At 40.7% G+C, this 72089-nt stretch overlaps 1 protein-coding gene and 1 long non-coding RNA gene across 6 annotated transcripts; both read right to left on the reverse strand.

Moving 5' to 3' along the window:
- Positions 1-42619: 42619 nt before the first annotated feature.
- On the reverse strand, positions 42620-45941 carry LOC125301050 (phospholipid scramblase 2-like). Of its 5 annotated transcripts, XM_048253314.1 has the most exons (11): positions 45853-45941; positions 45723-45772; positions 45173-45283; positions 44962-45033; positions 44683-44822; positions 44467-44509; positions 43927-44147; positions 43380-43541; positions 43019-43180; positions 42780-42828; positions 42620-42690 (listed from the first exon to the last, which is right to left on the reverse strand). In XM_048253314.1, the coding sequence occupies exons 3-10, from the start codon at positions 45243-45245 to the stop codon at positions 42784-42786; spliced, it is 918 nt and encodes a 305-aa protein (XP_048109271.1). In that variant the 5' UTR covers positions 45246-45283; positions 45723-45772; positions 45853-45941; the 3' UTR covers positions 42620-42690; positions 42780-42783. The 5 variants fall into 5 exon arrangements, 4 of the variants coding, with proteins under 4 accessions (XP_048109271.1, XP_048109280.1, XP_048109264.1 ...); XR_007194667.1 differs by having other exon boundaries at positions 42620-42828; positions 43357-43541; XM_048253323.1 differs by having other exon boundaries at positions 42620-42828; positions 44467-44482.
- Positions 45942-62776: 16835 nt separating this feature from the next.
- On the reverse strand, positions 62777-65866 carry LOC125305413. The gene is made up of 6 exons (XR_007195416.1): positions 65763-65866; positions 64760-64888; positions 64564-64612; positions 64237-64440; positions 63303-63462; positions 62777-63090 (listed from the first exon to the last, which is right to left on the reverse strand). It is a non-coding gene; the product is annotated as an uncharacterized LOC125305413 (long non-coding RNA).
- Positions 65867-72089: the final 6223 nt, after the last annotated feature.

The raw sequence follows: 72089 nt of genomic DNA on the forward strand, positions 1-72089 counted from the left end.
GGCAGAGCTCCATCCTCATCCTCCATTCCTGACGACAAGCGTGAGCAACTCTCAATCCCCGTTTCCCCATTCCCCTCCCGCTCACTCGGCCGTGCGACCCCGTGGAACTCTGACGCTGATGGTTTGTCTTTGCCGGGACGCCCACGGTTGGCCAACGTGACAGCATGTGTGTGTGTCTCTGTCAGAGGATAGGACAGGTATCCCCCTGGATCAAGGGCGCATGAGGCACGGGGGATGTGGGGGACGTGTCCCCCGCAGTGCTGAAGAGACGGCCGTTGTCCCCCTCACTTTTGATGAGGAAAAAAAGCCTTATAGGTACCTAAATAAATAATAACCTATAGGGTTTACACTAACTATGTAAAACTCCCCATTAACAGCATCACATCACTAACCACAGCCGTCTACAGTGTAAGACTGCACAATCTCATATTCACTCTGTTGGATATCTGAAGCCAGTTTGTCTACTAACAACCATCATAAAATAATCCAGGCTACTTGCTTATAGTGTAAATCCTCAAATTATGGCTGGGGTCTTTTGGAAATTCGAGGCAGGCTTTTTTAATTTCTAACCTGCCTGTACTGTCAGACAGACAGTTGAAAAATGGCGAGTGAACAGCGTGTGTGGAATAGTGTGGAGTTTCTCTTAAAGAACTCATTCGAAAGACTTGAGTTTGTAGTTAAATTCGCTATCAAAGACCTAGGACCTAATCAGCCCGACATTAACATCGTATACCAACAAACAAAGGACAAGAGTCGGTCATTTAATCGGACATTTTCACGTTCGTGGTAGGCCATATGTCTGATCAGAAGCTCTGGTTGTCCTAAACGCAATAAAATGTTCTGTTCTGTTTCACTCAAGAAAGGCTGCCAGACGGCTAGCCCAGAGGGCTGGAATATAATCCGCGCATGCGCGAGAATTCTGAGGAAGACTTATATTAAAACATTACCCACGTGAGTGTGTCGCGTCACTGAACATAAGCCAGAGCGTGGCACACAGTCGTTCTCTTTAATCCCTCACGCGATCTGATAAGGTAAGACATATTTCTATAATTCAGTTAGTGCGAAGTGCCTACTGACTTTGTCTGAAAGCTGGTAAATTACCCCTTTCCAGGCTATCACGCTAGCTAGGATTACTGTGCTTACTGTTTTTTTGAGGTAGCTGCAGCTACTAATAATAAGAAAAGTCTTTTATCTCCCCATTTGTCCGCGACTCTTACTCTATCGAGTGAGTCACTCGCCAGTGATTGTGTAGGTTGGCATACTACTTGATGTTGATATTAGCTTGCTAGATTGTACGAGTTATATAGGAGTATAATAGACTAGTCTTTTCAGCTGTAGGGGAGGTATAGAGCTAGAGGTGGCTACAGGCTCAATATCTGTGTCTTGTGGTCACTGGTACCAGACTGATCCCAGCATTTTATTGTTGCGACTCTCACTCTATCGAGTGAGTCACTCGCCTAATTGCTTAAGGGAGGTAGAGAGTAGCTAGAGAAAATCTCTCTGACTATATCTCTCATAGGCTGCTACAAGCTCAATATCTGTGCCTTGTGGCTGCTGGTACCACAGACTCTGAGGTGACTGTCTCTGGTACCGTTGCTATTATCGGCGCCATCTCTGGTACCACGGTGAGAGTTGTTGGTACCACGTCTGGTACCACTGCATCTGTGCTTGTTGCAGATAAGTGCACACTGATACCATTGCATGTGGCTATTAAGTTCATTGTAACTTAGTGGTATTACTCCTCTCTTACCATGCCTGGCTTTTACAATTGCACGAACTGCAATGGTAAATTGCCAATAGAGGACAGCCATACCCTCTGTGTGGTGTGTCTTGGTCCGGAGCATGCTGTCGCCTCAAGGGCAGACCCGTCCAGCTGTCCAAGCTGTGCCCCATTCTCCACTCGCACCCTGTCAAGCCGGGTGAACAAGGTTGCTGGTGACAATGGATCTGTGTCGTCAAGGGCATCTTCTGAGGTGGGTTCACAACGTTCCCCACAAGCAGCTTCACTTGAGAACAAAGTCGGTGAAGAAAAGGAGTCTGCTCCACCCCCCTCTGTTAAGAAACACAGGAAAAGGAAGCATGATACATATGAGGCTCTGGCCACTACAATGACTTCTTTGGGTACGTTCAGACTAAGCGTTTTTTTCTCAGCTGCCGGCGTCCGTTTTACATTATAACCCTATGGAGTAGACCGTGTTTTCAAAAAAATTCGTTGGCTTCTTTTTTAAAAGCGTGACTACAACCGTCTTTTCTGCAGCTCAGAAGTTGAGAAATGTTCAACTTCTAGCGGAAAAACGCCATACGTCATGCTGTCTTTTTTACGGATGACCAATCACAAGCAGATTACCGAGACCTGTGGTTTCCCATGACAACAAGTAAAAAATGTAGAAGGTGACAGAACACCGGTCGAGAGACTCGTTTTAGTGTCTGAGCATAGGGAATTGTTTGACATGACTTCACAACGTTACCATAACATACCAAAAGCAATAGCCAACGTGAGTTTTCTCTTCCGCAACATTTGGTACCCACATGTAACGTTAGTCACTTTGTCTATCGCAAAAAGACGCTTCCGGCTGCTTTTTGGAACAAGAACGCTGGCAGATTTTTTTTTCAAAATGAAAAAGCGGTCTGCATAACTTCTTTTGTCAGAAAAAGACACTAAGTCTGAACGTACCCTTTGGCTAAAGAGGTGTCATCTCTGGCTGTGAACCAGCAGTGGATGATGCAGCAACTGACTGTCCGCCCAGCCGCCCCAGATGAGCATTCTGCAGGTGCTTCTTGATCTCCCTGGCCTCCCCCTCGGGAGGCTACTGATGACTTTGAAGGTGTTTCGCTGATTGCATCCGATAACCTTGAAGACGATTACATTGGCAACCGAGCTGCAACATCCCCTCATCCTTCGGATCTGAGCTCTGACCACAGCTCATCCTCTGTGCCTTCTGACAATTCTGCTGCACTCTCTGGTGATGAGTTCATTGCACTAATGGGCAGAGCTGCTAGGCGCATTAAGGTGGAGATGCCAGCTACGACGCAGGCCCCACCGTCTCAGTTTGACAGGGCAAGAGATGCCACAAGTGCACCATCTTCTCTCCCTGTGCTACCTGATTTTGTCAGAGAAATTACATCTGTGTGGCAGCACCCTGAAGCTGCCACCCCACCCATGAGGCAATGGGCACAGTTTGCCAACATCAATGGAGCGGATGAGGTAGGTTTTGGTGCATACCCAGCAATGGAGGATTCCATAGCTTCTCTTGTACTCCCGCCTACAGCCCTCGTGGGGAAAGATCCGTCATGTCCAAATAAGCAGTGTCACACGACTGACAAATGGCTTAAGAGGACATTTTACAATACAGCCTTTGGTGCACGCCTTATGAACACTACATCTGTTCTGGCGCAGTATCAAATGGAGCTTATAGAGGACCTCTCGGCTGCCCCCGCACAAGAGGTGGTAAATGAGCTAAAGAGAGTTTCAGAGGTGTTGGTGCACCTTGCTAGAGGAGCAGCACACTCCAGCGGGCGTTCCATTGCGTCTTTGTGGATGGCTCGGCAACATCTGTGGCTGGCTCAGTCAAAGCTCCCAGAGCCTGACAGAAATACTCTGATGAAGCTGCCCCTCAGTCCTGGCTTTACCTTTGGGCCTGGTGCAGTTGAAATGCTTCACAGAGCTAAGGAGTCGAGGGAGTCCAAGAAACAGTGGGAGCAGCTGTTGCCTAGACCCCCGCCGCCAAAGTGCCCACGACCCGGGTGGGGTCATGCGAGTGGTCATGCGAGTGTTTGGACGACTGGCTGATTTGTTCACCATCAAGTCAGCACGCCATGTCGGACACAGCAGTGGTGGTAGCCCACTTGCAGCAGCTAGGCCTGTCTCTCAATATAGAGAAGAGTCAGATGAATCCGTCACAACGAATCGTCTTCCTTGGGGTAAATCTGGACTCTGTGTCCATGTCAGCAAGTCTGTCGGACCAGAGGATTGTCAATTTATCTCAATGCCTTTCTCACTTCTCGGGTCGAAGCAGTGTTCGGTCCCACCATTGCCAGAGGCTTCTGGGCCTGATGGCGGCGGCCTCTCAGGTGGTTCGTCTCGGCCTGTTGCATATGAGACCAATACAGAGATGGTACTTGTCCAGGGCACTCCACCCAGTGAGAGATCGGAACAAATCCATTCTGATAACATCGAGCTGCTTAAGGGCTCTCCACTGGTAGAATACACCCAAAAATCTGAGCAGAGGAGTTCAGCTAGGCAGGGTCTGCCGACGCAAGGTCTTAACCACCGATGCTTCCCTTTCAGGTTTTGGGGCAGTGTTGAACGGTGTGGGAGCTCAGGGAGTGTGGTATCCTCCATGGGACTCCGCCCACATCAATGTTCTGGAATTAAGGACAGTCTACCTATCTCTCTGCCATTTCCTGCCGGCCCTACAGAACAAACATGTACTAGTGCGTGTCACGGGTGAATTTATGTGGGCATATGAGGAGGTAACGGATGTGATCGGGTGAGGGCTGTCAATGTCTGGATGCGACTGAGGAATCTGGGTGTGTGTGTGTGTGTCGTGGATGCAATGCGACCTGTAGATAGCCATAGGGGGTACGGGGCTCTCTAGGCACAGGTGTGGTGATTTGGGGATAATTAGGGGCGCTGCATGGTGACGGATAAAAACAAAGCTCATTTGGAGGAAGACAGAAAAACAACACGGGAGGCGGGGTAGAGTGTGGTGCACAATGGTTATAGCCGCGGTGGTGGTGGCGTGTGGAGAAAAAGAATCCATTGGGCGTGAAGTTTCCTGTGTGTCTGCTCCTGATCGAGTCCCACGAGGTTGCCTCGGACGAACTCACTGCTTGCTGTATCATCTGGGTAGCGACATCGGTCGCCCTCCATCAAGATAAGTCTTTCGCATTCCTCAACCTGAGCTGCAGTGTTGCGGCGTGCAGATGCCCATTAACCTTCCTGCCATGACTGCCGGTAGGATTGTGGGACAACAGTTTTTATGTATTGATAGACTCCTGGTGGCAACGCTGTCGTGTCGTGTACCCGTGCCGTGTGTATTTAAAGACTGTGTGCCTGCGTCTTAAGTTTGATATGTTGCTGTGCTATGTTTGGGCGTTGCAGTGACTCTTTTCTTCAGTAAATTGCCCTAGGAATACTATTGACTGCTTGAGAATTGTAGTCCACACTTACTAGCTATGGCAGTTTGGCCTAATGGTATCAGTTTCTCTTTTTCTTCCAGCAGTGCGCCGTGTGGTAAGGGTTGCCTGGATTGTTTGGACTGCCTGGATGCCCGCTCGACTAACGGCCGCCCCTCCCCCTTGCTCCTCGGATCGGATGCACCCGCCCACCACCAGCAGTATAGCCCCCTACCTGTGAACTGGTGCCTTCTCTCTACTTATGGACTGTGCCTTTTTTTTAAATATTGTATTAAATAAATATATTGTGGATTTGCATAGCGGTCAGCTAGCCTTGTTTGTTGAACAGCCACAGCATAGCTCCCCAGCAAAAACGAGTTGCACCTTGGTTACATTTGGCTGTCGCAGGGTGTTTTTTCTCTGGGTGGGAGCTGTGTTTGTTCCACGCGTGCAGGGGACGGAGGGCTAGGGCAGGGACCCTCACAGGTCATGATGCCAGTTTTCATGGGTGCCCCATGGTCACAAAAGTTTAGTGGTGTTGGTTCTGAGCTCAAATTCAGGGACTGGAAACAACAGTTAGAGAATATGTTAAGCCTGCAGGCGCAATGAACAGCAGAAAGCTGGCTTAGGTGTCAGTAATCTAGAGGGGAAGCTAGAAGGGAAATGTTGACGTTGGATGCAACAGATAGAACCTCCAACTAAAATTTTTGCTGCACTAGCTAGGCTATACAGGAGAATACTTCCATTGCAGCTCTCTTGAACCCAGTTTTCAACTGTAGGCAGGAGTCTGGCCAATCCCTTAAATCTTTCTCGCTCCCACTTTAGTGAACTGTTTTCAAAGGTTGAAAGAAGCGGCGGAGACGGTCCTAGCCAATGAGGATCCTGTTTTTCTTGCGACCAGTTCATCATGGGCCTAAGGACGACCATGTGAGGCGAGAGTTAAGACAACAGGTGAGGAGGAACCAAGGCCTTTCATTTCTTGGGATGTGTGTGGAAGGAGGCTGGCCCTGGAAGAGGAGCAGAACGACGGGTGGCCTCCACGACTTCCTGCCTGGCGGTGAGTCGCATCCTCTGATGCATCTAGTGATTGGAAACAGGCGTTTAAGGCCTAAATTTTAAAGGAGGTCCGAGAACAGATGAGTGTTATGACTAAGACTTTGATAGATGAACTTAGGAACGACCAGGCACCACCATTTAGGGCACCACATAGAGGCGGGCATACTCAGATGGCACATGGCGAAGGCGGCACCGTTGCCCCCCTGGCTCCCAAACTCCTCCACCACAGGCCAGGTACCAATGGGATGCCCAAGGCAAACCCATCTGTAATCAGTGTGGGGAATCTGGACATGTTAGTAGGCACTGCCCCCCCAAAGACAGCCAGCAGGGTTTTTAGGTGCACCAGTCACTGCGGGTCAAGTGGCTGGGCATTTCCAACATGACCCCTGTGCACTTCATAGCAGGGCCTGGGTAGCGGGTTCTTGCCCTTTTAGTGACTGTAAAGCTGATGGGAAGGATGTCCAATGCCTGCTGGACACAGGATCCCAAGTCACCCTGTTTAGTGAGACCCTTTTGTAAAGAACTTTTTTGGGAGCATGAAAAACCCTGTACTGATAACCTGTCATGGCTCACTCTGCAGGCAGCGAATGGGTTGCACATTCCATATGTTGGATATATGATGATGGACTTTCAGATTGGGGAAACGAAGGTGCCCTCTAGGGGGGTGGTGGTTGTTAAGGATGATTGTCTTGGGGTTAGGAAGGCCATCCTAGGGATGAATGTAATATCCGCCTGCTGGCAGGGATTGTTCAGCCGCCCGAACACCTCTGCTTACACCCCACCGCTTCATTCCCTGGGCAAGGAATGGGCTATAGCCTTTGCAGATTGTAATAGGATCCGTGCTACTACTGTTCAACGGGCCAAACCTCGTACAGCCAGACTGGCGTATAATTATAATGTCACTATTCCCGCCCAGGCTGAGGCCTTAGTGTGGGCAAAGGTCAACAACGTCGCCCCCCTACAGAATTGTCCCGTCGTGATTGAGCCAACAGGGGAGATTGGGGGCTTAGAGGTGGCAAGGACTGTGGGTACTATCCGGCGGGGGAGGGTTCCCGTGAGGGTGCGTAACGTGCATCGCCACCCTGTGACACTAAAGCGCCTACAGCGTTTGGCTGTCATCTCAGCCATCGATCCAGAGGATATCAGAAATGGGGAGGATATTTCCTTACAAATGGTGAGTCAGGATGTTGTTGAGGTCCAGGTGGTGCAGTTAGCACAGGAACAACAAGACGGGGTCACAGAAGTCAAGGTCACTGGGTTACAGGGGGAGGGCTTGAACCCTACACAACAGCAGCAGCTTCAACAGTTTGTGACTAAGTGGCAACACATTTTTTCTCAACATGCTGAGGACTATGGTAGGACTACAGTTGTAAAACATCACATCCCAACAGGAAGCGCTGTTCCGATGCGTGAGAGGTATAGGCCAGTGCCCCCAACCCTGTATAAAGAACTTCGCTTGTTACTGCAAGGAATGCTACAGAGTGGGGTTGTTAGGAAGCTGTAGCCCATGGGCAGCCCCTATTGTTCTCGTCGAAAAGAAATGTGGGGCATGGCTTCTGTGTGGACTACAGAAAATTGAACAGTGTGACACATGCGATGCTTTCCCCTTGCCCCGGTAGAAGAGTCATTGACTAATTTGAATGCTGCCGAGTTCTATTCCACCCCTCGACCTTGCCAGTGGATACTGGCAGGTGGAGGTAGAGGAGTGTGATCGTGAGAAAACCGCCTTTACCACGCCTTTCGGACTCTTTGAGTTCGAGAGGATGCCATTTGGGTTAACTAACGCACCAGCAACATTTCAAAGACTGATGCAACGTTGCCTAGGTAACAATTAACTGAATCCGCATTAGTGTATCTGGACGATGTGATTTGTTACTCGAAGGATTTTGCTACTCATTTGAAAGATCTTGAGAAAATCTTTCAGGCCATTGGGCACTATGGGCTCAAATTGCGTCTTGATAAATGCCAGCTCTTCCGTCGACAAGTAAAATTTCTTGGACATGTTGTTAGCCAAAAAGGTGTAGCACCAGACCCTGAAAAGATAGCAGTTGTGCAAGACTGGAAAGCCCCTACAACCGTTCGACAAGTCAGGGCCTTCTTAGGTTTTGCTGGCTATTATAGGAGGTTTATTAAAGACTTTGCTAAAATAGCAAGGCCCCTTAACGCACTGCTAGTGGGTACCAGCCATAGCCGCGGGCGGTCTTCACCTCCTATACACTGGACACCTGTTTGTGAGCTAGCGTTTCAACAGCTGAAACAACATTTACTTGAAGCACCTGTACTGGCCTATGCTAATTTCGAACTGCCTTTTATCTTGTATACGGACGCTAGCAACCATGGCTTGGGAGCGGTATTGGCCCAACAGCAAGATGGCCTGGAACGCGTAATAGCGTACGCAAGTAGAAGCCTCCACCCCACGGAGCGCAACGATGCAAACTACAGTTCATTTAAACTCGAGCTACTCGCACTAAAATGGGCCCTCGTTGAGAAGTTTAAAGATTTTGTTTGGGGAGCTCGTATTGTGGTAGTGACTGATAATAGCCCTTTAGTGCATTTACCCTCAGCTAAGTTGGGCTCAGTGGAGCAAAGGTGGGTAGCACAGTTGGCCAGTTTTGACTACACAATCACACACCGACCTGGGAAAGAGCATGTTAATGCGGATGTGCTGTCACGGTTGCCGGATAGCCAGCTTGTCCCCTCCACTAGTACGGCCCCCGTTATATCAGATGATGAACTCTTGGTTAGTGCGGTAGGGGTGCATGCGGGGGAGTTGTGTCATCCACCGGGTTGGGGTTGGGATCCTGGCCGATGGAGAGAGCTGCAAGGGAAAGACAGAGTCTTGCAAATCATCGCCCGTAGCCTGGGGGAGGGTAGATTACCAAAGGGGGAAGGAAGGAAGAAACTGGGCCCCGAGGTGCAACGTCTCTTTAGCCAATGGAGTAGGCTGGAGGTGCGTGAGGGTGTTATCTGTAGGGGGGTCCAAGATCCCCATTCCCTCGAATTTTGCACACAAATCGTCGTCCCCTCTGCACACGCATACTCTCTATGGGAGGCTTTCCATTATCATACGGGTCATCAGGGGCTAGAGAGGACCTTATACCTCCTTCGGAGGAATTTATATTGGTCCAATATGGAAGAGACGGTGCGGGGCTGGATACAAACGTGCCCGCGGTGTGTGTTGCAAAAGGCAAGGCCAGAAGGTAAGGCTCCTCTTGTACCTATTATCCCCCATGCACCTTTACAGATTCTGGCAATAGACTATCTGACACTCAGTAGACCAACTGACCGTTACCAGAATATACTAGTAATGACAGACTTGTTTACCAAGTTTGCCTGGGCAGTTCCTACAGCCAATCAAACAGCCCTTGTAACGGCACGGGCTCTTTGGACGCATGTCATCCAACCGTTTGGTTGTCCAGAGACAATTCATTCTGACCAAGGGGCTAACTTTCCAGTCGAATTGTTTACTGAACTCTTTTAAGCCTGTATGGTTGCAAAAAACCCGCACTACCCCTATCACCCGCCAAGGGAATGGGGGGTGTGAAAGATTTAACCAGACTCTTTTGAATCTTTTGGGCACTCTAGAGCAAGACCAACAGACTAAGTGGACAGAATATTTGCCGTTGTTGACCCAAGCATACAACAATAGCATTCACACATCCACGAGTGCCTTGCCGACATACCTTATGTTTGGGCGACCGCGTGGAGTTACCTGTTGAAATGGCCGGGGCAGTGGCCACCACTGTTGGAGGGACACGGCAGAGTGGGTAATGCGACACCAACAGCAGTTAGCCTATGCCTATGCTAAAGCTTTAGATAATATCAACAAAGCGGCTGATAAGAATAAGAGATTGTATGACCTGACTGCCAAGGATGCGCCTTTGTTGCCAGGGGAACGGGTGTTAATTCTAAATAGAAAAAGACAAGGGCAGGGAAAACTGCAGGATCGATGGGAGAGTCAGCCATATGTGATAGTGGGACAAACCCAGCCTGGTCACCCTGTTTATAAAGTGAGACCAGAAGGCGTGTGACGGTCCAATGCGCGTCCTCCATCGGAACCAACTGCGGCCTTGTTTGCTGTACTCCACTATTGACACTGAGGAGCGACGCACCACAGCTACTATCCCATCTCCCGACTGGGAATTCTTCCCGGGAATAATTGGTACGTCAGCTACTCCAGTCCCCCAGCCGGCCGCCCAGCAGCCCGAGGTCCCCCAGCCGGCCGACCAGCAGCCCGAGGTCCCCCAGCCGGCCGCCCAGCAGCCCGAGGTCCCCCAGCCGGCCGCCCAGCAGCCAGAGACCCTTCGACCGGCCGCCTCACAACTGGGTCTGCCTCACCCAATGGCCCCACAGCCGTCGGTGGTTCGCCACTCGGAGAGGGCCAACAGGGGTAAACCACCTGAGAGGTATAGACGCTAAAGGGAGGTTCTTGGGACAAGAACCCATTCACTCTGGGGGAGAATGTCACGGGTGAATTTATGTGGCATATGAGAGGTAACGGTGTGATCGGGTGAGGGCTGTCAATGTCTGGTGCGACTGAGGAATCTGGGTGTGTGTGTGTGTCGTGCATGTAATGCGACCTGTAGATAGCCATAGAGGGGTACGGGGCTCTCTAGGCACAGGTGTGGTGATTTGGGGATAATTAGGGAAGCGGCATGGTGACGGATAAAAGACAAGCTCATTTGGAGGAAGACAGAAAAACAACACGGGAGAGCGGGGTAGAGTGTGGTGCACAATGGTTATAGCCGCGGGCGGTGGTGGCGTGTGGAGAAGAATCCATTGGACGTGAAGTTTCCTGTGTGTCTGCTCCTGATCGGAGTCGAGGTTGCCTCGGACGAACTCACTGCTTGCTGTATCATCTGGAGGCGCGACATCGGTCGCCCTCCATCAAGTTAAGTGCTCGCATTCCTCAACCTGGGCTGCAGTGTTGCCGCGTGCAGATGCCCATTAAGCCTTCCTGCCATGACTGCCGTAGGATTGTGGACAACAGTTTTTATGTATTGATAGACTCCTGGTGGCAACGCGTGTCTCGTGTGCCGTGCCGTGTGTATTTAAAGACTGTGTGCCTCGTCTTAAGTTTGATATGTTGCTGTGCTATGTTTGGACGTTGCAGTGACTCTTTTCTTCAGTAAATTGCCCTAGGAATACTATTGACTGCTTGAGAATTGTAGTCCACACTTACTAGCTATGGCAGTTTGGCCTATTAGTATCAGTTTTCTCTTTCTTCCAGCAGTGCGCGTGTGACGTAAAGGGTTGCCTGGATTGTTTGGACTGCCTGGACGCCCGCTCGACTAACGGCCGCCCCTCCCCATTGCTCCTCGGATCGGATGCACCCGCCCACCACCAGCAGTATAGCCCCCTACCTGTGAACTGGTGCCTTCTCTACTTATGGACTGTGCCTTTTTTTTAAATATTGTATTAAATAAATATATTGGATTTGCATAACGCGGTCGCTAGCCTTGTTTGTTGAACAGCCACAGCATAGCTCCCCAGCAAAACGAGTTGCACCTTGGTTACATGCGGACAGACAACATGTCAGCAATAGCTTACATAAACCACCAGGGGGGACAGAGATCTCAAGCGTATGCATGCTGCACGTGAAAATGATCTTCTACCCCCATTGCCCGCATTAGCCAATGAAAGAAAATACACGGAAAAACAAGCGAATCAGAAAGAGCCCTTCCCAATGACGCCGAAGGGAAACTGATTATTCATGGCCTCGCCCACCTTGACCTACAGGAAGACTGGAAGATTTTGCGGCTAGGGGATTGTCTCTCTGCAGCTAGTAGGAGCTAACAGCAAGTTGCTAACATGGCGGAAAAAAATTGTGCCTGTGTTATTTGTGGCAATAACACATCAATGTTGCATGTCTTGCCTTAGAAACAAGAGTTGAGGAAGAAATGGTTCGGATTTATCGTTGGAACACCACCACCAAAGTAGTGCAACATTAGTTCTGTGTTCCAATCATTTCGACCACACTCACAGCCTACAGTTAGAAAGTGGTTTTGCATAGATGTTCTGAAAACCTGGTTCTGTACCGTCATGACGATCGACCACCAGCTCACAGGCTGTAAGTACAAACTTTTCCACCTACATGTAACGTCTGTTACAAAATAGCATGTTCATATTCTTCACGTTAGCATGCATGAAAAGGGTACAAGCTAGGCTTAGGCTAGCCTATATTACAGGAAGCTACACCAGGCACGTAACTGAAGTGTTCTGTTCGCGATGTGTAAAATCAGAGAATGTCTAATAGGAAGGGCTCTGGTAAAATCCATTAGAGGAATGGTCTATTTTCCCGAAAGTAGCCTACAGGCCACTAACACGCCAGGAGTAGCTACTTCCATTGATTAGGCCTATTGGAAGCTAATTGTTGCAGTACATAACGCGAACGGAATGCTTCAGTTAAGTGCCTGGTGTAGCTACACTCATAAGAAACTGACCACACTACCCAGAGATTTAGCTTGTTGAACCTATAATCTTCTAACCTAAACGTTAAACCACAAATAATAATATTAGCAACAATATCTTATGCTCAACTAAGTACGGGTATTGTTCTAGTCTAAACAGGGAAAATCAAAAACACAATACCCGTGCACTATTAGGCTAAGTTGCTATCACTAGAGCTCAGGTATTTACACTTCAGTCTAATTTATGTCTTCTTGCCATTATTACATTGACCTTTGTAGGCCTACAATGATGTTTTGTTTGATTACTTGCTGTTTACTTAGTGTTTTGTATGTCTTCCAGAGCACATCCTGATGTCAGGCTACACAGCTTTCTAGCCTACATTAGGTCATCACGTTAGAAGCAAAGGTTTGTGATCTAACTTTTATTGTTGTGCTAGTTAGTTTCTAGAAGTCTTTTTCTAGTAGGCTAATATAGGTTCTTATGTGCTCGTCAATGTTTGGGAAAGTCAATTCATGGGTTTCATCTGGTCACTTTCCACAGGTGTATAAAATCAAGCACCTCGATTATGAATGCAGACTGCATGGTGCTTGATTAATTACACCCTGTGTAAATGGACCTGATGAAACCCATGAATTGCATAACAGATAGAATTGATATTACTGAATGTCTTCTTGTGGGTGTGCTACTTAGTACATCATACACCTTACCACAGTCACTAAAATATTTTTGTTTCCATTGTGCCAGTACAATTTTGTGTGACATAGTGAATGTCACTTGACAGTAATACACATTTATTTACTTTAGGTACCCAAACGGAATACTTCATGAAAAATATGAGTGTTGATACAAGCACTTCGGATACACCATGGGCATGGGGGCCTGCTACCTCTACTGCCATCAAGCCTGTTCATCCAAGGCCAGCTAGAAGACCTCGGGTTGATCAAGAGGAGGAGGAGGATGAAGGCGACATCTCCACAATAACACCTGATGGCTCCACCTATGGCCCAGCGCAATCAAAGAGCAATGTAATAGAATCATCACAGCCAACGAATGTGTTTTGTGTGTTGTCCCTTCGGATCCCCAGGACAATACAAGCCGAAACAACAACTCAGACCTTTTTCCCTAAATAATCCCAGCACCATCTTACAAAGGATCTGTAGGCCAGATGTCTGCATCGTCTGCCAAAAAGAGGACATTGTTAATTCTGTGCATAGTTTGGATGTTCTTGTTTTGTGTTTGCATTATTTTAATAGACTGCAATATTACTGTTTGTCATTGTTTCACGGACCACCTAGCAAAAAAAAAAAAAAACAGTAGACCTACTTCAACAGTATAATACACAATAGGCCTTCTCACTGAACCACCTTGCTTATTGTCTTTGCACCTTGCTTATGGTGTCAGAGGATTCATATGATTTAAACTGGCATAGGTTACATCAGTGTTGCAGAACTGTTTGGATTTACATACAAGTTGGTTCAATATTGCAAACAACTCATCTATTATATTTTACCACATCTACTTGTGGAACACTTGAGATAGCTTGCGGACCACACTTTGAGTACCACTGCTGTACTGTATGTAAATATAATAAAGTTATTTATTGAAAATTGACCTGTTTTGTATATTTGTTTTAGGAGTTTCATCAGTTTCCACCAATCTTGCTTCAGCGGCGAGTTCACAACACATGATTGGGAAAATGTCTTCACAACACAACATATGATTGGCTCAATGTATTCACATCACACCACATGATTGGCTCAATGTATTCACATGTCGACGTTTTGCCAAGGAAGGGGTGGGATATGTGTAGACAACGGCCATATTGGCGTGACAAACTAGCCCCATGCATTTCTATGGAGTATTTTTTGAGTGCTGTGTCTCCACATTAGAAAGTCTCTGGCCATAGTCGTCATAGTTGAATGTTCATTATGCTAAGGCAGACTGGTTCTAATCCTGGGTACAGAGTCATACAGACAACAGGGGGACTGGTGTTGCCCATTTTTCTAACCACATGAGCAATCACCTTAAGAAAAAGTAGTATAGGAATCTTATAGTATTTGGGACAAAATATTATAGTAATCTTATAGGAATAATTATTATAGGAATAATTGGGACATACTGTAGAAGTACTACTAATAACTCTATAATATCCTGTAACCGCTATAGTTTTTCTATAGTAGTCTTATAGCACCTATAGTATGTCCAAATACTATAGTATTCCTATAAGATTACTGTAATATTTAGTCCCAAAATACTATAAGATTCCTATAGTAGGCTATTTTTTCTGTCATACGTGACAGAAAACAACTTGAGTAGGCTAACCTCTGCCAGATGTCAGGCTTTTAAAGCCATAGTTCTCATTACCGGAGAAGTCTTGCAGCACACATTCTCTGCTTCTGTAGGCATTCTGGTACAATTCCAGCAAAATATAGCTAGGTAGGTGTGTTTGCATTTAGATCTATATATATATATTGGGCTATGACCAAGTGGTCTTTCAATGATAGTATCATGGAATTCAAACCATAACAATCTATTCCGATAGCATTAGCAGGCTAGGTCAGTGGCTGAACTGCATTTAGGGTGCTTACCTGTGTTGTGAAGTAAAATATATAGACGGAAGATTGCAAAGACTTTTGACTGTGTAAAAAAATAGGTCTTTATTTTAAAACGTTTACTGTTTATTACTTGAAAGGAAGATGACGTTCATTGTCACAAACGTTTACCTCTTTTAGGAGAAATTTTAAGCTGACAGGCAATTGTTACCATTCTATTTAACCAACGTTCACCGACAAACGATCAAGAAGCGGTTCTTCTTCCTACTCGGATACTAGGATCAAACACATAAAGTTGTATCTCCAAAGACATTTTGTGCAACAGTTTTGACTCGAGTTTTAGCCAGGTTTTAGCACTGTAAAGGACTACATTAAGTGCATGGCAACTTAATGTAGTCCTACAGGCACTGACAAAATCTCCATTTGAACCCTTAGCAGATGTAGTTGGCTCTCTTTGAAGGTAGCTTTCCTACTGGCTATCACGTCTGCTAAGCGCATTGGAGAACTCCATGCTTTGTCTGTGCATACAGACTGTTTCTATGTCAAGCCGGACGGGGCTGGAATTGTGCTGCGCCCTAATCCAGCCTTCGTGCCCAAGATCCTCTCAGCCCAGAACTTGAACCAGGTCGTTGCCTTAGACCCATTTCATCCCCCTCCCTTTGGGTCAGAGGAGGATGAAACATTGAATTGTCTGTACCCAGTGCGGGCCCTCCTCTGTTATGTCAATCGTACCCAAAGCTTCCGGGTAACAGATCAACTTTTTGTATGCTATGGTGCAGGGCAGCAAGGAAAAGCCATTTCCAAACAGAGATTGTCGCACTGGCCGGTGGGGGCTATTAAGTGCGCTTATGAGCTGTTGGGGCTCTCTGCCCCTACAACGGCAGTGGCCCATTCAACAAGGGGTATTGCTACGTCGTGGGCTCTCCTAAAAGGAGTTCCTTTGAATGGCATTTGCCAAGCAGCTTGCTGGGCTTCACCCTTCACCCAGGTTCTACTCCTTAAATGTGACATTCTGCTTATCTTTCGGGAATGCAGTTTTGAGTTCTTAACTGAGTATCCTACAGAGTTTCAGATGGATGCTCTTGTGTGCAGCATTCAATAAAAGTCTGAAAGAATTTTTTTTGCCCTGTCATTATTGAACTCTGCTGGGTGATCCGTCCTCCATGACGTTGTGACATACATGTATTCCAGCCCTCTGGGCTAGCCGTCTGGCAGCCTTTCTTGAGTGAAACAGAACGTTGGGTTACAGATGTAACCTTGGTTCTGTGAAGGAAAGAAAGGCTGCCAGACTTTGTCGTCACTCTGGACTTCGCGTTCAGGATGGATATGAGGACGACTGTGTGCCGCGCTCTGGCTTATATTCGGTGATGCGACACACTCACGTGGGTAATGTTTTGATATAAGTCTTCCTCAGAATTCTTGCGCATGCGCGGATTATATTCCAGCCCTCTGGGCTAGCCGTCTGGCAGCCTTTCTTTGCTTCACAGAACCAAGGATACATCCGTAACCCAACGTTTTCCATGCTTTCCGATCTTCTGGGGGACAAGGGGATGTTTGGAGTAGGCTAGTGTAGGTGTGTGTGACATGAAAAAATTTTCAGAGAAGGCAAAAAACATGAGGCTAGCATCTGAGTTGTGCAAATTAGCCATGCTGGGGAAAGCTAATATTGCAGCACAACTCGATGAGGGCTACAGTGTAAGTGCGAAATCGTGTAGGCCTACCAACTTGTTCACCTGAGAGTGACACAGATAAAGTAAGGCTGATTGCACAGACATTTGATGGGGCTAGTGTCATGAGAGGAGCATCTGGTGGAGTGCGTAAGAAAGTGCAAGACGTGTACCCTAATTGCTATGCACATCAATTGAACCTGGTGATGGAAAAGGCTGCGTCAGCAGCATCCTCAATGCGTGTCTTCTCGGATCTTTATGGTTCCTCCGCTTTTTTCACAAGATCTCCGAAAAGATTTAAAAGCTTATTTTGAAGTGTTTCGAAGTAATTGAAACATCTGGAGATTTTGATACAATCTCAGTTAGAGAAGCTAAAGGGTTTTCTCGAATGCTGTTAGATCCCAAGTTTTTATTCCTTTTAGACCTGTTCTACAAGATCATGCACTGTGTAGATGTGCTCTATGCACAGCTGCAGAAAAGAGCAATTGATGCAGTTGAGCACAGGGTTACAGACAAGTTTGTGGCCAACATGAGAACAATAGGCCTACGTGATGTCCCGTGCCTTTGTGCAAAACATACCGGTGTCCAGGATAAGCGCTTCTAACTTTGTGCAAATTGCCTATGAAGTGTGTGACAATCATAGTTACCGCCACTGACAGATTTTCATTCACTGGCCATTTGTCTGCCGCCATCCTGAATTTCCCCTTGGGGATCAATAAAGTATCTATCTATCTATCTATCTATTTGATAGTTCAAGCTTCCTCAAATTTTCCAAATCATTCCCCAAGGAGCTCATAAAAAACTGCCCTTTTACTAGTATGTGTCACTTAATATTAATTTCTATACAAACCACGGTGGACACGCAAGCACTTATTCCATGGTATACCCCCATACACACAGAATAATTACCTTTTTAATGAATAGCCTTTAATGAATAGCTTTTATTTGTCTGGAATCTCAAAATGTTACAAAAGCGGTACAAAATATGACCGTCGATAGCTCAAACGGTCTAGGAGCAGTAGTGAGTACAAAAAGTGGGTGAACAGGAATAATAAATAAATAAATAAAGTAAACTTAAGAAGAACAATAGTGGTCTTGCTGGATCAAACCCACTAACTAGAATTGCGGTTCCAAGGAACTGCAAGAGTGGGTTTGATCAGGGGCATGGAACTCGGCCTCATCCAAGGATTCCAACGGTACCTCATTTATGAAAATCGGGCACACAGATCAAAAGTTATCTGCATTAACGCAACATCCAATAAGCTAAAACGCATAAATAACGTGGTTGCTATGCTGGTTGCTAGGGCAATCATGCTGGTTGCTATGGTGGTCGCTAGGTTGACATTACAGGGGTGGTTTCTAGGTTGTTGCTAGGGTAATTAGTTAGTTGCTAGTAAGCCATCTTAAGCTGACTGCATAAAGTGATTATTTTAAGAGATACATTTTCAAACCAGAACTGTGTATAGGTCATGGTTAAAAACGTATCAGAATCTCAGAAATAATCACGTAATGCAGCCAGTTTAAGATTTTAAAGAAGTCAGATGACAATCAAATTTCTGCTTACTCTCTTCTGGCTGCGGGTAAAGGCCAGCACCTCCTGAGAGGCCTGAAGGGTCAGTTCTGAGGTTGTTGGCTGCTGGAACTGATAAATGGACTGCATTTTCTTAAAAGACAATGTGACTGAAGTGCGGGCAAAGTTTGCACAGAAATGTACGATTTTTCCCACCCTCATCGACCTTGTCATAAAACTTGTTTAAATGATCACACGACGCCTCCTTGCTGCTTTGTCGTCTACATCAGCCTTTCTCAAACTTCTTTGACCTGAGGCCCAGTCAAGGCATACGTTGGGGTCATAGGGCCCACCTACATGAACCCACCCCCTCCTCCCATCAAATTGTAATCACAATTATTATTATTTTTATACTATATTGCTATACAGTCAATGTTTAAAGTGCTAAGATTGTTCACAAAAGTTTGTGAAAGCATGCACATCAGAGTACTGCTTTACTAATGTAAAATATAATTAGGCCTACAATAGTTTCATTGATTTTGCATTGTTGCATGATGCTTGCATGAGAAATACTTCTCAAAACAACAGCAATTATATGGGTGCCGTTGTTTTTGGTTTTCTTTCTTTTGTGTTTTGCTCATGCGCTGCATTGCATGGCCTGCATGTTGCTATTATTTTATGTCTGGTTATTGAATGTGTAACTGCAATTTGTCTGTTTTGCTGTGCAGTGGCTCGCATGAGCTTTGGTTTGGCTTACTGTTATTATATGTGTGGTTGTCCTGTCTCTTACTCTCTTCTGCTCTTGTTTCTAGGCAGGTGTACAGTAGGTGGTCCAAAAGGGAGGCCGAAGTCCCCTGGTGGCGGGTCCAGATATTGCATGCATGGTGTGCTGTATTATAGAGGCTGTACCTCTCTTGGAGTGTGTGTGTGTGCATATGTGTGTGAGCTTCTGTTTGTGTGTGCAGTGCCTCCCTCACAGAGATCACTTACTGTGTGTGTGCACGAGTGATGTGGTTTTGGAATAGGCCCACATTGGTGGACGGACTGCCCCCTTCAGGTAAGCCCTACCTAACCGTACTTTTCATTCTTGCAGTGGTTCCCCAGTCCATTCTAATTAAGGAACCTTTCAATGTCTTGACTAATTTGGTACATTATAAAAATAAATAAATATTTTCTTGTACTTTTGCTAACTGGTGGAGTCGTGAGACTGTTCTCTCAACAGGTATTTCTCCTTTCCCTTTCCCCTGACTTTATTTCCAATAAAAGTGTTTAAAGGAATTCACGTCTACTGTCAGTGCATTGAACTTGTGTGGGTAATACTTGTGATGGTAATATTGTCCCTGGGTGGTAATTTATAATAATCCTCTGGGGTGGCGTAGTCGACTATCTTTTGGGGACTTACACTCCCCTCCAGGTTAGGAATTTCACGGCGGCCATGGCCGTCGTAGCCCCTTGCGTTGGCCGTGAAGCCCCTTTGAAAATCATAGGTTTACAGGCCATGGTGGCCTTGGTGCCCCCTTCTTTCAATATTCTGCTTTGTGTCCTACTAATAGCGATTTTTATTTAGCCTGTGGCCTGTCAAAATAATCTTAGCATTCACAGCGCAAATTAATTTAGTCTTTTACGCAGTGGAGAAAGTGACAGCGCAAGAAAGTGCGTCCAAATTTAAATGAACTACTCACGAAGTAGCCTATTCATCACACAGACATCACAAGTATCACATGAAAGAGCTTTTTCTCAGCTTTTGATGTTAGCCGATAATTGCTGTGTTGAACGGTTCGCGAGAAAAGTAAATAATATAATTCAATTTAATCATACATTCTACTGAAGGTTTTGCGTCCATGATCTCCCTACCCATTCATCTCGGTGGAATACTTCATGAACCCTTCTTTTAACACATGACAAACCATATATCAGAATAAACAGCAGACCTTATCGAACACAAAGGTGTAAAGCAGTCCCCTGTACAGTTAGCCGTTCCAGAGTAATCCAGTTTTGAATTTGCAGTAAATTTCGACAATGCATGGATGTCTCCAAATTTGGGCTTTAAGTTTTACAATGTGTTTAAATTGTTCCACATGATTTCATAACGGGCCAAATACAAAATAAATGTTACAAATATCGCCTAGATATTGGTAAATCAGAGGACAGCTGACTAAGAGTTTGTGAAAGGAGCCTTAATGATCACAAAATGCTAAGCATGCATCTAGGCTATTTGAGTTTCTTAAAGCTGAGCTGTGCTTAAATTTAAATTGTTCAATACATGATTTCATAGCAGGCCAAATATAAAATAAATGTTTTATATCGCCTAGATATCTGTAATTATTAGATGATCAGATGATTTACAGTTCCATGTAATATGTCATGTTTTTGTAATGTTTCATACAGTGATGCAGGTCTACTGCAGTGAATAGGCTAAATACAACTTTGATCATTTTTATAGCCTACTACTGTATTAACTTTGGCCTTGGTGCCCTGACATGTGGCCTTTGTGCCCCCCACCAAATATGCCCAACTGAAGGCCAAGTGGCCTTGCCCCCAGAATGGTGAAATTCCAAGCCTGCTCCCCTTCCTTTACCGCTTTGCCACACAATACTGGCCTTGTATCACAGTGACGTCACCCAGGAGCAGAGGCGGACAGAGTACACAGCTTTATTACTTGAGTAAAAGTACAGATACCCTTTGCTCAATTTTACTCAAGTACAAGTAAAAGTACAACAGTCAGATGCCTACTTAAGTAAAAGTACTGAAGTACTTGTTTTTAAAAGTACTTGAGTATCAAGAGTACAAGAGTAGCCTACATTTTCGAAATATTGCATTACTACTGCCACAGTGCTTACATTTATGTACAGAAAAGTCCTACATGGAGTTATGAAAAATGTTAGTGGTAATACCTTGGAGAATGTAAAAGGAATTGAAAGTAAAATCAAGTCATTTTCATCTTTTTACCATGTTGCCAGGGATGGGCAGCATTTCTAATACATGTATTTAAAATACATATTTCAAATACAAAATACTATTTTGTAATTGAAACATTTGAAGTGAAAACTATCATTAACTTGTTCAGAAAGTTGAAATAGTCTGGCGAGGTGGGGCCACAGGTTGGCACATTCCCGGGATGGACCTGCTGCGTCTTCATCCATTGTTTCGTCTCTTATCTAAATCTGACCATGGAGTTGACTTTGGCGGAAAGCTGAAGGTGATTGCTGATAGGCTGTCCCAATCAGTGGTGCCTGCACAATCCAATCACGTTTGAGAGGGAAACAACAAATTGAGGGTTTCTGGGATTTTTCTTTTTTCCTTTTTTTTTTAGAATAAGTAACTGGTACTCACAGTTATGGATAAAAATGTAGTGGAGTAAAGAGTACAATATTTGCCTGTCAAATGTACTTGAGTAAAGTCATGACTACTCCCCAAAAATGATACTCAAGTAAAGTACAGATCCCTCAAAATTGTACTCAAGTACTGTACTCAAGTAAATGTACTCTGTTACTGTTCGGCTCTGCCCAGGAGGCTATACCCAACTAATCAATCCTAGATTGATGGATAACTAGACATCACTACAACAATGGTGACATACAAAATTAGGCAGACCTAGAGTGCATGCCTGGTGGGCCCAAAAGCTGCACAAGACACACTTTACCCATACCTCTTTGGGCTTGGAATTACGAAAGGTTTCCATGCAGACCTATGAAGGGTAACATGGCAGATACCATGCTTTCTTGCCACTGCCCTGACAGATGTTCCCTTTTTAACCTCCTCTGCTGCTCTTTTTAGTACCTTGACATCCACTCCACGATTAGTTTTCCTCACCCATGTTCTGGGCATTCTGTATAATTATTAAAATCACAAAAAATATGTTCTTTGAATGTAAGGGGATGGTTGTAACATATTCAAAAAATGTGTTACAACCTACCCCACCACTGTCATCCATTGTTTAGCTAGCTGTATTAGCATGGTGCTTTGACATTAGCAAGAGAGAGCTACACCATTCTTTACTAGAGAAACTATAGTTTGACCTGATGTAACTCATACAATTGTATCTACAATGGTAAAAGCACTAGAAAAAAAAAAAAAAAAGTTACTTTCTTACCTCAGATGTTAAATTTTTCTCCTTACTCTGGGAGAAATGGCGCTAACAACTTAAAAATGTCCATGTGTGATCGTTAAGGAAGTCTGAGGAGTCAGAAACTGTCACATGGCTCATATCTTATCCCTGATTGGTGGAATTGGTGATTTTACAACTCCCCCTATGTTACGACCATACACGGTCTCCCCTAAGGATTCAGAAATAACTATGGTGGCGGATCCTAACATAAACTGTTCCTCCGCTCGCTCAGGAGATCTCTGTCGCGCTCGCTCAACTTCGTCTGTGTGCTCGCTCAAAACTGTCAACAACGTTACGTTTGTTCCACAATTCATCAACCAATCAGAAAATTCAGGGGCTGAAGTCCAATTCTCATTGGCGGTTGAAGTTCACAACGCCTAGTGTCATTTACTAGTGCAGTGTTTCTCAAACTTTTTTTCTGACCCACTTTTTAAAAATGACAGACTATCGCGACCCAACTCATGACTGTGGTAGTTAACAAACTAGATCCTAATAGAAAGCTGTTAGCTTTCCTAAGCTATATAAGGTATACGCTAGGGGTATTACACAACATAAATTGTCACTATGCTAAAAATTGTCAAATATATTGAAATAATGACAAGTTCTAAATATATCCTCTTCAACAGAGTTAAAATCAGCTGGTGCTGCAGATATAATAATAGTAATAACACACATATTTCTGTTTTCCAGCAACATATTAGGAAGCATAGGCCATTTTACAGCATTGTACAATATATTCAATGGAATACCAACATGCTGCATTAAATGGATCCATAATCCAGTCATACTGAGCTGCTGGTTGGGAAATATTTTTGAAATAAACTTTGCAGAGATGTGATGTAGGCCTACTGTTTAACACATGGGATCACAAGAGTGGCTCCCGAATCAGACGTTTCAGCTATTTCGCTCAGAAATCTCAATGGCATAATACTGTCGCGATCGAGGCGCCTTTCCCATACCTCAAGTTTTTTTGGTGAATGCAGTAATCTTATTTGCTAGGTGAGGTAGGTGCTTGTCTTTGCCTTATAACTGGACATTTAACTCAAATGTATTGCTAAGATATATCAAATATATCGCTAAGATAGGCCAGCTTCGTCAAGAAATGTTCATTAGTGAACGTGCTTGTAGATTCAAACTCTTCCTTCAAGAAGAGACAACTCGGAGCTCAAACACGCGCGACAGCACTTTACCTCGGGAAAGCCACTGCCTCGCTGTGAAACAGCTCAGCCTTTTGGTCTGCTACCATCTCTTCGCAAAGTGCGGAGAATAGACGCGCTTTTAAGGGCCGGGTTTTGATGTTTGAACGTTCAAAATCTCATGTAGGTCGGGACTAAGCTGCCTTGACATGAGCGCTTCCCTATGAATAACACAGTGCGTCCATTGCGCATCGGGTGCTACCTGGGCCTAGGCTACAGATAAAAAAACTAAAAAAAAAACTCCTGTTTTTATGGCGATAGAAAAGTGCCATAAAGCACTCGAGCGATAAAACATGCATACGGGCATATTATATTATTTCACACTTGTAACTATTCACTGCGAGCGCGCAAATACTCTCTGCGCGCACGCACTCAGAGGAAACTGCTCCCCTAGCGAGGAAAAATATGCTGCGAGCTAGGAGGAATCTGACCAGCGCTCACTCGAAAATCACTCAGCTCTCTCGAAGTTGATTTCTGCTCGCAGGAAGTGAATTTCTGCTCTACTTGGGGGCGGTAACCAGGTTTGGTACTAGCTCTGCTGTGATTGGCCGTGTTTGAAGAGTGAAATTTGATTGACAGCCCTCCTCAGTCGAAGAAGACAACCAGAGACGAATCTTCGAGACAGACAACAACGGCATCTGGCAGTGGGCAGAGGTTTCTTCAGGTAAGAATCCCGTGGCTGAATTCGGGCATTTGTGATGACCGAAAAACTGTGGTTCATCTGAGTATGTTTCTGAGAAATATGTTAGTATAGCTTAACTTCAACATTCGTCTTCTTTGTATAGTCTAGAACGTTATTACTTAGTCTGTAATGTTAACTGCTAGCGACTAGCTAACGTTAACTTTAGTTAAGCTTAAAAGCTAGCTCCATGTCTGGCTGGCTGCTGGCAACAATTAGAAGGTCATTAGGCTAACTGAACTATTGTAAGGTGAACTTGCATATTCTGTTTGTTAAATTAGAGAAAGAAACATGAACAGAAATATGTTAGTGTAGCTTAACATCAACATTAGCCGTAGTCTAGTCAAGTCAAATCAAGTCAAGTTTATTTATATAGCACATTTCATACACAGAGGTCATTCAATGTGGTTTACATAAACAAAACCAAACAATAATAACAAATAAAAGCATAGAAGGGCAATATAGTCAAAGAATAGTTAAAAGGTAAAGATCATAATAAAAAGAAAACATAAAACACAAGGTAAAATAATTTAAAAATAAAGAATAATTAGTAAGCAAAAACAAAGGCAAAAGTAGTAAAAAAAGTAATAAAAGACAAAGTAGAATAATTATCAAGGCAGATTCAGAATTTGTAACTCGGCACAGTTAGCAGAAAGCATCTGAGAACAGTTTGGTCTTAAGTCTAGATTTAAAACTGGCTACAGTTGGGGCCTTTTTTAATGTCATCCCAAAGTTGGTTCCACAGCTGAGCAGTAGCAGCTAAAAGCTGCTTCACCATATTTAGTTCTAACTGTAGGTTTTACTAGCAGGTTTTTCACCTGAGACCTGAGAGGACGAGGTGGTGTGTACTGCTGAAGCATGTCTGACAAGTATTTAGGTCCTGCTCCATTTTACTGATTTATAAACAAGCAATAGTGCTTTAAAGTCAATTCTGTGACTTACTGGAAGCCAGTGCAAGGACTTAAGAATTGGAGTAATGTGGTCAGTTCTTTTAGTTTTTGTTAGAGTCCTAGCTGCTGCATTTTGTATCACCTGAAGCTGTTTAACCCTTAGAACCCTAAGCTGTTTTTAGGGCATTTTCACTACCTTTATTCATAAGGATTTATTCTGGTCATTGTAATTGCCACACACACATATTATATATTGTTTTTTTCAGCAGTCATCATTTCATGTATTAGTACTAGCATTGATTTTATTTAGATTTTTAAAGAATTAAAATATAAAAATCATATTATAAAAATTCTTATATTTTGACCTGTATCTCACCACAGCAAGCTCATAGCTCTACATGCATTTCATGTGTGTGTAGGGCAGACTGTCCTGAAACGGGCAATATAATTGCCATGTTGGAGGGATACTCTGGGGCTGAGCAATTTACAGAAATATGTGGTGTGTGATTTACGGAAATAAATGCCATTTTTTATTTAGCTATGAAAAATGATCATTCTGCGCTCCATATCTGTGACACGAACTGATCTGACCTGACTTGACCCAAGTTTGCCTGTTAGCATGTGTGACTATGGTGTATGCACTCATGATGATTCTCAACTTTTTACTGCATTGAACAAAGTAAAGGCAAAAAAGGTGTTTCTTTGTTGAACAAATTGGGATGCAATGTGAGCCTTGAATTGGATGCCATGCAGGAATTTGCTAGGATCTCAAAACCGGATTATGAACATGTTTTGCCATAGAGAAACACACGATAGCGTTGGATTATGCTTTGCCACAAAAACGCGAGGTAAGTCCAGCTATATGAAGTTATTATTTTGCTGTCACTTCGTCTGTTTTATAACCAAGAAGGATGTATTTGGTATCAATTGATAGCTCGGTGTCTCCTCTTTCATCTAACATACGTGGCATATATATCCGATCACGGGTCCGTGAGTAATTACTCCGAGAGTAATGGGTGTGCAACGTTGGTTTGTGTACATGACGTTAATATTTTGCAGTCACTTCGTCTGTTTTTATAAGCCAGAAAGATCGATATCCATGGTACCAATGGATAGCCCTGTTTCTCCTCTTTCATCTGATATGCTTGCCATATCTATGCGATCACGGGTTCGCGAGTAATTCAAACGAGAGTAATGGGTGCGCAGGTAAACGCAGAGAAGTATAGACTGTAAATATGATGCAATTTGATTTAATTTCATGATTTTTTTACATTTTCATACTTGGTCGTACAGACAAGTGCGTAGTCTCTTTGGAAAGCCCCACTTCTTCTCTGTCATGCAATAAAGGTGTTATCTCTTTGCGATGAACAGTCGCGGAGCAATGTAACAGAGAAGAAAGGGTGTGTTTTTTGACGCACTTTGCGTCAATCGGGTTCTAAGGGTTAAAGCAACACCAAAGAACTTTTCCTCTGTCGCACGCAGGCTATTTGTTTATCCAGCACCGGCTTTGCAAATAACGATGTCCACAGACAAGGTAGAATATGTTGCACGATTTATGAAAGTACGATGTATTGCGAAATCAGATGCAAGTCAAATTTGTAGTTTCTTATGTCTCATTCCATCGAACTACAGATCAGCTACCCGATCTGGCAAACTTACATAGTGCGGTTATAGCCGATAGAGGGCTGTGAAGCGAATGCAGAAGTGCCGTTCACCCTGTTACAAGTTGATGAACCACTGAAACGATTTTGGAAACATTATTTTAAGGTACAAAAAACTCTTTGGTGTCGCCCAGCATCCTTCTTCTTTGTGCTTCCTCCCCAGCATACCACTGCATAAAAGAGGGAGCTGGCCACAACAGACTGGTAGAGTGCATCAGTGTTGGCTGACCAGTCCAGTTTATTGTCCAGGTGGAGACCCAGATACTTGTAGGTGCTTTCCACCTCCACATTGACCCCATCAATGGAGACTGGTAGCAGAGCGGGATTAGACCTGCGGAAATCCACCACCATCTCCTTGGTCTTTGAAGTGTTGAGTTGAAGGTGATTGAGTTTGCACCACTGCACAAAGTCCTCCACCAGGCTCCTGTCCTCCTCCTCTTGCTCGTCCCTGATACACCCCACAATTGCAGTATCATCAGAAAACTTCTGCATGTGGCATGACTCGGTGTTGTAGCAGAAGTCAGATGTGTAAAGGGTGAACAGGACTGAAGAGAGCACAGTTCCCTGTGGTGCTCCGGTGCTGCTGATCACAGTGTTAGAGAGACAGTTCTTCAGTCGGACGAACTGTGGTCGCTCGGTCAGGTAATCTGTAATCCAGGTTACCAGGTGAGCGTCCACACCCATCTGCAAGAGCTTGTCTGTTCAAAGCACTTGAGAAATCAAAGAACAGCACTTTTCCCCTTGTCTAGGTGAGAATGTGTCTTGTGTAAAAGATAAGTGATGGCATCGTCCACGCCCACTTTCTCTTGGTATGCAAACTGTAGCGGGTCTAGTGCATGGCGTACCTGGGGTCTGAGCATACCTAAGACCAGTCACTCCATTGTTTTCATCACATGTGATGTTAGAGCGACAGGCCTGAAGTCATTAAGCTCACTAGGGTGTGGTTTCTTGGGGACGGGGGTGAGACATGATGTCTTCCACAGTGTTGGAACTTGTCCGAGACGTAGACTCCAGTTGAAGATGTGCTTCAGTGGCTCCCCCAGTTCAGCAGCACAGGCCTTGAGCAGCCTTGGACACAGTTTGTCAGGCCCGGCTGCCTCATGAGGATGAAGTTTTTTTAAAAGATAACTTACTTGATCAGCTGTAATGATGGGGGGGATGAGGGGAGTGGAGGGTGAGGAGGAGGAGGGGTGCTTCTGAGAGGGTTGTCGTGTGGCTAGAGACTGATGGCCGTTGGCTGAAGCCATTGTTGCCGCACTACTCGTGGTCACCATGTGGGGGAGAGGTGCGATAGCCTGATCAGCAGTGATGATGGAGGGGGGGGCAGCATCTGGGGTCTGTGTGTCTGATGGCTGTTGACTGAGGTCGTTGTCACCTCGTTGTTCGTGGTCGCCATGTGGGGGAGGGGTGCAATATCCAGTGGGGTGAGTGTTGCACTGGTAATGAGGTAGGGTGGGGGATGGGCAATCGAACCTGTTGTAAAAGTGGTAGGCTACTACCTACTTGGTAGGCTACTATGTTCACATTCTGGCGAAGCACAGCTACTTGGGCGAAGTGATTTGCAAGCAGCACCTGAAAAGCTCCGGTGTTAGGCCTACTTCTTCAAACCCCAAGGAGCATTGATTTCCCTGAATGAAAACATAGTTCCAACCAAATAGCCTATGTATGCTTACAAAAGGGCTGTGTCTCATATGACATTGTTATTTGTACACATTGTAAATACAAATCACAGCATGTAAATAGGAAATGTTGGAATTCTTTTGTCACTATTGGGAGGTGTAGGCTAATGAAGCCAGCCACTTCGGGGCACTTGTGATAAGCTAGACTAGCGGTGGGTGCGTCAGACCGAGTAACCTAACTACACGCACAGAGATGAGAAAGGCGTTCGACTTATCGCATGTTCGACTTATCGAACTCTGGGAAACACGGTGAATGAGCTAAAGTCTCAAAAAGTGGGTGTGTTCCTTTAAAGTTGCTTCATTAGCATGAAAGTCGGGACATAGTATTACCAGTTAGTGAACTCATTAGAATCAAAAATCCTGTATTCACTCTTACTTTTCCTCAGTAAGAGAACAAATGATACTTTGTTTGTCTTTGGGCTTGTGCTTATAAGTGTTTTAAAAGACTTCAATATGTCAAGTATGATATATTGATAAGAATGATATATAGAAAGCATGATTCATGACATATTAATATGCAGTAATATGATAGTGACTTGTTTAGGACTCGAAAAAATAAGGACCTCTGCTAAGAGCTAAAGAGACTAAGCAGCAATTCAGACTTATTTAAGTCAATTAAATGGGTGAATTCAAAGGTAAACAGGTGAAAAATATTATAGGCCTAAATTTGTCTTGGTAAATTTTCAGTTGAATCTATTTGGCAAATTCTCAGTTAAATGTTGGTGTTTGTTCCCGTTTATAGAAATTAAATCAATTTTTGAAGAAAATACCTGAAATCTTTGTTTTGGCCCAACTTACTCCACACCCATAGGCTCATGGGGTTAGTTGTCCCAGAAGACCAACTTTTTTGCAGAGAGCATATCTCTTTACCCTATTTATGTAAGCAAAGAGCAAAGAGTTGTTGGTGACAGAAGTTGTGGAACACTTTGAATTTTTGTTTGGTGTGAAGGCGAGAAAATCTCGTCGACACATTAGAATGATGAAGAATGTAAAAAATGGCTCATCTTACCCCGTTCTCCCCTACTGTAGTTTTACAGCAGATTTGTTACACAGTACAATTACATCAAGTGAAACACATAGTTCATGAATCTAACCCCACACACATAAGACCAGTGGTGATTGGTGTTGGAGGCTTTGAAGCAAAGTCAGCCACAACACTTTGGTTAGATTTTGGTTTTTTAAGGACGATCGCTGGAAAGAGCTTGAAAGGAGTTGTCTGAGGCTGCTGAAAAGACTCACCCATTGTAATGGCTGAAGCGCTCACAGCGGTCGTGTTATATGACCTGTTGATTTGCCTTGTTGCTGCTGCAGAGGTCAAGTTGTTGACTGGCCTCTGTGACAGTGCATGTTGTACCGGAAGGAGCGCATTTACAAATCCCAGGTGAAATTGTTGATACTCTGTGGTGACATGCATTCTTATTCATGTCCTGTCCAAGAAGCTCTACTCCATGCTTTAATGGAGAATTCAGGTGATTGTTTACAAAGATCTCTGTTTCTCGAGGTCACAGAGTACTGTCGGTACGGGAAGAAGTGAAAACAATGGGTTTTGCCTAGCTTGAGTTCCTGCAACCAACAGCTAGAGCTGCCATGCTGCTGCAATGCTACACTCTGGGGGCATAAACATGGGGGCTCATGAACATGCCTCCAAAGTGTAGCACTTGGCCGGAATTCTCCTTTAAGTAACTAGAGTGATGTAAAATGAAACATGACTTTTACATTGTCCAAATCAATGTCTCTATTTTGTAAACACTTTTAATATATGGTAAGCAAGAAATAACAACCAATGTGATGTAAAAAAAATATGGCAAAAGCAACATTTTCATTTTAATATCTCAAAGGTCCACACACGTGTTCAAGAATATATGTATAGCCAACAAAGGAAAGATTTGGTTTTGTCTAAACAGAGGTAACCTATATCTTTGGTCACAAGAAAATATTGCATTTACTTGGTTATAGTTGATCTCACAGTTGTTAAGCCCAAATCCATTAATTTGCTAATTGTTTCTAATTCAATGTTTGTTAGCAGTGGCAAACATTCAGAGCAGTGTTTTGCCAGTTTGATAGTCCTCCAAATAACAATGGTATTAAGGAACTACTGACTTAATTGTATTAAAATGAAAGGACAAATTTATTTTTTATCATTTTCTGGCTTATTTCCCTTGAAAAAGACATTAAGATCTCATTGAGACTCTCCTGGTAAAATGAAGGATACAAAAAAAATAAATAAAACATACTCATATTGGTAATATCGATGGGCAATTGATCAACCAACTTTTCAACAGCTCTGTTTCAGACACATACCACGATAAACTTTGATGATGATAATGATATAACCAACTTTTACAGATCATTAGTTGTTTGATACATTTTGCTGTTTTTCAGCATTCTTTTCTAAATTTCTCATGACTTTCCCTCAGGCAAACTCACTTCAATGCCAAACTCACCACCAGAACTGAAGTGCCTTGAGCAATGGTGGTGTGTTTTTAGAGGATGGAGGCATAGTAAGAAGATTTTCAGTGCTTCGCTGACATTGTTGTTGTTTAGGCTGTAGACCTGGGCAAAGAGACTGTTCTTATCTTAGTGACCGATCTGTTTTCGTGTTGTGGTTTGTGTTTTTTTTCTCCCAAAACATACAGTATATGACATTTGTGTATGTGTGTATTAGGTTTATGTATCAAATATACATTCTCTGGCTTTCAAGAAAATGTACAGTAACTCACTCATACATACAAACATATGCACATACCCCCCCCACACACACACCCCACTCCCCAGAATTTTATTGGTACACATAATCATCCTGGAAGAGTGCCCTTTATGGTTGAGACCCTTAATCAGACACCATCTGTAGTGGGAATGCAGCATCTTGTCTAAGATAGCACTAAGATAGAACTTCTTCACTGGAGGCTCTGAGATCTTCAAATAATTGCCTGTCTGCACAGGATCCTTCAATCACTCACACACAGACGCGCACACACACACACACACACACCTCTGAGTCATCAAATCACTATATATTGCTTGGGGAAATGAGAAACATTTTCAAAACCTGCTGGCACAATATTGTCTGAACCGAACACAAAAATGTTCTCATGCAAGTGCCATTTATGATCACGATAGAGGTGTATAAAGGAGATGCGATGGCTGAAACTGATCAGAACTCTGTGAAATTAGATACAGACAGAATTGCCAGCGCAGTGGATTTGCTAAGCAATTACTGCAGTTCCTGACTTCTCCCCTCCTTTTTTTGTGGTATTTGGGGCTTGCAGTGAAAGCATTAAAGGAGCGGGTGAACAGGCATAAAATCCATAGACCCTCACAACTCAAAAGTCCAATTGAATTCCCATCCAATCTGAGCTAAAGCCCTAGCCTAGCGAACTCGATTTCATGCCTCACCAGATCCTAAGGATGCTTTATGTTATGCTGCTAGATATATCTTTAAACATAAACGCCAGTGGTGGTCTCGCTTCATTGTAGCAGGGTGAGAGAAGAGATATTCGATTTGATCACTTTTTTTTAGGTCCAATAGTTTCACTCTCTTATCTCCTTGTACAGTACAAGTAAGTATAAGTATATATACTCTTTTGATCCCGTGAGGGAAATTTGGTCTCTGCATTTATCCCAATCCGTGAATTAGTGAAACATACTCAGCACACAGGTGAACACACAGTGAGGTGAAGCACACACTAATCCCGGGCGCAGTGAGCTGCCTGCAACAACAGCGCCTTCGGGGAGCAGTGAGGGGTTAGGTGCCTTGCTCAAGGGCACTTCAGCCATGCCTACTGGTCGGGGTTCGAACTGGCAACCCTCCGGTTACAAGTCCGACGTGCTAACCAGTAGGCCACGGCTGTGCCATCAGTAGCCTATGCACACATAGTTGGACTGCATTAAATGACTGGTGATCACAGAGGACACAACTTGTGGGTGATATCAAAGGTCCCATAAAACACGTCGACCTAAGACAAGTTAAGCATGCCAAATTGCAGTGTTGGTTGCTGTGTATGAGATGCACAGCTGAATCTCGACCTAAGACAAGTTAAGCATGCCAAATTGCAGTGTTGGTTGCTGTGTATGAGATGCACAGCTGAATCTCAGCAGTCCTATTTTGCTATAACAGATTAGGCACACCTAGGAATGCAAAAGGGCTTTTGATCCGCCTGTTGGAAGGACAATGCTAATCCTGAGCATTATACAAAACCACCTAAAACATACAATAGTATGGGATAGAAGTAGTATGTGGACTTAACTGACAGTCAGCTTGCTTAGCTACATATCACACCCACAGACAAGTATATACTTTGTAAGAACTAGAGTTGTGTTGTAATGCAATTTTCTGTGCAGCTGTGGTTAAATGAACAAAACACTATCAGTTACGGAGCAGAGGGCACACAGATGCTTTCTCCTGGCAAGTGGTGGGTGGATGAGGGGTTTTGATTGTATATGTTTTTCTCTTCAGAGATATTTGTGTGTGTGTGTGTGAGAGAGAGAGAGAAGGAGAGTCTGTAATAGCAAGATGTGTGTCCCTCTCTGTGTCATAAGGGAAGGAAAAAGACTGTGTTGAAATGCTAAAATATGCCTCCGGTACTCAGAGCTGAAATGAATGCACCTCTCAAAGGCCTTATCTGCTAGCTCTGGTTCACTATAAAGGTGTTTATCTGAAGCCTTGCCCAGCGCCCGGTGAAAGCGAAAGCTTTGTTCAACTTCCTGATCACACTCGCTTGCTTGCACAACTCCACTTCTGGCAGTGGAGGCCAGAGAAGCAGGCCTGGAGTTTTCAGAGTGTATGGAACGACTCAAACTTTGAGCCAAAGTACACCAAAGGTTCTTCATTGTGTCTTAAAATGGTTATGGTTATATGTGTGTGTGCGTGTGTGTGTGTTGAGAGATGCTTGATTGGAGAGTGGTCAATAACCCAGTTCCTTTCTGCCAACCTGCTTTGTGTGGTGATTAGGGCCCCTAAAAATGTTTGGTTTGGCTAGAATAATGAATGACTCCAGAGAGCATCTCATGCCTTATCTAACCAAGTGTGAAATGACTTTGGCTGAGTATTATAACCGTTTGCTCTAACAAGCGCGACGAGCACTCTCTCTCAAGTTGGAGGAAGAGATGGATTTATCTGTTAACTGTGAGGGGGAAAAACAGATACTGAATGTTAATTGAAAATATGTTGTGCAAACAGATGCACACACACACATGCACACACACACACACACACACAACAATTCAATTTATACTAGTAAAATCCACAGCATAGGCATGATCAGTTGTGATTTGTGCATCAACACTCCTACGCTCAAATTTTGACAGACGACACCAGCCGTGTTATATGAGCTTCCTGCAACAGCATGACTGATACTAAAGCACCTGAGATCACAGCATGACTGATACTAAAGCACCTGAGATCACAGCATGACTGATACTACAGCACCTGAGATCAACAGCATGACTGATACTACAGCACCTGAGATCACAGCATGACTGATACTACAGCACCTGAGATCAACAGCATGACTGATACTAAAGCACCTGAGATCACAGCATGACTGATACTACAGCACCTGAGATCACAGCATGACTAATACTACAGCACCTGAGATCACAGCATGACTGATACTAAAGCACCTGAGATCACAGCATGACTGATACTACAGCACCTGAGATCAACAGCATGACTGATACTAAAGCACCTGAGATCAACAGCATGCCTGATACTACAGCACCTGAGATCACAGCATGACTGATACTAAAGCACCTGAGATCACAACATAGTCGTTCACCTTCTGTCCCATTTTAAAAAGGGTCATCCATACAGGGGCTGCGAGCCAGGCATCTCTCCCTCTAACGCCGCTCTGACCTGGTACAAGGTATTTAATGGAGACGTGATGATGTTAAATCCTTTCTCGCAGCGAGAGGCACTCATTTTCTGCGCCGTTACCCTTTCAGTTTTACCGCTGGTCGTTGATCTTTTCTGTTGCAGCCAGACTCTCACTGAGGGAGATTTAGCAATGAATACAAACACACATAAAACCACAAAACCACACAACAGTCATTTTAGCCAACTGGCTCCTTAGTTTCCACACTGAATACAAAGGCTCCCATTATTGTGTCAGTCTAGTGTGAGACAGTTTGTTTTGTTTATTCATCATCAAGGTTTGCCTCTGTAATTAACAAGACACTACATAGAACTAATAAGTATTTATTGATAGAATTAATTACAACTAAATATGCAAGTATTATTGACAGCAGTTAGTCTCTCCTTTCATCAGTCAGTTGAAATAATTAGCCATAAAACATTTATTGATGAGAATCGAGCAAAAGAAAGATGCTGGCGCAGTGCCAGCTGGTATTATAGCAGTATTTTGGGAATCAAAGGGAAAAAGCATTTGATATTGCAATTTGATGTCATGAAGACAGAATCATGCACAAATTGAATTGCCAAAGGAGAAAGTCAGCACACCAACATAAAACTACACACTACAATTTTTAGAATCTGGTCATGTACGACTGGCACACTGTCGTTAAAATGTTCTGATTGGGGTTTGATTGTCAGTCCGAGTCGGCTATCTAAAAACAAGTCCTTTGTACCCAGAGCACTGAGCTCTCCTCAAACGTCATTACAGTGATTGCCAAAGGCAATGACATCCGTGCAGGCAGGCAGCACCCAACTCACTCAGGCCCGGAGCTCCAATAAAATACAGGTCATTTTATTCCACTCAGCTCGGTAATCAACTTTCTCCGCTCCCTCATCAGGACGGGCCGAGCCACCTCCTGGAGAGACGCCAGGACATCTGAGCCCACAAATGTCCCCGGAACCTCACTGGCCCAGTTATGGAAGAGCAGTGGAATACAGCTTGTGCTATTTCTCTGCCTAAGTAGTACGTGATCTCTTGAGGAACGAGGACATCTTGCAGGCTTGTTGATATGTATGAAAAAATTTAAACATCATGGTTCTAATGGAAGCATTACATAATAGAGGCTGAGAGCATGGTAGCAGGTGGATCCTTTCAATAAAAATAATTTACGTTTTGGTAGAAAGCATGCAACAAGTCCACACCGAAGTGTCAAACAGACTTTGTTTCCCTATCAGTTCGGTCTGAGAAAAATTTAGATTCATAACTAATGCCAATGTCACCAAACCACATCGTCAGAATGCAGTTATAATCCCAATGCTGACAGCAAATCCCAACAAAAAGATCAAGTCACAATTGAAAGAGCTATAAATCGTTTTATAGGACAGGATTGGGAAAAGGTTGGCAAAACCATCAAGAGAGAGATTTGACTAAATACAGATCAGAGGCAGGCAATACATAGTCACATGGGAACACATGTTTAAATCCAAGCTTATTTTCAATCTTTGTCTCTCTAAGTGGACACATACTGTATGTACACATTTGTGTCCACCTTTGTCTTTACACATACTTTTTCGATTACATTTTCGGTTTATTTATTTATCAAAATACATGCTCTTTCTGTCACAACCTGGCCTAGTTTCTCCTGATCCTATCTACGTTGATGTGTGCCTTCCATGTTGTGCTCTTCATGTGTGCCCTCTTTCCTGCCTGCCCCCTTAGTGTTTGCTCTAGACTGGGTGTCCTGTTTCCTGGACGGCTTGCTGAGCCCATCAGCAACATTGCTGCCTTGCCACTCACCTCCTCGGCCTCTGCATACAGTATAAATGTCTGCCAGGAGCCGCCCTCTTTGCTAGGTTATTTCATCTTGAGTGTCCACTTGTGCTAGGCCTTCTTTTTATGATGCTTGTTTTCGCTCTGGCTTAGGACTTTGCAAAACTAGGAACGAGAAAGAGAAACACACAATCCTTATATTGCCAGTGGGGCAGCACTGATATCCCTGCACCACCCCAGCTCAGAAGAATACATTTATGGATGTTTGAGGCTGCATACTGACTGCTGCTGCAGTAATGGCTTTGGAGAATGAGTTACACACATGCGGCACTATGAAAATCACCACAGTACCATCACAATCTGAAGAAGACTGTGAATCAAGTGCTGCCCCATGTTTAGGGCTGGATAGGGTGAGGCCTCAATTCTAGATATGCTAGCAATTTGTATTTTGGGTATTTCAGCACTCACAAAAGGACTGAAATGGATACTGTAGCTCTTGAATACACTATGATTTGTTGTGTTAGAATGACCATCAGATAACCACGTGCGTCTGTTGGACTAGTGCGGGGTGGAGAACTTGCGGCAGCACAACATTCATCACAAATAAACTGGTTGGTGATGCCCTTTGTCTGTGTGGCAAAGTCATCTGACTGGAGCGGTCGTGTTGTTCTGGCCCTTATTGGTGATTTGCATATAAACAGCATCCTAATGGCTATTGATGTGTCAGGAGAGGTCCTGTCTCGGGTAATTCATGGTTTATTTCCTGTGCGCAGCGATCCTGTCCCTCAACTGTCTGAGTCATTGACCCCAGCAAAAAGCAACCCGGCATTAGCAAGGGTCAAACAGGCTGACTTTGCACTGTGCGGTAAGGATGTGTTGCTGTGTGTAAACTACTTAAACTACATCGCACAGACTTTGGGGGCAATCACATTCTATTGAGGAGGTTCAACTAGATCACCTGTAGTTTAAAAATGCATTAAGACACACCTTACACTTACCTTACCTTACACTCTAATGGTCACTATATTCAGCTCTGGAAAAAAATTGAGACCACTGCAAATGTTTCTGATGTCATCCTATGGTTGCTAAGTGACATTCAAATGAGTTGATGGTCATATTCAAATGTGCAGTGGTCACTTCATTTTTTCCAGAGCTGTATTATATACAGTATGTTATTGTTTGGTTTACTACAACCAGTTTGGCAGGTGTGGTGGAGCAGTGGAAACGTCAGCAACTGACAATTGCAAGTTCATATCGCTTAGACATTTAACTTTGACTGTAACTTTATGGTCATGTCTGTCGTTATGTGCAACACATGCAGTTTACATTGGCTATCATCTCACTCACATGCCTGTAGAGGTCACATAGGAAGGGACTGAACTGCATTCTATTACCAGAAGATTCCTTTCGCATCAACTTAGTATGAATCATCTTTAAACATTTACAGTACAGCATAATAGAAAACATGGGCATATGACATGAAGATACTCAACAATGTGTGAGCGTGAAGGCACAGTTATATATTAATGCTGAAAAATGCTATTCACTAAATATTATTTCTCTGTGACCTAAAAGGTAGAAAAAGGTTTTTTATGTTCTGGCATAGTCATTGTGTATTTAGAGTTCTGTGTCAGCCTCTCAGAGCAGTGTGACTATCCTTCCTGCTGTCAAACTTCGTAGGGGGCCAAAGTAACGGTCATGTTTGTAGGCCTACTTTCTTGCATGGAAGATCACCTTTCCATACCCACTGGCTATGCATTATTTACAGCCTAGGGAGGGCCCGTGTTAGCATCACAAGAAGTTTCTTTTTATGAGATGCCAAGGCAAGCTCCTTCATACCTCCATACCTGTGATTCTGTTGGGCCATGAAAGCTACACACTGCAATACAAATCAGCCTGACAATCATACATGTTACATTTCAGAGTAGGGGAATATTGTGTAACTCCAATATATGAAGCCAGGCTAATGTGCAGCGTTGTGGGGTGGAGGTGAGTATGGTGTGCCAGCTATCAGCTTGTACTGACAGCTGCACGCCGGCATGCAGGGCTGCTCAGAGGATGCTTATTATTACAGTCAGACATCTTCCCAAGTGCAGAGGGAAACCAAACGATGGATGAGTGATGTTTAAACCAAAAATACATTCATTTGAAACAGGGCCCTACACACACCCCTTAATGGGATATGGACACACTGGGAAAACTAAGTGTGATATAATGTAGTCACAAAATGCACTCAGTAACAAATGAGTCATGAATTCATTGCTTTGCAAATTTTACTACAGTTTTCATAAATTAATTGATACAATGAAAATCATTATATCTGTGAGAAGCTTCAACTTACTACATCAATCATTTTTCTGTGTGAAACAAGTTTAGTAGGACTGGTCCAATGCACCATGAGGACCTGACAGCTGAGCCTGACAACACTTTTACTATTCTATTCTAAGTCTTGATTTGGACAGATAGTTTGTAGGGCCATTACTGGGGCTTTCATAATAAATCAATTTTGATGGCAGCTCAACTCTACAGTGTACTTGAAATGTGAAATATGTGTAGCTATGTGTGTGTGTGTGTGTGTGTGTGTGCGCATGTATGTTTAGAGTTAATTTAGCATTTGGTATCAACAGCATTTAAATCATCATGTAAAACCATGTTGTACAATAAAAAATAAAAATAAATGCCTACCAGTTCTGAAAATGATGGAAGACTAAATGTTGAAAAATTATATATTTTTGTTTTGCTAATACATAAAAAAGAGCGTATAAAAAGAGTAAAGAAGATACAAATGAAGCCATGCACAAATTGGTAGTTGCTCTTTCATTTTCAGCATATTTAACTGAATCCACCAGAGTGCGACGAGGCATCATTAGTCCTATTTACACTTTGATATTTCAAACGAAAAAGCTGTCCCTTTCATATTCTCTACTTGAATCCTAACATTAAAACAGATCAAAAGGCCTGAACTTGCAAAGAGTTTACCTTAAAAGGCAGACATGTTGTGGCTCTAGGGTTGTGGGGAGGGGTGCGGGCCGTGGCTTGAGAGAGCACGAGTTGAGAAATGCTTTCAAAAAGGCTTAGTTAATTATCCCAGTTCTGTGATGGCTAAATTAAAAAAAATGATGTTAATATCATAATCCCCTTGCGAAGGAGAAATATGTGAAAAAGACTGAAAGAAAAAATGAAAGAAAGAACGAAAGGATCCAAAGATAAAAAAAAGTGCAAAGCAAAAGGTTAATTCTCTGACTCTGGCATCACAAGCACCACCACTGCCATGGATTTGGTCAAACAGTTAGTGTGGGAAGTAAAATGGGGTAAGTACACAAGAGAAATATAGTAAGCATGGTTTACCAAATTTATCATACAATTCTTTATATTTTATTCTTTATTTCAAGGATAGCCCCTTGAGATGAACCATCTCATTTTGAGGGGGTCCTTAATATTAAACATGATGGCATACCGTTGCAAAGAAAATGAGCACAGATCTGTGGAATTTGCAGACCGTGTCTGCACTCCTTCCAAAGTTAGACCTTCAGCTCTTCCATGCCTGAAAGTCCATGAATGCAGAGAGTAGGTGAAGACTCACAAATCAGCTCAGACCACCCCAGGGAGCCATGCTATCCTTTTTTGGGAAAGTCTTTTTTTTCCTTTTATTTATTTATATCTGTGACTGACAGCTGTTTGGGATGTGAGTGGGGAGGCCCGCTCGGCCAAAGCACAGTCTCGCTGGGAATGCCTATAAATATTTTATATGGCTGCAACCCATGCCAGAGGCGCTCACACAATTGTCCAAGGAGGCCTAGCTGTTTTGTATTAATGTAATCTGATTAATGAATAACATCTGGCAACTTCTCAATCCTCTGGTTTTTTGGCAGAGTGATGGACAATGGCATGGCGCCAAGGAGGATTGAACACAGTCTGACAACCTGATGAGATAAAATAATGAAAGGAGAATGTGCTCTGTCATGATCACACGGTACACACATAGCAACACACAACACATAGCAAATCAACTCACTCTCTAATCTGCATGTGTTCATGTGTGCCACATTAATGCCATTTGCAATGCACTACCTTAGCATGCAAAAGACCCTAAAACATTCTTCGGTCACATGTTGGGCATGCTGTACATGATTATTTGTACTGTAGTTGTATATCACTGAAGTGCCTGCAGCTTTGTCAGAACCCACTAGGCCTACCTGTGCCTACTGTTGTACTTTGACAAGGAAGCCATTCAAGTAGTTGTATTTGTATTTTCTTGATAACATTACGGTAAGTAAAAATGAATAGAAATAAATTTGCACAAGCTCACAATTGTACTATTTTCTAGGCTGTGCATTATTTTATTATTGTGGACTGGTGAAATAATAAAACATTTCACCGTCAATGATACAAAAACGTGCAGCCATGGATATTTCTTTTCAACCTGAGAAATGTCCCATCTTAGAGTTCAACAAAGATTGAAATGATAGACCATCTAGACCACTCCCCAGCTCATGAACACAAGGGCTGGCAATGTGATGCAATGTAATTCATAATGTGATAAATGGCATGTACCAATATGTCACATAATGACATCAGAGGTAACCTTTTTTTTTTTTTTTTTCAGAAATGAATTTGGAGAAAACAAAAGAAACAATCGAAAAAAAGACATCCAAACACAATTTTATGTCTTCCGTAAGAAATTATCCAGTTGAAACTTATGTTAACCTACTCTCCTAGTGAAAAATAAGTACATGTCTATCTGGCTATATGGATCTCAACCCTTTCTTGTTTTCCTTGTTTGGCTTTCAAATCTATTTCAGTTAATTGACTCCCTGTTCCCTTCAGCATTAAGTATGATTTACCGGTGAGACCCACTGCTAGATGTGTATGATAAAAAAATAATTAATAAATCAAATTATGGTTTTCTTTTATTAGCCAAAGCATGACTGAAATAAAAAACATGGCATATGAAATCAACTCTTCAGGCAGATTGCTTCATATATCGGAGATTATTCTGAATCCCTATCATAGTATCATGCTCTTGAGCAAACTCAAGTATTCACAATGCATCAATTGTGCCACACCTGTTAAACATAGAGTCCCTTAAGGCGTTGGGACATTTGCATTCCCTTATGGGGTTTTTAGTATTATTCCATTACAATAGTTTTATGTTCCCTCACATTAGGTTTTTTCATAGTATAATACAAACTAATAAACAGGATCTCTCCTTTTTTCACAGTTTCTGATCCAGTTCCTAATCTACACACAACACCAACAACTTGAATTTGCTCATTCAAAGGAAATGATTTCACACTGTGGACCACCATTCATGATTTGAGCTCTTATGGCAGGAACATCAGAGAAGAACACCACATCAGCCCTTCATTTTAGTCACTGTATCAATCTCCTGATGGCAACATAAGCAGATGAGTCTTTCATTATTGATCAAACCAAACATTTCCAGCAGTCTCACCACCACGGCCCTCCACACCCAGCAGTTATCTGGGGGTTCAAAGGAGTGAAGAGGCTCAAAGGGACCTGAGCCAAGCTGCTGTATTTATGTATTTAGGCCAAAAAGACCCATGTCACCATATAGCTCCTGTCCAAACTATCTCTTTGTGGAGACTAATGAGTCGGAAAACAACACTCCATACTTTTTTACAGAGCACACCAGATTGACCATACACACAGCCTGGGTCCTGGTCCAGACGGGTATGCCTTAGGCTGCTGACTCACAAACTATCTTTTTAAAGTGAAGACTTGCACTCTTTATTTATGTGAAAACCAAGATTGGTTCTCTGGCTGAGCAAGGCCACATTTGGCATGATGTCAAACAGAACATGCTGGACTTATTTACAGACTGGGTTGTTTACAGCACTGCATAGTACATTACATAGTTTAAACAAGCAGGTGATGACCTTCATTTATTGCACAGCAAGAAGCCCTGCTGAGGACCACAGACCTTACCATAAGCAAAGCAAAGCAAACAAAGCAAAGATGTGTTAAAGCTGATGACCACATATTATATTTAGATCAATGTACAAACCAACCCATATCAAAGTAGCAACACAATACGTTCATTGATCAACCATTGATTAACCTTTAACTATAAACAACCAACAAGTAAGTACTCCATTTTTTGATGTGAAAAATTGTGAGAAGTCTGTCTTGTAGTGTGTTAATTTCCTATCATTTGACTTCATGAGGTAGATTTATTTTTGAGTCATGAAACAGGTCTACCAATAAATGATGCTCTCTGAGGTTGAGCTCATGCAATTGAAAGCTTACTGCAGCCATCTAGTGGAGTCATTATATTATAACAACAGCAGCAGATTCACCAAAACAGAACAACATATCTTATCACAAAACTTATCTAAAAAAAACAGTCAAAAGATTTTTACCTGTCATCATGATTCCCACATTGTTCAGTGGTTCCAAGATTAGTGTTTAATTTTTTATCCAACATCATACACATTTCAGATTGTTAGTCTGCTGGCTTCTTTTTATTGTCAGGTTGAAAACACAATGACCGAGACATTCAGAGTAGCTGACTACAAGACTAAACCAAGGAAAGAGGACCTTATAGAAGTGGCAGTATTAGCACATAACGGCATCTCCAATTTGAAAATATCCCCATCACTGACGTACCATTCTAATGATGATCTTGCTGCTTTGAATGTTCAAAAAACATAAAGTCCTGAAAGGCAAAACAGGAAATATTTAAAACTGAAAGCAACAAATGCAAGTAACAAAATATATGCACGCTATGTTCATATGTAATTAATGAAACATACAGTGTGTGTTTGTCCATGTTTGCTTGCTTCGTGTTTGTGAAGACTACCATATATACTCAATGATAAACTGTTTAGGAATGGTCAACTACTTACTATGAGAAAACAAGCTCCCAATATGGTGGCTTTCATTTTCACATCCATATCCATTGGAAACTTCACCCCAAAGTTGTCAGCATCTGTATACATCTCATTCCCAAAGCCAGACCACTGCTTAGAAATATGACCAACGACTGAAGTCTCATCCAGTGATTTGATCTGATTTTTTTTTTTTTTACAAGATAGAAAATTATTAGTATGAACTACTAAGGTGTATAAAACAGCATTGTATTTACTAAGCTATATAGAAACAGCTTCCAATGTGAGTTACAAGAAGTCAACATGATTTGTGTGAGGATATATTGTGTTTCTAAGTGTTTGCTTTCCTCAGTCACCTTGCTGATGAGCAGTGTTTTACCTCAAAGTTCACATCAGAGAAACACTTGCAGTCACAGAAAGGCCCAGTAATTCTCAGCACAGAATTTCTTTGCTCATCCTGAATGGTGAACTTGGGAATATACGGGTGCCAATTCTGTGTGACATATCCAATAGGGTTTCCTGGGGGAGACTGTACTTCCAGCTAAATAACACAACAGTGAAAGCAAGAGATTAATTCCAACAATTCATGTTAATTCATACTTAAAGTGAAAATAAACCGCCAGGCTCAAAACAGCCTTCTTAGGTAGCTGAATTAAGTTAATGTAAGTACTGTAGTGTGATACTATTCTTTGCTTGTCACACATTAGTATAGAAACATTGTGTACCTACAGATGACTGCTGTGCTTTGTACACTGGACAGCTGTGCTTTGTCCTACCCAGAGCAATCATTTACATACATATACATACTTATCTTACTTATCATACGTATCTTGCCGTAAATTTATTTGCTGACTGCAACAATTTTAAACAGCACCACCACCAACAACAACAACAACAACAACAACAAAAGCATGGAATCAGCTAACCTCTTGGAGGCAGCAAGGGAAGCAGCAGGCGCTGCATTTGAGAGGCCTTGTCACAGACATGACAGTCTGGCCCATGTTGTCCTGAATGTGGATGGCGAATGATCGCATCGGCCCGCAGCACTGCAGGGTGAGGCAGTCGTTTTCCTCAGCAGCAAAAAACACCTGCTGTCCCAGACTATTCTTCACCAAGTACTTGTTGTTTGTTTCAAAACCCATCATCACTGTAATTATAATGTGCAATTTGTATAACAGCTTGGGAACACCTTAATTTAACCTTGTGCATGGTCCGTTGTAATAAGTAGCATGCAATTCATGTCTACTTTGGAAATACATATCTTGTTTTTACCACACATAGGCCTGCAAATGATTTCAGTCCTGCACCATACTTGATTAATATTTTAGAGACTTGCATAATTGATAAACCTTTACTTGAATTTTGTTTTTGATTTGACAATGTCCCACATGCCATCCTAAAAACACAACTTCAGCCTCATGTTTAGTTCAATGTTTTCGTGTCTACAGTACTTTCAGTAAACATACCTTCCATCAGCTCCATCTGCTGGTGAACAAGAAGCTGGTCAATCTGTGAGATGGAGGAACACAGTACTGCCAATTACATCAGTTGCTTTTTAGTTGTTAGTCAGTGATGGTACAAAGAATGGATGAACTCTTACTTCGTCTTATGGACTAATACCACTGTGGTTGGTGCTGTACAATATGGTGATTTTTAAAACATTGTCTAAGCAGCCATCTTACTTGAATGAGATACTCTAACCCTGGTGGGCAGTCTGGTGGTCTCCCAGGAGCAGGCATTGGCATTTCCACTGGCATCTGAGGAGGGTACTGTGGGTGCACTGGAGATGGCATGTGAACTGGCATTTGAAATGGCATATACCCTAAAAGAAAGGCATAAGTATGGCTCATGAATATACATCCACAACAGTTACACAACAGTAAGACTGAGACAGCCAGTTATACATGTGACGGGTCATACTGACAATAACTCTGTCTACAAATGTTGTCACTGGCAACTACCTGGTGGCATTGGGACTTGACCATATGGAGGAGAAGGGTAGACAGCACTAGGTGGAAGGTTGATGGCGTAAGCTAGACAAACAACCATGAAAAAATATATCCTGGACAATTCAGCCAAATGAGCAAAACTATTTGTGGAAAGTGGACTAGCAAAGGTATGGCATGTAATGTTTGACAGTCTATTCAAGTCACTTTTATAGGGGAGGCTCACCTGGGGGCTGAGATGGGAAGGGTGCACTACCTGCAGGCACACCCTGCTGGTCTGGGGTTACAGCAGACTTCATTAAAGATTCATGCAGATGGAAACAGCTGACAGTTGTGCCTGTGTGAATATATCAAAACAGTGCTAATCTGTGAATATATCAAAACAGTGCTAATCTGTGAATATATCAAAACAGTGCTAATCTGAAACAACTGGGAGCATCAAGCGGTTCTGTGCTAAAAACTAGTTATTGAAATGATAACTGCTGAGTAAGTACTGAAAGCAACAAAAACAGAATTTACAGATTTTAGTTGTAGTTTTGTAAATCTATCCTGGATTAATAAGAAAAGACAAAAACAACCTGCACATACACAAGCTGCACAGCCACAGTAGACAGTTTTTATCTAGCGTTGAAGTCTTTAACAATGCTGAGAGAACTAGAACTTCAGATTAATTCATTAAGTATTGTTTTTGAGTGAACGCTAATAACATATCCCTTCTTATTTATGGTTGATAATATCAAAGAATGAACCTGCAAAGAGTCAGGAATGACACTTACTTTAATGATGCTTTTGCTGTCTGCCTCTTAGACCATAGCACTTGGTTCTTCTGCAATGTTACACAAATATCCTATTTTAAACAAGATTATATAATGCAGTAGAACAATATAAAACATTCACAAGACTTACAGCCATTGCTGAAATATCTCCCCACGTGCTCTCTATCGAAACATCTGATCATATTTAGAGTCCATTTGTTTTTCAAATGTAAACTCTAGCCCCTAGAATCTAGGACAAGGTTGCCTGGTAGCAAAGTGTAAACATAGGATGCTCTGAGAAACTGATACCTCCAGTCACCTGTTTTTGTAGGCAGCTGACCTCTACTTGGAACTGAAACCCAGCTGTAAGGCCTTCAACTAGTATGTCATATGAAACTATAGAAATGATTGGTTGACTAGGCTTATTATTGACCTATGGCTCCCCAGAATGGTGCAGAAAGTTCCGCTGTACATTAAGGTCCTATTCATCTTGTTGGGATTCATTTTTTTAAGGGCCGATCACACCAAGAACGATAACTATAACGATAACAGCAAAAAAAATATAATTCTAGCTAATATGAATGACGACGTCCAGACATAAACTACAACGATAACGACATGAAGATCAATATTGTTGGGGATCTCCTTCAGAGCGATTTTGAGAACAATAAAAAGCTGACAGCCAATCAGAATCCATCATTTTTTTAGCCATCACATTCATCAACACATTCAACCTTTATTTTCATTCTCAGGTGTACAATGGCCCTTTATACAGAAAGACACACTAAACATTATACAATAAAATAGTCCATTCTCAGCACTGTACCAAAGTTCTTTTAGGCAAGTCCCTCCACTCGGCAGCCATGTTGCAACACTTTTTGGGCACTTATCAGGCATCTATTTCGGGTACAACTACGCGTGTGCAATGCTTCACGAATCACAACACACCAACCTCACTCCAGCTGTGAGATCACAACACATGATTGGCACGATGTATTCACAACACAGAAGGGGCGGAATATGTGTAGATGACTGCCATGTTTGCGTTACAAACTAACCTCATACATTTCTATGACAGATTCTTTGAGTGCTGTAAAGCTAGAAAGTCTCTGACTTTACTCAATGCCATGCCTTTAAAGGTCCTCAATCCAAGTAAAAGGTTGATGACGCTTAATGTTCTTTCTGTTATACACAGGGAATATATCCAATTCCTTGAGCTATTGGTTGGGGACTTTCCACCATGGCCTTAGTGTAACCAGCTCAAAAAATTGAGAACACATTCTCATTTTCAACGATGACCCCTGCTGCTACTACAGAAAAGATATATATATATACATACACACATACTGTATATATTAACAATAAGTGTATCTATTTTTGAGTTCAATCATTTTTATCATTTTGGAGCAATGATGACCTGGCAGGCATCTGCAAGTGTGTAAATAGCCTAAACACTGTCCACACCTTATGCTAAATGACACATACAGTATGACATACAGTAGATCACTACACAATACTACACAAAAGGACGCAGGATACAACAGCAATGCACACAATTGCTCAAAACAGCACACACCGCAGGCTGTTCTCTTTCAGTTTTTTCAATTTTAAACAAATTCCTTTCATTCCTTCTATTTACTGAATTTCTATGGATCAGTTTTCTCCTCTGATGTTGCATTAATGTATCTCAACAAGATCATCATGCCCAATTATTACTATGAAAATGTTTATGCAGCTCAATATTAGCCTACTTAATTTGTTTCTCTTTCAAAACAACCTTGATGTTCAGAGATGTTCGGACAAATTCACATTAGATATACATTTCAAACCCTCGAGAAACAGGTAGCTAGTAGGCCTAGGCCTAATAGCCTAAGTTATCTCTCTGAAACTCTGTCCAGATATTTTTCAATAAGCACACTAATTTGGATTATAGTTTTCAATTTCATGAAACACTACTTAACTATTCTCTACCTAACACACACAAATATATCAGAAAGTAACTTGATTTCCTTTTCCAAAGCTATCAAAAAGCCACTCTTATTCACACCATGCTTCACTCTCTCTCCTCACATAATCATTGCATTGCATGTAAATGCAATGGACTATTATCACTGTTCTTCTTATTATAGTGCATGAAAATGCACTATACTGTTCTTCCAAGTCTTATTACAGTGCATGAAAATGCACTGTACTGTTCTTCCAAGTCTTCTTATTACAGTGCATGAAAATGCACTGTACTGTTCTTCCTAGGCTTCTTCTTCTTCTTCTAACGGAATTAATGCAGCTTCAACCGTTTAACGTAGAAACTTCATTCAAACTATGTTACGTAGGTCTTACTTAGGACATCTGGGCAATATATTTTTCATATTTGTAACTTTTATACTTTTTAAACTATTTATTAAAAACTACTCAAAATTTCCCCATAGACTTAACATTAGGCTGATGAAAACACAATGGACTAACGCAATTCCAGGGAATTACCAGTGCATGAAAATGCAAAACATATGGTGTGAAATATATTGTTAAAACAGATGATGTGCTAATTGGCAACCAACATGATGAGGTTTTGTCACAGACAGAAGACGACCCAAGAGCGCAAGTTCAAATTCAGAGTCTTTTTATTGAAGGGTTCAGGGGGGAAGAGGAGTGAGAGAATCGTGAGGTCTTGGAGGTTCCGGTTCCTGGGGTGCTAGGAGTGCCAGGGGTGTCAGGGGTTCCAGGGGTTCTCGGGGCTCTGGGGTTTTTCAGGGTCCTGTGGGTTACCAAGTTTCCGGGGGGTTCCAGTCCAAGGTGCTGAGTGTGTGTGTCCCCAGTGATCGAGCGGGCGCCTCGGCTGAGGGTGGTGACGCGTCTGGGCTCGCTTCGTCTGGTGGTCGGAGGCCTGGGGAACACACACACACAACAGCAAGATGAACAGCAGGCAGTAGTACAGACCAGGGCTAGGCACTAAGCGCAGGAGAGACAGAAGGCAGATTCGAAGTTACCGGGGGCTGAAGATCGGAGAGTAATCGAGAAGATCCGAAGGCAGGTCGGGATAACCGGGGCAGTAGAACAGGGAGGCAGTCAAGAATGGATCCGAATCACAGGTAGGAGTCAGAGAGTAGATAGGCAGGCAGGTTACTGGTCCAGGCTTGAAGACGATCTGACAGGGCTTGGCTGAAAAACAGGGCTTTATATACTGGGAGAGGTTAGTGGAGAAATGCAGTGCAGCTGGCAGAGTAATTAGAGCAGAGTGGGGCGGAGCCAGGTGGAGCTCGTTAGGCAGAGTAGAGAGAGAGTGAGCAGAGTGGCATAGAATTTAATTCAATTAAGGTTGTTACCAGGGAGAGAGAATGCTCATGACAGGTTTAATATAGTTCAAATGACTGAACTAGGTAGATGAGGTTTAATATAGTTGGAATGACTGAACTAGGTAGATGAGGTTTAATATAGTTGGAATGACTGAACAGTTAAATAGGTGGATAGTTTAAAAGGTTAAATTATTTGCTAGGTAGACAAAGTTTAATATAGTTGGAATGACTGAACGGTTAAATAGGTGGATAGTGTAAAAGGTTAAATTATTTGCTAGGTAGATGAGGTTTAATATAGTTGGAATGACTGAACTAGGTAGATGAGGTTTAATATAGTTGGACTGACTGAACAGTCAAATAGGTGGATAGTTTAAAAGGTTAGCCTGAGAAACTGATATGGTGCAGGTGGCCTGGCCACCTGGCCTAGGATTCTAATTGCTTAACGGCAGTCTTAATAGAGCCATATTGTATGCTTAAAGCCTGAGACAGAGTATATAGTTTAAAAGTTAAATGTAGATAGTGTAATGGATGTTGATAGACAGAAAGTTGAATGGATGTTGATAGGCAGAGTGTTTAATGGATGTTGATGGATAGTTTAATGGGTGGATGAGTGAATGGTTTGAAGAGGATGAATGGATAGAAAGTTGGATGAAATGTGTCTTATATCCTTGTAGAATGGAGAAACACAGAGAGAGTTGGTCTAGTTCAATAGAAAGCAGTTGATACAGGTGCAATCAGTTGAACTGATTCTTTGATGGGGCCTAGATGAGCAGCTGGAAGATGATACAGGTGCAAATCAAGTTAATTAGTCCATTGTGATGTCATCAGCCCATGTTAAGTCTATGGGGAAATTTAGTTTTAAATAATAGTTTTTAATTAATAGTTTAAAAAGTATAAAAGTTACAAAGATGAAAAATACAAAGCCCCCATGTCCTAAGTAAGACCTACGCAACGCAGTTTGAATGAAGTTTCGGTTGAAGCTGTATTAACTGCGTTAGAAGAAGAAAAATAATAAGAACTAGAAAAGCATTTCCTGAAGGAAATACAGTGCATGAAAATGCAAAAAATATGATGTAAAATATCATACAGAGTAAAAACAAACTATATTGATTGCTAGGTAGATGAGGTTTGATATAGTTGGAATGACTGAACAGTTAAATAGGTGGATAGTTTATATAGTTAAATGATTTGCTTGGTAGATAAGGTTTAATATAGTTGGAATGATTGAACAGTTAAATAAGTGGATAGTTTAAATGGTTAAATTATTTAGGTAGATAATTGACGATAACTGACAGTTGGAACGGCTCTAATGTTTGCTAGCAGTTATGCTAACTATGTTATCAAATATAATAATGTTAACCAAGTTACTTAACTTGGTTAACTTAGCTAATGTTTTCATTTTTAGTAGTTATGCTAACTAGCACTATGTTAACCATGTGACTTAGCTAACCTAGCTAATCATTTTTAGTAGGTATGCTAACTATGCTAACTAGCATGTTAACATGTTCAGTATGCTTACCATGTGACTTAACTAACTTAGCTAATCATTTTTAGTAGGTATGCTAACTATTTTAACTAGCATGTTAACATGCTAATTATGTTAACCATGTTACTTAGCTAACCTAGCTAATCATTTTTAAAAGTTATGCTAACTAGCATGCTAACTATGCTAACCATGTTACTTAGATAACTTAGCTAATTATTTTTAGCAGTTTTTTTAAAAATGCTAACTAGCATGCTAACTATGCTAACCATGTTACTTAGTTAACTTAGCTAATTATTTTTAGCAGTTATGCTAACTATGCTAACTAGCATGCTAACATGCTAGCATGTTAACAATGCTAACCATGTTACTTAGTTAACTTAGCTACTCATTTTTAGCAGTTTTGTTAAAAATGCTAACAATGTTAGCAATGCTTACATGCTAACTATGTTAACCATGCTAACTAGCTACAGTGGGTAGGAGTCATAGGGTGTGTTCGAAACGGGTAAAATTGCTGCCTTTTAAGATATCTAACTGGGGAGCAAGGCAGCAAGTGCGGTTCAAAACCCAAAAAAACAAATTCTGCTGCCTTTTAAGATATCTTAGAATTCCCAAATAACGGTCCTTTTTGAAGGCAGCATCGATGCACACTTCATGCTCCCTCCTACCCATAATCCCTTGCGGCAACGTCTGAAACAGCTGTGAAAGGTAAACAAACATGGCAGATGACATCGGTAATGGCTGCTGAATCTGTTTAAAATGTCATTTGTGTGATCTTATTTTGCTTAGATTTGCAGATTACAGATTAGAAATAAACAATTTACTATCTGATTATGCCATTGTTGTAACCATTAATAGCGTCTGGTCTGATATATCTGCCGGCCGTAAAACTAATTTATACCGTTAGGCTGCTAGCTTACGTAAGCTAATTTAGTTTAACGTCAGGCCTTTGCTAACGCCATACCGTGAGTGTTAACCAAAGATTCTAGAGTGCTACGCTCATTTTTAAAAGATGCATTTAATCCAAAGTCATGTCTAGTGAGACAGCTCTCTATGTAGGGAGGGAGGCAGTAGGCAGCTGTCTCGCTGAACAGTTAAAAGGTTCAGTAGTTTAAAGGGTTAAATTGTTTAACAGTGAAATATTCTAGTGAGGACTTTTATTTTGAAACAGTTTTTGGCAGAGGAAGCAGTTGAACAGGATGTGTAGTCTTAATAGGGCCAGTTTGTATGCTTAAAGCCTGAGACTGGCAGTTGATCCAGGTGGCCCTAACACCTGCCATAGGATTCTAATTGCTTAACGGCCATGTTGTGATGTCATAATCATAATGTTAAGTCAATGGGGAAATTTTGATTAGTTTTTAATTAATAGTTTAAAAAGTATAAAAGTTACAAAGCTGAAAAATACATAGCACCCATGTCCTAAGTAAGACCTACGTAACATAGTTTGAATGAAGTTTCTACGTTAAACGGTTGAAGCTGCATTAACTGCGTTAGAAGAAGAAAAATAACTAGAAAATAAAATTCCAGGGAATTACTAGTGCATGAAAATGCAAAACACATGGTGTGAAATATATTGTTAAAACAGATGATGTGCTAATTGGTAATCAACATGATGAGGTTTAATATAGTTGGAATTACTGAACTAGGTAGATGAGGTTTAATATAGTTGGAATGACTGAACAGTTAAATAAGTGGATGGTTTAAAAGGTTAAATTATTTGCTAGGTAGATGAGGTTTAATGTAGTTGGAATGACTGAACTTGGTAGATGAGGTTTAATATAGTTGGAATGATTGAACAGTTAAATAGGTGGATAGTTTAAAAGGTTAAATTATTTGCTAGGCAGATGAGGTTTAATATAGTTGGATTGACTGAACTAGGTAGCCTAGATGAGGTTTAATATAGTTGGAATGACTGAAAAGTTAAATAGGTGGATAGTTTAAAAGGTTAAGTTATTTTCTAGGTAGATGAGGTTTAATATAGTTGGAATGACTGGGCAGTTAAATAGGTGGATAGTTTAAATGGTTAAATTATTTGCTAGGTAGATGAGGTTTAATATAGTTGGAATGACTGAACAGTTTAATAGGTGGATAGTTTAAATGGTTAAATTATTTAATAGGGAATTATTGTAGCGAGGACTTTTATTTTGAAACAGTTGTGGAGAGAGGAAACAGTTGAACAGAATGTGTAGTCTTAATAGAATTATTATGAAACAGTTGAAGGCTGAGGATACAGTTGATGGGAGTCATAGTTGACTGACAGTTACAACAGTTGAACAGTTGATAACAGTTGAACAGTTTAATAGTTTAAAGGGACTTTTAATTTGAAACAGTTGTGGGCACAGGAAGCAGTTGAACAGGATCTGCAGTCTTAATACAGCCATATTGTATGCTTAAAGCCTGAGACAGTGGCTCCAGGTGGCCTGAACACCTGGCATAGGATTCTAATTGCTATTGTGATGTCATAATCTAATGTTAAGTCAATGGGGAAATTTTGATTAGTTTTTAATTAATAGTTTAAAAAGTATAAAAGTTACAAAGCTGAAAAATACATAGCACCCATGTCCTAAGTAAGACCTACGTAACATAGTTTGAATGAAGTTTCTACGTTAAACGGTTGAAGCTGCATTAACTGCGTTAGAAGAAGAAAAATAACTAGAAAATGCAATTCCAGGGAATTACTAGTGCATGAAAATGCAAAACACATGGTGTGAAATATATTGTTAAAACAGATGATGTGCTAATTGGTAACCAACATGATGAGGTTTAATATAGTTGGAATTACTGAACTAGGTAGATGAGGTTTAATATAGTTGGAATGACTGAACAGTTAAATAAGTGGATGGTTTAAAAGGTTAAATTATTTGCTAGGTAGATGAGGTTTAATGTAGTTGGAATGACTGAACTTGGTAGATGAGGTTTAATATAGTTGGAATGATTGAACAGTTAAATAGGTGGATAGTTTAAAAGGTTAAATTATTTGCTAGGCAGATGAGGTTTAATATAGTTGGATTGACTGAACTAGGTAGCCTAGATGAGGTTTAATATAGTTGGAATGACTGAAAAGTTAAATAGGTGGATAGTTTAAAAGGTTAAGTTATTTTCTAGGTAGATGAGGTTTAATATAGTTGGAATGACTGGGCAGTTAAATAGGTGGATAGTTTAAATGGTTAAATTATTTGCTAGGTAGATGAGGTTTAATATAGTTGGAATGACTGAACAGTTTAATAGGTGGATAGTTTAAATGGTTAAATTATTTAATAGGGAATTATTGTAGCGAGGACTTTTATTTTGAAACAGTTGTGGAGAGAGGAAACAGTTGAACAGAATGTGTAGTCTTAATAGAATTATTATGAAACAGTTGAAGGCTGAGGATACAGTTGATGGGAGTCATAGTTGACTGACAGTTACAACAGTTGAACAGTTGATAACAGTTGAACAGTTTAATAGTTTAAAGGGACTTTTAATTTGAAACAGTTGTGGGCACAGGAAGCAGTTGAACAGGATCTGCAGTCTTAATACAGCCATATTGTATGCTTAAAGCCTGAGACAGTGGCTCCAGGTGGCCTGAACACCTGGCATAGGATTCTAATTGCTATTGTGATGTCATAATCTAATGTTAAGTCAATGGGGAAATTTTTAGTAGTTTTAATTAATAGTTTAAAAAGTATAAAAGTTACAAAGTTGAAAAATACATAGCTGAAGTCACATAAGTAAGACCTATAGCGCAGTTTGAATGAAGTTTCTACGTTAAACGGTTGAAGCTGCATTAAACGCACAAAAAGAAGAAGAAGAATAAGAAAAAGAAATTCGGATAACAGTGCAGTGCAAATTCAAAACACATAACTGTGAAATATATTTCCTGAAACAAATGATGTGCATGAAAATGCAAAAACATGATAATGTAAAATATCATACAGATTAAAAACAAACTATATTGGGTTTAATATAGTAGATGAGGTGTAATATAGTTGGAATGACTTAACAGTTAAATAAGGTGGATAGTTTATATAGTTAAATGATTTGCTTGGTAGATAAGGTTTAATATAGTTGGAATGATTGAACAGTTAAATAAGTGGATAGTTTGAATGGTTAAATTATTTAGGTAGATAATTGACGATAACTGACAGTTGGAATGGCTCTAATGTTTGCTAGCAGTTATGCTAAATATGTTATCAAAGATAATAATGTTAACCAAGTTACTTAACTTAGTTAACTTAGCTAATCTTTTCATTTTTAGTAGTTTTGCTAAAAATGCTAAATAGCATGCTAACATGTTAGCATGCTAACTATGTAAACCATGTTAAATTAGCTAACCTAGCTAATCATTTTTCATAGCTAGGAATGACTAACAGTTTAATAGGTGGATAGTTTAAATGGTTAAATTTTTTAACCAATGTTATTTAGCTAACTTTTATAATCATTTTAACAGTTTTGTTAAAAAAACAGCATTGAACAATGTTAAAAATGCTAACTAGAATTAGTACAGGGTAGGAGTCATAGTTGATGATAAGTAACAGTTACAATGGCTGAACTGTTAAAAGGTTCAGTAGTTTAAAAGGGTTAAATTGTTTAACAGTGAAATATTCTAGTGAGGACTTTTATTTTGAAACAGTTTTGGGCAGAGGAAGCAGTTGAACAGGATGTGTAGTCTTAATAGGGCCAGTTTGTATGCTTAAAGCCTGAGACTGGCAGTTGATCCAGGTGGCCTGAACACCTGCCATAGGATTCTAATTGCTTAACGGCCATATTGTGATGTCATAATCATAATGTTAAGTCAATGGGGAAATTTTATTAGTTTTAATTAATAGTTTAAAAAGTATAAAAGTTACAAAGTTGAAAAATACATAGCACCCATGTCCCAAGACCTACGTAACATAGTTTGAATGAAGTTTCTAATGTTAAACAGTTGAAGCTGCATTAAGTGCAGAAAAAGCATATGAATAAGCATAAGAATAAGAAGCCTAGGAAGAACAGTACAGTGCATTTTCATGCACTGTAACTAGAAAAAGCATTTCCTGAAGGAAATACAGTGCATGAAAATGCAAAAATATAATGTAAAATATCATACAGAGTAAAAACAAACTATATTGGTTGCTAGGTAGATGAGGTTTAATATAGTTGGAATGACTGAACAGTTAAATAAGTGGATAGTTTATATAGTTAAATGATTTGCTTTGGTAGATAAGGTTTAATATAGTTGGAATGATTGAACGGTTAAATAAGGGATCATTTGAATGGTTAAATTTTTAAAATGGTAACTGACAGTTGGAATGGCTCTAATGTTTGCTAGCAGTTATGCTAACTATGTTATCAAAGATAATAATGTTAACAAGTTGAATGGTAGTTTTGCTAAAAAAATGCTAAATAGCATGTTAACATGTTAGCATGCTAACTATGTAAACCATGTTAAGCTAACCTAGCTAATCATTTTCATTTTCTAGCAGTTTAACATGTTACTATGCTAAAAATGTAAGCTAACAATGCTAACTAACATCTAACTTAGCTAACCAATCATTTTTTAGCAGTTTTGTTAAAAATGCTAACAATGTTAGGCTAACTAGCTACAGTGGGTAGGAGTCATAGTTGATGATAAGTAACAGTTACAATGGCTGAACTGTTAAAAGGTTCAGTAGTTTAAAGGGTTAAATTGTTTAACAGTGAAATATTCTAGTGAGGACTTTTATTTTGAAACAGTTTTTGGCAGAGGAAGCAGTTGAACAGGATGTGTAGTCTTAATAGGGCCAGTTTGTATGCTTAAAGCCTGAGACTGGCAGTTGATCCAGGTGGCCCGAACACCTGCCATAGGATTCTAATTGCTTAACGGGCAATGTTATTGTGATGTCATAATCATAATGTTAAGTCAATGGGGAAATTTTGATTAGTTTTTAATTAATAGTTTAAAAAGTATAAAAGTTACAAAGCTGAAAAATACATAGCACCCATGTCCTAAGACCTACGTAACATAGTTTGAATGAAGTTTCTACGTTAAACAGTTGAAGCTGCATTAAGTGCGTTAGAAGAAGCATATGAATAAGCATAAGAATAAGAAGCCTAGGAAGAACAGTACAGTGCATTTTCATGCACTGTAACTAGAAAAGCATTTCCTGAAGGAAATACAGTGCATGAAAATGCAAAAAATATGATGTAAAATATCATACAGTAAAAACAAACTATATTGGTTGCTAGGTAGATGAGGTTTAATATAGTTGGAATGACTGAACAGTTAAATAGGTGGATAGTTTATATGGTTAAATGATTTGCTTGGTAGATAAGGTTTGATATAGTTGGAATGATTGAACGGTTAAATAGGTGGATAATTTAAATGGTTCAATTATTTAGGTAGATAATTGACGATAACTGACAGTTGGAATGGCTCTAATGTTTGCTAGCAGTTATGTTAACTAATCGTTTTTAGCAGTTTTGCTAAAAATGTTAACAATGCTAACCATGCTAACTAGCTACAGTGGGTAGGAGTCATAGTTGATGACAAGTAACAGTTACAATGGCTGAATAGTTAAAAAGTTCAGTAGTTTAAAGGGTTAAATTGTTTAACAGTGAAATATTGTAGTGAGGACTTTTATTTTGAAACAGTTTTTGGCAGAGGAAGCAGTTGAATAGGGTGTGTAGTCTTAATAGGGCCAGTTTGTATGCTTAAAGCCTGAGAATGGCAGTTGGGACAGGTGGCCTGAACACCTGCCATAGGATTCTAATTGCTGTGATGTCATAAAGGGCAATGTTAAGTCAATAGGGACATTTTGATAGTTTTTAATTAATAGTTTAAAAAGTATAAAAGTTACAAAGCTGAAAAATACATAGCACCCATTTCCTAAGTAAGACCTACGTAACATAGTTTGAAGTTTCTACGTTAAACGGTTGAAGCTGCATTAAAAGCGTTAGAAGAAGAATAAGAATAAGAAGAAGCCTAGGAAGAACAGTACAGTGCATTTTCATGCACTGTAATAATAACATGCCTTGGAATAACAGTACAGTGCATTTTCATGCACTGTAATAATAATAAGAAGCCTAGGAAGAACAGTACAGTGCATTTTCATGCACTGTAATAAGAAGAAGCCTAGGAAGAACAGTAGAGTGCATTGTCATGCACTGTAAGAAGAAGAAGAAGAAGAAGCCTAGGAAGAACAGTACAGTGCATTTTCATGCACTGTAACTAGAAAAGCATTTCCTGAAGGAAATACAGTACATGAAAATGCAAAAATATGATGTAAAATATCATACAGAGTAAAAACAAACTATTTTGGTTGCTAGGTATATGAGGTTTGATATAGTTGGAATGACTGAACAGTTAAATAGGTGGATAGTTTAAATGGTTAAATTATTTAGGTATATAGTTAACGATAACTGACAGTTGGAATGGCTCTAATGTTTGTTTCGGTTATCGTCAACTATCTACCTATATAGAGCCTTTAAACTATTTGTCTATCAACACGCATTAAACTATCAGTCGGTCAACTACTTTTAAACTATCTACATTTAACTTTTAAACTTTCAACATTCATTGAAAGTTTAAAATCTGTCTATTATACTATCTGTCTATTAACAACTGTTAAACTATCTACATTCAACTTTTAAACTGTCTACTTCTAAACTATCAACTTTTATTAAGCTATGCTATGTCTGTCCTAGCTTCATTTTCATGCACTCGTAATTCCCTGGAATTGCATTCTCTAGTTATTATTCTTCTTCTGACCAAATTTGACGTTTAATGACACTAAAACCACTGAACCGTTTGACGTCATTCAAACACTCCTACAGGTCTTGTAACGGACAATTGTACAAAGTAATTTTTACATTTGTGAACTTTATACTTTTTGAGATATTTACGATAAAAGAGCAATAAATTCCCATTGACTTAACATTGACCGCCTTGGCGGCAACTTTTAGCATTATGACGTGACCTCCAGCTGAAAGTAATCTACAGTTGAACGTGAGCTACTGCTGGCGCTGGAGCTGTGAATCTTCTGAACGTCTTCGCCTGCTATGTCTTGGTCACTTTATTTGCTCAAGACAAGGTAAGTGTTCCGGTCGTCAAACATTATGTAACGTTAGCGTGTATGAAATGATGGGCCACAAATAACTAAACTAACATTAGGTAACGTTAACGTTAGTGAAATAGTTGACGTTAGCACCCTACGTTGATATGTATTATGTAAGGAAACCCACTGTTAATAAACGTTAATATGTCGTCAACTTTACAGTGACCGATAGCTGTAGGTTTCGATAGCTAACGACAATCAAACGTAGCAGCTAACTGCGCCGGGATTAGTGTGTGCTTCACCTCACTGTGTGTTCACTGTGTGCTGTTTGTGTTTCACTAATTCACCGATTGGGTTAAATGCAGAGACCAAATTTGGCATTATCAAGTTCTGTATATATAATATACACAACTGTGATTTTTACTTCAAGCTTACATTGGTAAGTGTTCATTAGTGTATTCTGAGTATCATTCTGCTGTATTAAAACAAACAATGTTGATCAATATTGAATTGACAATTTATTTTTACTTACTGTCATATACTCTAAGCTAACATCTAACCAAGTAAGTGGTTTTCAAGAATACTGTAAGACTATGTAATCTGAATAATCAACTGTAAGTAATATAATGTTATACACAGCAGCTTTTTTGCATTTACATGCAATGGTAATTCCCTGGAATTGCATTTTTTAGTTACTTTACTGAACACCATCCCATCATATGCCTTTGAATAAATATTCACAACAGTAATAACCCAAAAATAAGTGGCCTATAGGCGGACCTCATGGCACAACGGTAGCGTGTCTGACTCTGGATTGGAAGGGTTGCCTGTTCAAATAACGTCGGGGTCAGTTTTTTATGTCTGTCATTGAATTCCCACGTGTCGGTATAGCCTAACGTTACCATGCAACGGTTTACATTCAATCACAGTCTATCACACAATGCAGTTGTCATACCTAAGAAGTTTACAAATAATTCTAGTAAGAAGTTAAGGTAGCAAATAGCCTAATTATAACAGTCTAAGGCTAGGCCTAGCCTATCTGTTGGACTGCACAGGAACACCGTGATGCTGTGTGCTGTTCAATGTCGATAGGCTACTCACCAGTCGCCTCTAGGCCCACTGTCCTAGAAAATGCGCTATATAGGCATAGCCTAATTATATGTAACCTATCTGTATGTTTAGGCTATACAATATGTGTTTTACACTGTTAGGAAATGTTGTTAGCCGTTGTTAAGGGTCCATGCTCGTGTTCTTTTAAAAAACCTAAACAACAGCGGCACAACTAGCGCAGCTGCCTGCAGATCACAAAATAATTTGTCCCCGATGCAAAATATAATAGGCCTATAAGTGATTGCATAAAGATTGCAGGATAAAGATCCTGCCCAATATTTGAACTACAAGACACTGGCACATTGCTTTTGATAAGCCTATTGCATGATGTATTTTTACAGATTTAATCACTTAGATCTCAATACAAATTTCAAGTTGTTGCCTGAAATTGCAATGTGCCTATTTACAAGGGCATTGTTCCCACCTCTTTTGGGGCCTACCATCAAATGTTGGACCTCTATAAAAAGCTGAAACCTGTAGTTTTTGTAGGAAACAGTCAAAATAACTGTGATGTACTCTCACAGAGTTACAGAGGCTAGAATATAGTTTTTTCTTTCTGCCGGATTACAAGCATCTCTGAACTGACCACATTTCAGCCCTCTGGGTCACTTGATATCCCTTAGAAACACAACTGAGCCCTAGCACCAGGTCTTGTGAGGCTGTGTGCAAAAGTAGATCAATATAGAATGAAAATATGAGTGCTTTAGACCATTATTTGCCAAGGTATGCTCATCCGTTTTGTAAAATGCCTATGGAAACTCCCCATAGGACTTTTTGTTATCCAAAATGCATACTGGCAGAGGGCAGCCGTGGCCTACTGGTTAGCACTTCGGACCTGTAACCGGAGGGTTGCCGGTTCGAACCCCGACCAGTAGGCACGGCTGAAGTGCTCCTTGAGCAAGGCACCCAACCCCTCACTGCTCCCCGAGCGCCGCTGTTGATGCAGGCAGCTCACTGCGCCGGGATTAGTGTGTGCTTCACCTCACTGTGTGTACACTGTGTGCTGTGTGTGTTTCACTAATTCACGGATTGGGATAAAAGCAGAGACCAAATTTCCCTCACGGGATCAAAAGAGTATATATACTTATACTGACACTCAAATGCTTACTGCACATGAACCCCTTTGTGTAGAAGCCTAATCCTGGTCTCAAATGAAAGGTAACACTTTGAGGTTTCCTGTGGACTATTTAGATTGTATGTCGGGTGTTCTGATATAGACTGACTACACACAATATCAAATAATAACAAAAAAGTCTCTATTTTTGCATTTACTTTGTTGGTTCAATGAGTGTGTATAAGATAAACTATACATCTGTACAACTAATATTGGATAATACAACATGAAGATTCAATTTCTATGGATTCTTGTGAATATTTCAGTACCCAATATGTTGCATCTACTTATGGTGCTGCAGCTACACTGCAGCCAGAAGTCAGGGTAGCACCAAAAGCGGAGGAGGGGGAGGGGGGCATTTTGGATCAAATTTAATTGAGACATAATAAAATTAATCTGAAAATGTAAAGCACTATACAGATTGTACATGAAAAAAGTTGTCATTTTTTGATTCCCAAGAGCCAAAGCTTTGAAATGGTGTATAACATTCCTATGCTACATAGCAATATGGTGCATACAATTGATTTAGAATGTTGGGGGCAACCGTCCTGCCAGCGGGATATGAGGATTAAAATTAATATTGTTTCGTAGAAACATGATAACTTAAATACATTTGCAAGCTATTTATTGTATACCCAGACCTTTACAGAATAATATAATAATCATTTAACAGTTGCCATAACATTAAACATCTTTATCATCTTATCTTAAAAAGGATAAAAGAAAGGAAAAGGATATGAAAGCTTTGAAAGAATTTCAGATCTGCAAACAAACAAGGAGTGGCTTTTGAATAGATTAGAAGATATATTTAATAACCTTTAAGTGGATGGAAAATCTATTATTATGACTTTACATCTGTAGATGTAAGTTTACATCTCTGTTTTGAATAACCTATGCCGCTTTCTGCTTCTCCAAGAAATACAATGTCCTGCAAAGTAAAGGTTTTAATGTTACATTTAAATGAATTCAACAATACAGTCAAACCTTTATATGTAACAGTTGAAAGTTGTCGTTTTCTTGTGCTGACTCAGGGCCGTATCACTATAGACATTGGATGGACGTGCCCCCCATTTATATTACCTTGTCTACTCTCTTATATGTCCATATTTATTTTATGCTGGTCTCTAGACTTTATTCTTGCACTGTTGGACTTACTCATTTGCACCATCACCATGACACTCATTCTCACAGAGCACCTTACCTTACTATGCACAGAGAATCATCAGGCTCAGTCCCTGCCTCAGTCATTGCAAGCGCCTCATGCTTAATCGCCCCTAAGCACACTATGTGGATACTGTTTTAGACTTGATTTAGATTGTGTTATTTAGTATAAATTGTATTTTAGTATATTCTTTATCTTCTACTGTCCCTATTGCTTAGGTGTGTTTTTTTATGTTATATACTTTCATTACTTTTTCTGCTGTTAGTGCATGTTGTGTGTGATGTCTGTATGCTGTATACGGAGACCTTGAATTTCCCCTTGGGGATCAATAAAGTATCTATCTATCTACTGTATCTATCTACAATGCACTGGTGGTGATAGCCAGTTAATGTGAATCGCGGACATTAACCAAAGAAAGGAATTTGCATTTCCATTCACCAAATAAAGGCTGTAGTGTTTCAACATGTTGGCACAAAACGTAATTTCTGTCAGAAACCAGCCTATAATGGGGTAACATGAGGTGAGTCAGACAGAAATCTTACTAGCCTATTCCTGAATCCTGTCCCTTTCAAACTACCTTCAAATTGTGTGATTAGCCGTCAGCATAATAAAATCAAAATCAAAAACAAAATCTTATTAGGCTATAGGTCCAAACGTCTAAGCCTTAGTTTAAATAAATCATCAGGTGTAAGTACTGTAATTAGTCTAGGAGCCATTGCATTAGTGTAATATAGAAGTTAACAAAGATACTCTTGTTTGTAATTTCTTTTAAATATACATTTTGGAGACAAATTGAGTCATCACATCACTGTGTGAAATTGCTTCTTCTCCACCCCCCCCAAAAAAATCTTCCAGCGGTTGGAGCATGCCCCCGGACCCCCATCTTTACTGCCTTACAGTACCCCCCATATCTTCACTGCCTTACAGTAACCCCCATATCTTTACTGCCATACAGTAACTAATGACTTGTGATTGTTTCATGGCAGGAAATGTATTGAAATTATATTTGATGGTCCCCCAGACCCACCACAGATTTGGTCCCCCCAATGTTGATATGACTACGGCTTTGTAGGCTACTGACTAAAATACATATTTTCATTAAATGTTATTTACAATGAAAACACAGGCTCCTAGTATGATCGCCTTCAGTTTGGCAATTTGACACTGCAGCTCATATTGATTTTTGTTTTCGACAAGGGATATGGTCCCTATGATGGTTCCATCCAGTGATGTGATCTGTTGGAATATAAAAGTGAAGATCTGTATGTATGATATTTATTTGTTTGATTAATATATTCATATGTAAATATTTAATTGCTCAAATAATGCCTGAATATATGATCTGAATTGTGCCATGTTAAAATATTGTTGAACTAGCTTGACTTGAACAAGGTTAAATACAGAATCATGTCTACACTGTGGCCTAGGCTACATGTATCCTGGATTACCAAGAGTTGGAACCTGCCACAGCATTGCATGGGCAGACCTGACTCTCCAGCTATCTTCAGCAGTGGCTTTCCTCTCATTTTGAAGTGTCAGGTTGGGCCGGGTGGCAGAAGTGCTTATGATATATCCTATAGGAATTCCTGGAGCCCACTGGACTTCCACCTAGAACATACAAAATGCAGTAAATATATATTTGTGGTACTCTTTAAGAAAAGCAAATTCAGTTAAACATCGGAACTTGGTGTTATTCATTACTGGGTAACCACAAGCTTCTGGCAAGCTGAACTGATGGGAGTGTTCATTGTGTGAAAAGTGCTAAGTATCACCATTTTTGTGTGAAAAGGGATTTTAAGTGAGTACTTAAAGCAACACTAAAGAACTTTCCCTCTGTCGCACGCACACTATTTATTTATCCAGCACCGGCTTTGCAAATAACGATGTCCGCAGACAAGGTAGAATATTTTGCATGACTTATAAAAGTATGATGTATTGCGACATCAGATGCAAGTCAAATTTGTTCTTATGTCTCATTCCATCGAAACTACAGATCCGCTACCCAATCTGGCAAATTTACATAGTGCAGTTATAGCCGATAGCGAAGCGAATGCAGAATTGACGTTCACCCTGTTACGAGTTGATGAACCACTGAAACGATTTTGGAAACATTATTTTAAGGTATAAAAAAACTTTGGTGTTGCTTTAAAAACACAAACAAGAGATTATAACACAAACAAATCAACCAGTCCAATATAACTGTCTGTAATGTGTGACTCAGGCAGAGCTAATCCCAGTCAATTAACATGTCACTTTGAGAGCACAAAGTGGGCGATGGTGTGACTTGATGTTCGTCGCTGAGCTCAAATATCAACAACCTTTTGCTATAAATGTGCCATCCTTTAAATAGCTAGCGTACAAATAATAAAACAACTCCCATACCTCAACTGTCCCAGTTACAGACATTTGGTTTTATCTGAGTGATGACTTCACGGCCAGTGATATCTGGGACATGCAGTGTGAAGGAACGTCCAGAGGTACAGTAGTACTGAAGACAGCAGTCTTCCTCCTCTAGCACTCTGAACATCTTCCGTCCAGTACAATCCTTCACCACATATATGTAGATGATGGCACCACCACAGCACTCTAAGAAGTAAAAGTCCATTGAATGTATGGCGAGAAAGCAATGTAGTTTCATATAAATGTTGTCTTCATTGTATGAGTGCAGTTGTGTAATGAAATCAAGAAATTGTACAGTGTGTGTCCTACCTGTAAATCCATTGTCTTCAGAATTTTTTTGAACCACCAGATGAGTAATCTGAAAATTAAATAGCCCAAAATTCATAGCATAGCCCATCTTAAAAAGATTCAGAAAATACAAAAACTAAATAAATGGCATTTGTACGTTGAGAATTGAAAATTGAGTTTAAATGCAATAAACTACCTGTATCAAAGAACAACTTACCTGATTAAGTGACAGCACACCACGTGGACAATGAGACGTTCTTATATCCATCAACACAGTGCCTTCATTTGAAGCTTCAAGACCATTGTTATCATTATCATCTTGGCTGTGAACATCAAGTGGGGCCATCTGTGAATGCATGTTCAAATTATGAATAGGGAATAAAAAAAAAAAAATTAACTCACTAAAACACATTTACAAACAAGGGGTTGTGTGTAGTCTGTCCAACCTTAAAGCAGCACTATGCAAGTTTTAATAATTATTACACGGCTCTTCATAATGCTGAAGAATGCTCCTTTCACTTGAATGGGCATTCCCAACGTTCGGTGGTCTGCTAATTCTCAATAACAGACCGTTGCTAAGTATAACAGACCGCTGTCAAGGAAAATGGGTTTTGTGCTTCTATTTCACATCTTTCATATTGTACCAGGGTAATACTTTGGAAGGGCCAAGGGGCCAATCACAGTAGCCTGACTACGCCACCCTGAGGCCTAGTGCATCAGGGAATCTTTAAGAGATTGTACCTCTAAACCGAGACCGCTCTTTCAGGTTCATAATTACACCATGGAGACATGATTCCAGGAAAACAAAGGATTTATTAATACACAAACGGGTGGGGATCCGAGGGTGGCAACTATGGACGTCCACACAAATATTTTACATGCAAGCATTAAGAAAAGCTCACCTATTACACAGCAAAGGCACACTGCAAAGCGATAAGCAATATACAAAACCACACCACACGTATGCTCAGAGTAGCCCCCCTCAGAGCCACCTCCCTACTAAATAAACATAAAAGTTACAAACAGAAGGACAAGACAGGCAACACAAAAACCAAACATAAAATAACCAAAGCAAAACCAAGACAAGACAGCAGCACGACCCATGTTCCCCATCAGCATGACTGTGCTGCCTAAAAGAACAGAACACAGAAGATTAAACAAAGAACACACCACAATATACATAACATAAAACCACAAATGTCTATGGGGAGACAGCATACCTGACGGTAGCACAGACAGGGGCTACAACAGTGGAGTCTACATTGCTACTGGCTGCTGCCCCTCTTAAGTAGTACTCCACTGGTGCCAGATTGATCAAATGCCTATGCCCCGCCCCCTTCATTAGCACTTCCAGGTGCTATGGGGAAATAGCAGGCAGAGAAGGTCTACCTGCTACAATCTCACTACGCAAGGACGGAAACTTCATTCAAAAGTGAAAGCGGACGGTTGATCAACTGTGGTCTAAAGAATGTTTGATTCAAGTTCAGCGTGTGCTGTTGCAAACTATTTGTTTCTCAGCAAAAGCCACGATGAAGCGGCCTAGGCTATGTAGGCTAAAGAGTCACATCGTGGAGAGTTTATTGTTTCGGTTTGGCAAGTAGCCGTGTAATAAGCGGGATAATGTATAGAACACCAGTCATTATTGGGAAAATAAGTCCCGACAGTGCGCGTCGGGGTCTTGTTCCACCCTGAAGGGACTTATTTTTCCAATAATGACCGGCGTTCTATACATTATCCCGTACATAATACATTTTATTTGTTACATAGCGCCTTTCAAAGCACCCAAGGTCGCTTTTTTTGGTCTTAAGTTACCTTATAGTCACTCCTAAAAGCTCGTAAACATGCTAAATGGTGTCTTTGGCAATTTGTTGCTTTTAGTGGCACATCCAGGGTTGCTGTACTATCTCACACATTAAAGTGTATATGTCAGGTTAACCAACTTTTCAGATAAATGAAGGGAAGTGAAGCAAGTAAGCATTATTGATCTTAAAATGTGATGAAGAGGATATGGGTACTATCTTGCTTCATGTCCCTTCATTTGTCAAAAATGTTTTTTAACCTGACATATACACTTTAAAAACACAAGAAAATAAAACTGAAATAAAAATAAAAGTACTGTTGCTGCTGTTTCATACTGAATTAAACAATGATGAAATAGCAACGTTGCAGTCACCTGGATTGAGGATTCTGCTTCGGTATAGCCCTCAAAGTATCTCAAGGCTTGCCATCATCCTGGGATCTTCTGCTATTGTTCCAGCTGCAGCAAGACCACTATATCAAAACTGCTGTTTTTCTTTGAGATCGGACCACCTTTTTATTGTGTTGTCATCTAATTCTAAACCCACATCCTGTGACCTGGGTATTCTATTCAAAGACCAGATATGTTTTTTTTTTCAATATGAATATCATCCAATATGGTAAGGACATGTGTAAGCTGGCACCGCCACTGAGTCTTGATGAAAATCAACATAATAGGCTGGATCTGTAATGGATTCTATCTCCCATTGACAACAGGTCTCCCAGGGGACTGCATGAGATTCTTATAAATCTTTGGTAACTTGTAAAAAAAAGTAAAGTCTAGGCTTGTTGGGCAGCAGAAAACCATACTCTTCTTTTGAAATCCATTTGTGATGTACAGCTTTGTCCAAGATGCTAATAATATAATCCAATGGGTTAACAGTAAAAGGAGAATCGGGGTGCTGTGGCGCGGCTACTATTCCACATGTGGGTCCACATGCCCACAGGGGCCTGGGTTTGAGTCTGGGTCTCTCCGCATGACCCGGGTCATTTCCGCATTCCCACCTTGCTCGCTTCATGTCACTCACTTCTATCAAATTAAAGTCATGAAAGCCCCACCACGGCTCCACCCTTAATGACCAGGTTATCATTGTTTCGCAGCCATTGAATAGCCTGGCTTTCACCAGTCAAATTTGATTGGACTAATCTCTTCTTCTCCTCAAAGAGCATATCCACATCATGTGTCACTTTCTTAGTAAAAGCAGTCAGACAAGGATTGTTGTTCAGAGTGGAAAAGTCAATTTTGGTCTGAATAGATTGTCTTGCTCAGTAACATTTGGTTCAGTCATTTCTGTGTTTGTTCTTCTAGAGTTGTTATAATGGCCATAATAATTCAGGTAAAAATTATGATTGAACATGAATAAAGGTCCTTTCTGGTTTAAAAATAATCTGTGTTATAAGTAGGGGCAAAGGACAGGCCCTTTGACAGCACTGATAGACAATCCTCAGATACCTGATATACTGATCAGCGTCTCGGTGAAATATGTATAATTTCTTATAAACATTCAACTGTTTCCAGTCACTGTGACATTTTGTTGCGGTCTGTTCACTCATATTCTCATTTTCAATTCTTTGTATGATCAGCATTGTGAATGCTATATTCACCATCAACTACATTAGTGTGGCACTTTTTGTTTACAGCTGTGCCAGTTTCAGTATATCTGTGCTATTTGTTTAGCCACCACAGCATGCATGGCCATATCCAGAAGGCCCACTGTGCTTATTTGCACTCTTTTGGGCTTGGGTGGGTGGTTAGAGAGGTGAGGTTGATCCCATTTTGGTGTGATGAGTGGACAGCACTGCACAACAAAAAACTTTGGTATAGTAAAACTTGGTATAATCTATATTGAACTTGTTGAAGCTCTTGATTTCCAGAGTCACAAGGTCTTTCATCTTAACACTCTTCATCATGTTTTTCCACTAGCAGTCATTTATAAGGATATACACTGTTAGGAAGTGACATCAATGCAATGTGTGGGTGGATGCTTACAGTTTTTTACAGCTGCTTAAACACATTTTCAAAGCTCTGTTTTTTTTTTAGATTTAAATTGAAGTCGTTGTTGAAGAGGTAGTTTACTAAAATTGTTTTGTACTAACAATTCTAAATTCTGTCAAATCACAGTTTGACAGTGACCATGACTATACCCAATTTGATTGGTTGATCATCTTTTTTTCTCATGTTGCTTAGTGATGATGATTCCAACTCGGGCTGGATGCCACTAAAAGACAATGGGAGTGTAATACTGTGTTTCATTCACTACATAACATTTATTGGGGCACTGTTTCACACAAAATAAAAAAGGAATGATAGAGATGACAAGTATAAGTATAGTATATATATACTCTTTTGATCCCGTGAGGGAAATTTCCCAATCCGTGAATTAGTGAAACACACTCAGCACACAGTGAACACACAGTGAGGTGAAGCACACACTAATCCCGGTGCAGTGAGCTGCCTGCAACAACAGTGGCGCTCGGGGAGCAGTGAGGGGTTAGGTGCCTATTTTTTTTAGGAAAATAAAATATTGTATTTAATCATTTTACGGTTTTGTTCATTCTTCTGTGCCTTGCAGCCGTGCCTACTGGTCGGGGTTCGACCCGGCAATCCTCCGGTTTAAAGTCCGAAGTGCTAACCAGTAGGCCACGGCAGCGCAGCACAGGAGAATGAACAAAACCATAAAACGATTAAATACAATATTTTATTTTTCAAAAAAAAAAATCAAATGTTTTATTTAATTTACAATAACACTGATTGGCAGATGAGATAGGGGAAGCCTGGAAACGCCACTGTTCACTGTTCACATCCTGTGTCACACAGGATTTACATAAAGATAAATTTACACTGCAGACATTGTCAAGTTGCTTTTGATATTGCATGATGTATTTTTACAGATCTGTAGAAACAAATTCATGATAGCTTGCCAAAGTACATAATGTAAGTTATTTATTGTATCCCCCTCCCAGAACTTTACAGAAGAATATAATAATCATTTAACAAATGCAATAACATTAACGATCTTTATCATGTTATATTTAAGGAGGAGATCCAGGTGCCAAGTAAGGAAATAATCCATCAAATGAAAAGTTTGGCAACAGACCAAATCTGCAAAAAAAACAATGTGTGACTTTTGAATAGATTATAGAAGATGTATTGATCTTTAAGTGGATGGAAAACCTATCCCTTACATTCCCTTTAGGTTTACATCTTTGTTCTGAATATAGCCTCACTATGCCACCTTTGCAATAACATTAAGCATCTTTATCATTTTATCTTAAAAGGAGGCAATTAATCACATTAAAACATGAAAGCTTTGAAAGAATTCCAGATCGGCAAACAAACAAGGAGTGGGTTTTGAATAGATTATATAGAAGATATACTATTTAATAACCTTTAAGCGGATGGAAAGCCTATTCATTATTATTACTTTAAGTTTACATCTCTGTTCTGAATAGCCTAGGCCTACTCACCATGCCGCTTTCTGCTTCTCCAAGAAATACAATGTCCTGCAAAGTAAAGGTTTTAATGTTACATTTAAATGAATTCTCAACAACACAGTCAAACCATGTAACAGTTGAAAGTTGTCATTTTCTTGCGCTGACTAAAATATATAATTTAATTCAATGTTATTTACAATGAAAACACAGGCTCCTAGTATGATAGCCTTCAGTTTGGCATCCATGTCCTGTGGAAACTGCAGCTCATATTTAGTCTTGTCTTCGACAAGGGATATGGTCCCTATGATGGTTCCATCCAGTGATGTGATCTGTTGGAATATAAAACGGAACACGTTGTATAATATTGATATTCAAAATATTTTTTTTGGTAAAACTTTATAGTAAGGTGATAATAAAAAGGTAATAAGGTGCCATAATAAATAGCAAACTAGTCATTACCTAACCCTTTGTTAATATTTGTAAATTGTTACTAAAATATCTATTTGGCACAAGTTAATAGTTTTTTCATCATTAATTAAAAATGAGTTGTTTGCATAAAATCTGTATGTTAATGTTTAACTAATGTTTAGCTAATATTGTATTAATATTTGTTAACTATAATAACTAATTATAACTAATTTAACTAATAATAGTTAACTAAATGTCTTTTTTGCACTAATTGACAGTTATTTCTTACATCATTTAAATGTTAAATGTTTATTTATAAACTATTTGTAAATATAAAAGTTAATGACATATTATTATTTAACTAATTGTTATTAAACTGTGCTTTTGCCTATCCCAATATGAACCACTCCTCATAGGACCCTCACAATAAAGTTGGTTAAGCTTAATTAATATATAATACATAACTATCAGATGAATGGCGGTCATACTGCATACTTAATGTTATGGGGTACAGATACTTGACTGTATACCACAGTATGTGGTATATGGATCCTCTTACAAGAAGCCATACACAGCACAATGAACGTGCTTGGCGAACTGTTAAGGAGCAGGTCTGGAGACAAAGGGGCAACCGGACACCACCTAAATGTGGTTGAGTGGCATGAATGGATTGCAAAAAAGTACCACAGTGGGTAGGATTTTGCATGACATAGCAGAGATCTCTGAAACACATACACAGTCTGTCAGGCACACCAGGCAACATTTTTAGGTTAATTTAACAGCTTCTTAGACACTGATGATTAAGTGGCTAATTACTGGGTAAATGGAGCGTCTCTCAGCCATCTCTAAAAACATTGCCTTGTGTGTCTTTAAGAAACCTATTAAATCTTGATTTCAAGTCATAACCTCAAAATGTTAAACGAAAAATGGATGACTTAAAAAGTCAATGCAAATTAATTCTGTATGCAAAGATTAGCTCCCTCCCTCACTTTCTTGTGCTCTGTCTCTCTGTTCTCTCATTCTGTCTTTCTCACTTTTTCTCACACTCTGGTTAATCCCCTCTCTCTTTCTCTGTTTATTTGATATACCATTTTATACATTCTGTTGTCATTCTAGTCTACAATCTTTTTTGATCAGTTTAACCATCAGTGGTCAGTGTTCCAGTAGAAAACAAAAAGCTATTGGAGAGTTCTTTGACTTTATAAAATAAGTATTTTCATCCCCCTTCCCAACAGTGTGTGCTGAGATCATACATTTCCAGTGTGAGAGACCCACTGTAAAATATTTGCTATTGTTAATAAATGTTATAAGAAATATTTGTAAATAATTAATAATTACTGTTCCAACTTTATTATAAGGGTCCCCCATACTAATAGTTATATATTACTAATAATTAAGATTAACCAACTTTATTATAAGGGGCCCCACGCTGATAGATATATTACTAATATATTAATTAAGCTTAACCAACTTTATTGTGAGGGTCCTATGAGGAGTGGTTCATATTGGGATAGGCAGAATAACAATTAGTTAAATAATAATATGTCATTAACTTTTATATTAACATATAGTTTGTAAATAAACATTTAACATTTAAATCATGTAAGAAATAACTGTTAATTAGTGCCAAAAACATATTTAGCTATTAACAAATATTAATATAATATTAGTTAATAGATTGTTTTCTATTTGTTAAAACATTAACATACAGATTTTATGCAAACAACAAATATTTAATTAATGATGAAAAAACTTTTAACTTGTGCCAAATAGATATTTTAGTAATAATCAACAAATATTAACAAAGGGTTAGGTAATGACTAGTTTGCCATTTATTATGGCACTTAAAGGAGAATTCCGGTGTGATTTTGACCTAAAGTGTGTTGAAACATGATACCGAGTGTGAA

The sequence above is a fragment of the Alosa alosa genome, chromosome 1 (assembly GCF_017589495.1).
Source record: "Alosa alosa isolate M-15738 ecotype Scorff River chromosome 1, AALO_Geno_1.1, whole genome shotgun sequence".
Lineage (NCBI taxonomy): Eukaryota > Metazoa > Chordata > Actinopteri > Clupeiformes > Clupeidae > Alosa > Alosa alosa.

Coding starts and splice junctions, on each gene's coding strand:
- LOC125301050 (XM_048253314.1), bottom strand. CDS start 45,245: ATGAAGTCTGCTGTAACCCCAGACCAGCAGGGTGTGCCTGCAGGTAGT. Junction 43,542..43,926: donor TCCCTTGCTGCCTCCAAGAG/GTTAGCTGATTC, acceptor TGTGTTATTTAG/CTGGAAGTACAGTCTCCCCC. Junction 43,181..43,379: donor TCTCTGATGTGAACTTTGAG/GTAAAACACTGC, acceptor AAAAAAAATCAG/ATCAAATCACTGGATGAGAC.